At 48.4% G+C, this 72,089-nt stretch overlaps 1 protein-coding gene across 1 annotated transcript; it reads right to left on the bottom strand.

Moving 5' to 3' along the window:
• Positions 1-36,678: 36,678 nt before the first annotated feature.
• LOC125554900 lies at positions 36,679-37,469 on the bottom strand. The gene has a single exon (XM_048718281.1). The coding sequence runs from the start codon at positions 37,467-37,469 to the stop codon at positions 36,882-36,884; it is 588 nt and encodes a 195-aa protein (XP_048574238.1). The 3' UTR covers positions 36,679-36,881.
• Positions 37,470-72,089: the final 34,620 nt, after the last annotated feature.

The raw sequence follows: 72,089 nt of genomic DNA, 5'->3' as shown, positions 1-72,089 counted from the left end.
AAAAAGGTAATACCTTACATTCCTCGGCAACAGAATGTAAGGGTAGGCGTTCGGTATGGAGCACCACGTGATCACTTGTACTTCTTGGCGGCTTTCTTCACAGCTTCCTCTATGAACTCACGTGCGTTGGACCGCATGTTGAAATCTTCATTCATCAACCAGTTCCATGTGTAAATTTTGCGGAGCTCAACGACCATTGCAGCTATGACGACAGGAACCCGTCGACCTTCCCACTTTGCAAGGTATTCCAACGTGTTGAAGCCGCAGTCGTGCCTAAACAAGGAAAGAGTCAGGTTAACTCGCAAGAAACAGAGAGAAAAATTGTAAACTTCAATTCGGAGGTGGCAAAAAAGGGTAAGCATTGGTTTAGAGGACACATGAAGAAAAGATGAGAAAATACCGGTTTCCTTGCTTCGTAGTCGCCACGTACTCAATTGGTAAATGTCTGATCTGGACCATTGAGTGTTCATAGTGATGGTTCCATGTCTCTTTGAGGTTGTTGATGAAGTATTCAGCATGCGTAGTAAGGTCTGCATCAGCTTCTGAACGCATTGAATCAAGCACCTCAAAACGTTGGTTCTTCAGGTCAAGGCAAATCGCGTAGTGGTGACCACACTTGTCATGTGGGTCCTGTGGTGCAAGCTCCTGGAACATGGGGAACAAGACCTGCAAGAAAAAAATGAAGGAAAAGAAGAAGCAGAGCTCACATTAAGAACAGAAAATGATGTAGTTGGGAAAATGACATGTAAAGATATCATCGGTTACACTAACAGGCACATGAGTGACATAAAAGCATCAAGGATCCAGGAAAAGTAGACCAATGTATAATGTTTAGTTACAGTGGGTAATTAAAAAGAAGTTGCCATCCATGTATGAACAAAGTTGCCATGTATTTTAGTTTGAAGTTGCCACAGGGGTTGTATTAAGAAAGCAAATCAGAAGTCATATTACATGGCAGCTGTTGCCACATGAAACATCTACCACAAAACAGGGTGAAGCCCACATATGAAGCATAGCTACTGGCAAAAAAATAACATGGGAAGAAAAAAATGTGCAAAAAAGACAGGAGTACTCACACATTTCTTCATTGTGAGCTTGAAATCACCATGCGCAGCAAAATGCTTCCTCAGGTTTTTGTGGTGAAAGTCACCATCCCATATCTTGCACGTCACAGTGTACTGCATGATTGTTTTGTTGGGAGACATATCCATATGCCTGTTGATGAAGTCAATCCCACATGCAACTACATTCTTCGACATTTTACCGAGTGGCCTCACAGACTCGGCAAGATCACCCAGGTCAACGTACGTCGCATCACATTGTACGATCTTGGTTCTGTCCAAACATGAGCTGCATGAAAATGATATAACATGAAAGAATCATGGCTACTAAGTAAAAAAGAAAATAAAACATAAAACAGGGCATATCTAGAAGTAGCAAAAGGATGAATAGTAAAAAGAGCAAAGCAAATGGGAGGTTTATGTGGGTGTGGTCATTATGCTTTCAGCTCCTTCATGTGATTGCTGTTGGACCTCGCATTTCCAAAGCGCTTGACAATTTCATACAACTGGTTCTGATCCTTTGTGGCCTTGAATCCCGGCTCATAATCACCCGCGGGTGGCGCGTAAACTACCCTACGCTGCCTCACAGAACCTGGGGTTGCACTTCTAATGGTATCCTCAGATACCAACTCAGCAGGCACATTGGAACTTGATTGGCCCTGACCTCGTGAGGACCTCCTATGTAATGCTGCCTCCTCAATCTTGCGGTAAGCTTCATCAAGTGACGATGTAATCTCCTCGGGGGTGGCTGCAAGCATAAAAAAAGTGGGTTAGGATACCTGGAAAACAAAACAAATTTAGTTTGAAAGAAAGGTTGTAGAATATGTAATGTAGGCACATAAAGTAGGGAGTTGCCATGTGCAGGCAACTCTAGTTGCCATGTGCAATGCATTGTAGTTGCCATGTAACAGCAACTACAGTTGCCATGTTGTATGAACTCCAGTTGCCATGTGCTTGCAGAATGGAAAATGCAGCATGGCAACAGAAAATGTAGGTGACAGCGTGCAAGCAAATCCAGTTGCCATGTCCATCAGATAACATTTGCCATCATAAGTGAGAACCCCCAAAAAATGCTTGGGACAAAAGTCAAACTAAAAAGATGTATACACAAAAATGATAAACGCATAAGAAATGTACCTTGCACAACCGGCTCTGCGAACTTGACAGCCTTTTGCCCTCGACCATTGGCTACGCCATCATTGGCGCCATGCCTGCCGAGAAAGCAAAGGCAACTGGCATAGGATCTTGCACCACTGGTTGATCTTGACTGATGCCAAGGCTAAAGCTCGGTGGGGTGAAGGGCATTGGGTGCCTCTCCTTCCTACTGGCCGGACCACGAACAACTTGCTGGGCAGAATCCAAGGGTGAATGATCAACAAACATTTCTACATCGACCGCTGCAGAATCATCAGGCTTATTCGTAGGGCGGGGCGTGCTGTCAGCGGTATCAGTCGCAACTTTCTTGACAATCTTCTTGTTTGGGCTGTAGGGGACACCGATGTTGACTGGGAGCTTAGAAGTGCGTAGATTTAAGCTGGGGTTATCCACGGCGGGTAAAGACGCAGTCTGCTCCGCACGTTCACCTCCGTCAGTCGTGCCCGGCTTGCCACCTGGGTTGGTTGTACTCCAGTCTTCCGTTCTCTCCATAACATTGTTTCTGGCAGGTGGTGGGAACAGTGTGGACGCATGCACATAACCAGAGTCATCTCTGCTGCTCCTAGCTACAACCGACGCGTTGGGTATGTCTACAGATTGCTTGCGGGGGCTACGGCGCCTAGGTGGAAGACCAACTCGTGTAACGGTCACCTTAGCAACCTCTGGAGAACCAGAAGCTGGAGCTGTTGTGCCAAGAGTCTCACCTGTGGATGGAATATCATTATGAACTGTCGCCTCAGCCCCTTCTTTCGTGGACGCAGAAGTGCCACCACCCACGCGCTTGGAATCCGTGTTAGATGAGCGGGAATCTTCCTTGCTTAGGTTGATCTCGGGGACGTCCACTTCAACACTTGCTGATCGGGCGGCATGGCTCACAACAACATCCTTCATTGCCAGCAGAGTGGGCAATATTTCAGCAGTCCTGGCAGATACCGACTCGTCACTCCCAGATGTACGGATGCCTGCTGTCGTAGCCTGCACATCTGCAACCGGTGGAGATGCTCGGCCGCTTGCATCAGAGCTAGTGGGAACAGTGGACGCTGTAGTAGCAGGTTTGTCCACTGGCGCCTCATGAACGTCTGAGTTGCCACCTGTCGACAGCTTTGAGTGTATGCGTTCGAGTGGGTCTCTGGGGTTCTGCTTGGTCACGCGTGTGGTAGTCTTCTTCACCCTGAATAAAAAACACACAAACATTGTTAGATGAACAGCTGATAATTGCAAATGTAGGTGGAATAAGAGTTTCCATGTGGCCTAGTTAGTAGTTTCCATGCAGAACAAGCAGGAGTTTCCATGGTACACATCCTAAAAAATGTAAGAAATGTGTGATGTGCCAGGACTGCCATTTCAAAACTAGGTGTGGATGAGTGCACAAACAAAATGGAAAAGCTGGTAGTTGCCATGTAGGTGGAATAAGAGTTGCCATCTTGACTAGTTAGCAGTTGCAATGCAAAACAAGCAGGAGTTGCCATGTAGTAAAAAGAAAATAGAGCATGGGAGAAACAATAGTTGCAATGTGGGACTGATGGCACTAGCCCATGTGGCAAGCTGAACAGCTGCATTGAAAATAAAAAATATAGCAATATGGCAATGGAAAAGAACAGGGATAACCTACTTCTTGACTGTCTTTCTCAAATCTGGCAACATGACAGGATCACCGGTGTTGGAAGTCGACGTATGAGGAGATGACCTAGTGGAAGGCGTGTCACCAGCAATAGGGGCACCCTTGTTCAATCGAGCAGAAACACGGGTTGACGTTGGTGCTTGTTTCTTCGTAACTGCTCGTCCACCAGCTGTCGCCTCGCTGCACATATAAGAAAGAGGCAAAAAAAGGTGCCAAGTGTCAGACACGAAAATCGTTGCCGCGCTTAGCAAAAACAAATGGAAAAGGGGGTCAGTCTGTTCGAAAGGAGGAGACAAAACAAAACACTAAAATAGAATTTGAACCTCCTCCTAGCAGCTAAGGGATCAGTCCTAGGTCTCTTGACAGGAGAGCCCTACCCAACATCCTCTGGATCCCTCCCCCTCTTTGAGGGCGACACCCCTTGCCTCTCGCAGCTGTCTGTTCTTTGCCTTTCTCCGGTGAGGGGACATCTGGTACACCCTTGCCCTTCTTACCACCTGCACGAACGTCGACATGTTCATCATCGTCGGTCTCATGTTGCACGTCCTCCATGTCATCATTGTCATCCTTGTCGAGAGCAACATCTCCATCTAGTTCATATTGTGTGTCAGGAAGCTCCTGCGAGCTGTTGTAGTCGTACCGACCACGGCAACCAGTTGGCCGATGTGTCCGTTCTGCAACGAATGGAGTGAACTGCCTCGCAACCGCGTCGCTATCAGATCCATTAAGGGACGTCCAACCCTCAACCAACTTCCCGAGCAAGCTAGTCATTCCGGATGCAAACTGCCCAATTAGATGCTCAACAGGTGCCCTCGCCTGTGCACGAAACAAGAAGCAGCAGTAACCAACCGTATTAAAGTCACGTGCACAAGATCAAATTAAATCAAACACAACCATAGATATGTATCCTTGATTACCTCAACAGGACAAGACGGAGCTGAGTGCACGTCCATCCACTTTCCAAAGTTTTGAGGCCCACCAAACATGCTGTAGTCTATAGCATGCTTGGCCATCAGCTGGAAAAACAACTAGCATGTAAAGTGAGAAAACAATGAACACTAACTAACAGTTCATGTATTGAAAAATAAAAATAAAAAGGAGGTAGAGGATAGAAGTTTCAAAATGGATGGCAGAGTTGCCATGTGGCGTAAAGACATGGATACCATGTGCAGACAGCCATGGCTAACAAGGTAGTCATCTCTTGTTAGCCACGGAAGGTTGCCGTATGGGGATTTTTTCATATGTTATGCAGCGTCAAAATTGAAAGAATGACGTGCAAAGAAAGAACCCAGAACTAACCTGCAGTTTCCCATATTTCGTATCAGTTATCTTGTCCGCGGCAAGCACCACCTTGACAGCATCGTAAGTCCACACATAAACATCAAACTTGTGTGGAGGTGGCGGGCCTCCTATCCTAGTAAAGTCCACAGTGGACAGATCAAGACGATCGACGTGCATGAGTTGATGTACAATAATTTAAAAAGAAAAAAATATCAGTTGCCATCATGGTATTTTGCAAAAAAAAGCTAACGTATGTTCCTTGAATCATCAAGTTGGAGGGCATGAAGAAGGAAAAGAGTTTCCATGTATTTCTGTTAGTTGCCATCTAAATGTGTTAGTTGCCATCTAGTTATGTTGGTAGTTGCCATCTAGTTATGTTGGTAGTTGCCACAATGCCACCATCATGGTTGCCATGCATGCTCAAGGAGCTAGGAGTGTTTGCAAAAGAGTAGTACAAAAATACCATTAAATGGAGTCGACAACCCTTCTGGTACATCTTGTTTGAGAATGCATCATGCAGGAAGTCCGCAATGAACTTACACCAATTCATGTTCTTCACTTCTTTTAGTTTTGACTGCACGACACAAATTTCAGGACAAGAAGTTGCTGCATCAGAAATCAAATGGGAAAACATCAAAAAACTGGTAGTGACTGGCTTACAGATGACATAGGAGTCAAAAGATTGAAGGAAAAATAAAAGTAGTAGAGATAGAGCATTAACCAGGATGGGGAAGCATTTGTTGCTTGGGCGAAGAGATGTGGTTGGCGCAAAAACAGCTGAGATCAGGTACATGAGTAGCTTCATCTTGAAAACCTCGCCATGGTTGTCATGCCCTCCAGTGAAGTTGCCAGCACGGTCGTGTTCGGCATGGATGTCAACCCAGGAAACAAACGGGCAAACAACGTTTCCTCAATCTTATTATTGACCTCATACGGGATTTTGATCTCTCCACGGGGCACACCCAACGTGCAGAACACGGATTCCTCGTCTAACAGCAGTCTTCCACGTCCCGGAATCACAAATTCCTTGGAGGCGGGCTCGTAAATCTCACCGAGCCAGTCGCATACAGGGTTCACTAAATTCTTGCACCGAACATCCATTAGAGCCTGCATCCCCATCTCAGCAGCAACTCCCTTCTGGTCGTCAGTAAATCCCTCGGTCAATATAGTCAGGCGTTCCTGTGAAGCCCTATTGCGAGTACGTTTCTTCTTCTGCAAAACAGAGAAATGATCATTTGTTGCCATGTTTCACCATCATGAAAATTTAGTCCCTATCAGACGATTGCAAACTCAACATGACATTGAAAAACATATGGGGGAAGGGGGGCTGGGGGTGGGGGTGTGGACAGTTACCTCATCGCCGTCTGTTGTCCGTCCAGTTGCGCGATTCTGCCGAGGTAACTCCATGAAATCATCATCATCGTCTTGATGATCGCCGCGAGCCATTCTGCTGTTGTAAGAACAAAGCAAAAATGTCAGGGTGAAAATGAAAGTATGAAGTAAGCAGTTGCCACCTAATAGAATGTACTTGCCACAAAGGCTCAATTGAAAGTGGCAAAAAGTACTAGGTTGCCATATATTGTGGTAACATATAATGTGGTAACTCACACTCTGTCCTCATACAAAAAATGAGTTTTCATATATTCAAAGGCGAATGTACTAGGTTGAAATTGCCATGTCAAAATGCAAGACAATTCAAAAAGCGTTGAAAACATCTACTGAACAACCTGTAATGTGGCAACTCACAAACTGACCTCATATTAAAAAATGAGTTGCCATGTAGTACGGCCAAATATATTCAGATATCACAAGTCAGTATGGCAAAAACAAAAAAGGAGTGTATTGTATAGAGAATTTTCCACATTATCCTGCCTATATCATGGCAACAGCCTTAGTGTGTTAACAGAAATACTTGCCACATGGAAATCATACTGTGCGGCAACTGACACATTTGATTCAGGAAATTAGTTGCCATCCAGTGCACATAGTTCCTGAAACTGCCATGACTACCTATTTACTACACTTTATCAGGCCTACAACATTGCAACAGCCATAGTGTGTGCACACAAATAGTTGCCGCATGGAAACCATATTTGTGGCAACTGACACAGTTGATCAGGGAATTAGTTGCCATCCAGTGCAGATAGTTACTTAAACTATCATGTCTACCTTCTTACTGCACTTTGAAATACAACTACCTAGATCTAGGGTTCATTGGCAACTATCATAACCTGAACTTCGTCAACAAAAAACTTCCTGCACTGCTCACAAAATAGCATTTCGAGACAGTACATAACTATGAACATCCACACCCCCTACGATTGTCCAACAATAAATTTGGCAACTAAACACATTGGCTTCATTAAAAATCTACAGTTCATAAGGCAATTTAACAAATGTTGAAGTTGCCATGTTAACACAAAAGAAACTAGAAACAAAAAGGGACACATACTACAATGCACAAACATATAATGTGGCAACTGACACCTTGTCCTGATATAAAAATGAGTTGCCATATCTTCACATGCAAGTGTGATAAGTTCAAATTGCCATGCTAAAAGTGCAGGACAATTCAAAAAGTGCATAAAAACATCCGCCACACAGCATGTAATCTGGCAACACACACCCTGACCTCGTATTAAAAACGAGTTGCCATGTATGTTCATATATCACAAGTCTGAAGGCAAAACGCAAATTCAGTCTACAATACAGTGAATGTACCCCATTATGCTGCCTACAGCATGGCAACAGCCATTGTGTGTTCACAAAATTAGTTGCCACATGGCAAGCATGTTTGTGGCAACTGACACGGTTGATCAGGAAATTAGTTGCCATCCAGTGTGTACAGTTCCTGGAACTACTATGGCTGCCTTTGTAATTCACTTTGAAAACACAACTACCTAGATCTAGGGTTGAATCCCAACTATCAAACCCTGAAATTAACCAACAAAAAACTTCCCACACCAATGACAACAACATTTCAAGGCAATGCATGACTAACAACTACAAAAACGCCGGCTCAAATCGAACCACAACAACCGGATGTGGTTGCGGACAGGGCGAGCCACACCGGCATCATTGCCACCGCGACGGCGACGAACCTGCGCAATGCCATCCTAAACGGCAAAAAAACGGGACTCCGCCACCGACGGGAACGCCGGAGCACCGTGATTACGCCGTAATCACTATGAATCTCGAGCGGAGAAATCCACCGCAGAGGGGAGAGGGGAAAATATAGGGAGGAATGTCAGCGCGGGGAGGAGCATTACCTTCAAGCTGCGGGCACTCCGGCGTAGACTCTCTGGTCCGGCGAGCCCCACCGACGGCCGCGAATGCCGTCGACTCTTCTGCCTCCGCCTCCTCCTCCTCCTATCGGCTTCTCCTCCAATCGAATGAACTGCTGCGGATGGGGTTGGGTGAGTGGAGAGATGGGAGGAGTAAATGGAACCACGCACGATGGGGGTGTGAAGTAGAGAGCTGTGCTAGACGGCAACCGCATTCAGGCAACGCATGCGGGCGCAACCGCAGTCCCACCGCACGCCCCCGAGTGGCAACCATTGACCGCGGAGAGGAAACCGGCGTGCGGGCGACCCCTCTTACACACCACACAATCCACTTGTCCTACGTGGCACACGAAATCAGCTAGATCGTGTCAAGATTCGTGCAGCAGCTACTGGACGGCGACAGATGCCTGTGCACGAGTTGGCTAACGCCCACACGTGTGGGCGTTATACTTTTCGTTATTTATTTTATTATCTCCATTTTCCTTTTTTCAAGGACCCACCCACTGTTTAGGGGTCAAAACCTTATTGTATTTAACATATTTTATTTATTCTTTCATCTACAATCCATCCATCCATACTCTTTGTTTGATTCTAAAATTCGTAACATTTGTAACTTTTTGAACCAATGATCCGATTTACAATCCATCTGTAGATTAGTGTTCATGGCATTTAAATCTTTAAAACAAGATCAATCTTGGTCATGTTTTGAAAATGTTTAAATACATTTTTTGAGATCCCAATGAACCATTAATGACACCAGAATGTACCAATGATGAAAGCATGCAAAAGGAAATGAAATAAAACCATAATGAAACTTACTCCCTCTATCCACACACACACACACACATATATAGGCCTAATGCATGTTTCGAGACTAATTTTGACCACATGTTAAAGCAATAATATATGACATGCAAGTTACACAAAGCATGCCGTCAAATTCGTACGTGAAAGGAGCTTCCCATGATATAATTTTCACATTATACATCTCATATATTACTAATATTATCAAGTTTCAAAAAATGCATTAGACCCTATCTTCTATAACACTAAGCTCCCTAGTTTTAAAAGCCTCACAATCAATTGTGGTTGCCAATTACAATTGGGTCACCCGATTTTGACCGAGTCAACAATTTCTGAAAGCTCTCTCATTTATTTTTTTACACTATACACTATGCTGTTGGGGATCGTAGCAGAAATTCAAAAATTTTCCTACGTGTCACCAAGATCAATCTATGGAGAGACTAGCAACGAGAGAGAGGTGTGCATCTACATACCCTTGTAGATCGCTAAGCGGAAGCGTTCAAGAGAACGGGGTTGATGGTGTCATACACGCAGCGATTCAGATCACGGTCGATTCCGATCTAAGCGCCGAACAACGGCGCCTCCGCGTTCAACACATGTGCAGCCCGGTGACGTCTCCCGCGCCTTGATCCAGCAAGGAGAGAGGGAGAGGTTGGGCAAGATTCCGTCCAGTAGCAGCATGATGGCGTGGTGATGGTGGAGGAGTGCGGGACTCCAACAGGGCTTCGCTAAGCACTACGAGAGACGAGGAGGGAGAGAGGTAGGGCTGCGCCAAGAGGGAGATCAAATCATGTGTTGGGCAGCCCCCAATACCTCAAGTATATATAGGGGAAGGGGAGGGGCTGTGCCCCCATCTAGGGTTCCCTCCCTAGGGGTGGCGGCAGCCCCAAAACCCATCTAGGGTTGCGGCCAAGGGGGGGGGAAGAGAGGGGGCGCCCTAGGGTGGGCCTTAAGGCCCATCTGGACCTAGGGTTTGCCCTCTTCCCACTCTCCACGCGCCTTGGGCCTTGTTAGGGGGCGCACCAGCCCACCTGGGGCTGGTCCCCTCCCACACTTGGCCCACGCAGCCTTCTAGGGCTGGTGGCCCCACCTGGTGGACCCCGGGACCCTTCCAGGGGTCCCGGTACGTTACCGATAGCACCCGAAACTTTTCCGGTGACCAAAACGGGACTTCCCATATATAAATCTTTACCTTCAGACCATTCCGGAACTCCTCATGACATCCAGGATCTCATCCGGGACTCCGAACAACATTCGGTAACCGCGTGCATACTTTCCCTATAACCCTAGCGTCATCGAACCTTAAGTGTGTAGACCCTACGGGCTCGGGAATCATGCAGATATGACCGAGACATCTCTCTGGTCAATAACCAACCAGCGGGATCTGGATACCCATGTTGGCTCCCACATGTTCCACGATGATCTCATCGGATGAACCACGATGTCAAGGATTCAATCAATCCCGTATACAATTCCCTTTGTCTATCGGTACGATACTTGCCCGAGATTCGATCGTCGGTATCCCGATACCTTGTTCAATCTCGTTACCGGCAAGTCTCTTTACTCGTTCCGTAACACATCATCCCGTGATCAACTCCTTGGTCACATTGTGCACATTATGATGATGTCCTATCGAGTGGGCCCAGAGATACCTCTCCGTTTACACGGAGTGACAAATCCCAGTCTCGATTCGTGCCAACCCAACAGACACTTTCGGAGATACCCAGTGCACCTTTATAGCCACCCAGTTACGTTGTGACGTTTGGTACACCCAAAGCATTCCTACGGTATCCGGGAGTTGCACAATCTCATGGTCTAAGGAAATGATACTTGACATTAGAAAAGCTTTAGCATACGAACTACACGATCTTGTGCTAGCTTAGGATTGGGTCTTGTCCATCACATCATTCTCCTAATGATGTGATCCCGTTATCAACGACATCCAATGTCCATGGTCAGGAAACCGTAACCATCTATTGATCAACGAGCTAGTCAACTAGAGGCTTACTAGGGACATGGTGTTGTCTATGTATCCACACATGTATCTGAGTTTCCTATCAATACAATTCTAGCATGGATAATAAACGATTATCATGAACAAGGAAATATAATAATAACTAATTTATTATTGCCTCTAGGGCATATTTCCAACAGTCTCCCACTTGCACTAGAGTCAATAATCTAGTTCACATCACTATGTGATTGCAATGAATCCAACACCCATGGGGTTTGTTCATATCTTGCTTGTGAGAGAGGTTTATTAGTCAATGAGTCTGAACCTTTCAGATCCATGTGTGCTTTACAAATCTCTATGTCATCTTGTAGATGCAGCTACCACGCGCTACTTGGAGCTATTCCAAATAACTGTTCTACTATACGAATCCGGTTTACTACTCAGAGTCATCCGGATTAGTGTCAAAGTTTGCATCGACGTAACCCTTTACGACGAACTCTTTTACCACCTCCATAATCGAGAAAATTCCTTAGTCCACTAGTTACTAAGGATAACCTTGACCGTTGTCCTGTGATCCATTCCTAGATCACACTTGTACCCCTTGACTGACTCATGGCTTGGCACACTTCAGGTGCGGTACACAACATAGCATACTTTAGAGCCTACGTCTAAAGCATAGGGGACGACCTTCGTCCTTTCTCTCTATTCTGCCGTGGTCAGGTCTTGAGTTTTACTCAATACTCATACCTTATAACACAGCCAAGAACTCCTTCTTTGCCGATCTATTTTTGAACTCCTTCAAAATTTTGTCATGGTATGTGTTCGTTTGAAAGTACTATTAAGCGATTTTGATCTATCCTTATAGATCTTGATGCTCAATGTTCAAGTAGCTTAATCCAGGTTTTCCATTGAAAAACACTTTTCAAATAACCCTATATGCTTTCCAGAAATTCTACATCATTTCTGATCAACAATATGTTAACAACATATACTCATCAAATTCTATAGTGCTCCCACTCACTTCTTTGGAAATACAAGTTTCTCATAAACTTTGTATAAACCCAAAATCTTTGATCATCTCATCAAAGTGTACATTCCAACTCTGAGATGCTTACTCCAGTCCTTAGAAGGGTTTGGATCGATATGGTTGACTAGAGGGGGGGGGGGGTGAATAGGCAACTAACGATTTTTAGCTTTTCTTTAGCAATTTAAACTTTGCATCAAAGTAGGTTGTCTAGATATGCAACTAGGTGAGCAACCTATATGATGCAACAAGGATAGGAACACAAGCAAGCAAGATATATGAAACAAATAAGCTTGCACAAGTAAAGGCACGAGATAACCAAGAGTGGAGACGGTGGAGACGAGGATGTGTTGCCGAAGTTCCTTCCCTTTGAGAGGAAGTACGTCTCCGTTGGAGCGGTGTGGAGGCACGATGCTCCCCAAGAAGCTACTAAGGCCACCGTAATCTCCTCACGCCCTCACACAATGCAAGATGCCGTGATTTCACTATTGGTGCCCTTGGAGGCGGTGACCGAACCTTTATAAACTAGGTTGGGGCAATCTCCACAACTCAATTGGAGGCTCCCAACGACACCACGAAGCTTCACCACAATGGACTATGGCTTCGCAGTGACCTCAACTGTCTAGGATGCTCAAACACCCAAGAGTAACAAGATCCGCAAGGGATTAGTGGGGGGAATCCAATATCTCTTGGTGGAAGTGTAGATCGGGGCCTTCTCAACCACTCTCGAGCAAATCAACAAGTTTGGTCGGCTAGGGAGTGAGATCGGGCGAAAATGGAGCTTGGAACAACAATAGAGCTTAGGGGTGGAAGAGGTAAGTCAACGAGGAAGAAGGAGACCCCTTATATAGTGTGGGAAAAGGATCCAACCGTTACCCACCAACCAGCCCGCGGCCAGCGGTAGTACCGCGCCTGGCCAGCAGTACTACCTCAAGGCCGCGCGGTACTACTGCTTGCAACCAAGCAGTACTACCGCACGGCTGTGCGGTACTATCGTACCGACCCACGGTACTGCCGCAACCCCAGCAACAGAAAAGATAAACAGATGCGCAGGAGCTGGGGGCGGTACTTCCGCACGCGCGGTACTACCGCGCCCCCCATGCGGTACTACCGCGAGGCAAGAATCCCAGCCAGGGGGAAGGGAAACTTCCGTGCCTACTTCTGCAAAGAAACGGAAGTAGCAAAAACCCGACACAGTAGTACTGCCGAGGGGCGGTACTACTGCCTGATTGCACAGCGCGGTACTATCGCTCGGTGAAAGCGGTACTACTGCAACCGACAACAGCAGCCAGGTAGGGGAGGCAAGAAGACGGAGGAAGCTCCAAGGAAAAAGGAGGGGACAAGAAGGAGACGAGTACGTGATGATTCTACCCAAACCTTTCCAACGCGGACCCCCTCTTAATAGTACGGCTTTCCTACGACTCAAATCCACCAAAAAGAAACGTAGAAAAGACGCCATCTTCATCAGTCTTTGAGGGGCACCCAATCGTCTTGTGCCTAGCAATGAAGTGTCTGGAATACTCATGGCACATGATTAGTCCGCAAATACATTGTCATCAATCACCAAAACACTTAGGATAAATATGCCCTTACAGGGTTGCTGGAGCTTTGCATACTTGCTAGCATCTTTCAGGATTGATAAAACCTTCTGGATGTATCACATACAACCTTTCCTCAAGAAAAACGTCGAGGAAACAATGTTTTGACATCCTATCTGCAAGATTTCATAAATAATGCAGTAACTGCTAACATAATTCCAACAGACTCTTAGCATCGCTACGAGTGAGAAAGTCTCATCGTAGTCAACTCCTTGAACTTGTCAGGAAACATTTTAACGACAAGTCGGGCTTTCTTAATGGTGACACTTACCATCATTGTCTGTCTTCCTTTTAAAATCCATCTGCACCTAATAGCCTTACGACCATCAAGTAGTTCTTTCAACATCTATACTTTGTTTTATACATGGATCCTCTCTCGGATTTTATGGCCTCGAGCCATTCGTCGGAATCCGGGCCCACCATCGCTTCTCCATAGCTCGTAGGTTCATTGTTGTCTAGCAACATGATTTCCAAGACATGATTACATACCACTCTGAAGTAGTAGACATCCTTGTCGACCTATGAGGTTTGGTAGTGACTTGATCCGAAGTTTCATGATCATTATCATAAGCTTCCACTTCAATTGGTGTAGGTTCCACAGGAATAACTTCCTGTGCCCTGCTACACACTAGTTGAAGTGACGGTTCAATAACCTCATCAAGTCTCCACCATCCCCCCCTCAATTCTTTCGAGAGAAACTTTTCCTCGAGAAAGGACTTGTTTCTAGAAACAATCACTTTTGCTTCCGGATCTGGAATAGGAGGTATACCCAACTATTTTTGGGTATTCTATGAAGATGCATTTATCTGCTTTGGGTTCGAGCTTATCAGCCTGAAACTTTTTCACATAAGCATCGCAGCCCCAAACTTTTAAGAAACGACAGCTTAGGTTTTTCTAAACCATAGTTCATAAGGTGTCGTCTCAATGGAATTGTGTGGTGCCCTATTTAAAGTGAATGCGGTTGTCTCTAATGCCTAACCCATAAACGATAGTGGTAATTTGATAAGATACATCATGGTATGCACCATATCCAATAGGGTGCAGTTATGATGTCCGGACACACCATCACACTATGGTGGTCCAGGCGGTATTAGTTGTGAAACAATTTCCACAATGTCTTAATTGTGTGCCAAACTCCTAACTCAGATATTCATCTCTATGATCATATCATAGACATTTTATCATCTTGTTACGACGATCTTCAACTTCACTCTAAAATTACTTAAACCTTTCAATAATTCAGACTTGTGTTTCATCAAGTAAATATACTCAGCATCTACTCAAATCATATGTGAAGTAAGAACATAACGATATCCACTGCGTGCCTCAGCACTCATTGGACTGCACACATCAAAATGTAATACTTCCAACAAGTCACTTTCTTGTTCCATCTTACTAAAAATGAGGCCTTTCAGTCATCTTGCCCATGTGGTATGATTTGCATGTCTCAAGTGATTCAAAATCAAGTGAGTCCAAACGATCCATCTGCATGGAGTTTCTTCATGCATATCTACCAATAGACATGCTTCGCATGTCTCAATCTTCAAAAAATGAGTGAGTCCAAAGATCCATCAACATGGAGCTTCTTCATGCGTTTTATACCAACATGACTCAAATGGCAGTGCCACAAGTATGTGGTACTATCATTACTATCTTATATCTTTTGGCATGAACATGTGTATCACTACGATCGAGATTCAATAAACCATTCATTTTACGTGCAAGACCATTGAAGGTATTATTCAAATAAACAGAGTAACCATTATTCTCCTTAAATGAATAACCGTGTGGCGATAAACATAATCCAATCATGTCTATGCTCAACGCAAACACCAAATAACAATTATTTCGGTTTAACACCAATCCCGATGGTAGAGGGAGCGTGCAATGTTTGATCACATCAACCTTGGTAACACTTCCAACACATATCGTCATCTCACCTTTAGCTAGTCTCCGCAGCCTTTTATTTCGAGTTACTAACGCTTAGCAACCGAACCGGTATTTATTACCCTGGTGCTACTAGGAGTACTAGTAAAGTACACAATAATATGATGTATATCCAAAATACTTCTGTAGACCTTGCCAGCCTTCTCATCTACCAAGTATCTAGGGTAGTCCTGCTTCAGTGACCATTCCCCTCATTACAGAAGCACTTAGTCTCGGGTTTGGTTCAACCTTGGGTTTCTTCACTAGAGCAGTAACTGATTTGCCGTCTCATGAAGTATCCCTTCTTTCCCTTGCCCTTCTTGAAACTAGTGATTTTACTAACCATCAACAATTGATGCTCCTACTTGATTTCTACTTTCACAGTGTCAAACATCAAGAATTTCTCAAGGATCATCATGTCTATCCCTGATATGTTATAGTTCATCACTAAGCTCCAATAGCTTGGTGGCAGTGACTATGGAGAACTATCACTATCTCATCTGGAAGATTAACTCCCACTCGATTCAAGCGATTGTAGTACTCAGACTGAAAGTGCGTTATATCGACTAGAGGGGGGGGGGGGGAATAGGCGATTTTTATGAAAGTCTTTAAAACGTGGAAGTTATGAAGACAAACGATAGAAATAAACCTATTACCCTGCAGCGGAAGGTAGACTACACTAGGCAAGCCATAGTCAAGTATTCAATGGAGTGAAAGCACAATGACTAATAGCAGCAATGTAGTAAGGATCAGGTAGGAAGATATTATGAAGCCAAACAGAACCCGCAGTCACTCAGTGAAGATAAAAGATAGTGCAATCATACAATGACTTCACAAGGAGTAACAATACGTAAAGAGAGGGGAAGGATGAAACCAGTAACTCGTTGAAGACAATGATTTGTTGGACCAGTTCCAGTTGCTGTGACAACTGTACGTCTGGTTAGGGCGGCTAGGTATTTAAACCTGAGGACACACAGTCCCGGACACCCAGTCCTGAACACGCAGCTCAGGACACCCAGTCCTCACCGTATTCCCCTTGAGCTAAGGTCACACAGACCTCGCCCAATCACTCTGGTAAGTCTTCAAGGTAGACTCCCAAACCTTCACAGACTTCGTTCACCGGCTATCCATAATGTCTCTTGGATGCTCAGAACGCGACGCCTAACCGGCTGGAGGATTCACAGTCCTCAAGTGCAATAAGTCTTCAGATCACACAGACAAGAAGACTTAAGTGATGCCTAATTCTCTTTGGCTTTGGGTGGTTAGGGCTTTATCCTCGCAAGGAATTCTCTCTCAAAGGCTTCGAGGTGGGTTGCTCTCAAACGACAAAAGCCGTACACTAACTCTGAGCAGCCAACCATTTATGGTTGTAGGGGGTGGGCTATTTATAGCCACTAGGCAACCCGACCTGATTTGTCCGAAATGACCCTGGGTCACTAAGGAACTGACACGTGTTCCAATGGTCAGATTTCAAACTCACACGACAACTTTACTTGGGCTACAAGCAAAGCTGACTTGTCCGACTCTAGACAAGATTTGCTCTCATAGTCTTCACTCGAAGACATAGGTTTTTGGTTAAGCATCACTTCAGTCATTCTGACTGGTTCTCTTGGACCCCACTTAACAGTACGGTGGTTCCTATGACTCAACAAAGAAGAAAAAGAACTACGAAAGATCTAAGTCTTCGAGCTCCATAGGCTTCATGTGAATGTCTTCTCTTGTCATAGTATTCAATGTGAATATCTTCATATACCACCTTTGACTTCAATGTCTTCATACATTTTTAGGGGTCATCTCTGGTAGGAAAACCGAATCAATGAGGGACTTCTACCTGTGTTATCCTGCAATTCTCACAAACACATTAGTCCCTCAACTAGGTTTGTCGTCAATACTCCAAAACCAACTAGGGGTGGCACTAGATGCACTTATAATCTCCCCCTTTTTGGTGATTGATGACAAACTAGTTGAAGTTTTCAACGGGGAATATAATATGTGAAATTGTAAAGGATAAGGAATTGTCTTCATAAGTTGCAAGAGCTCCCCCTAAAGATGTGCATATAAGTAATTTGCTTTTGGAATGCAAATGCACATGGCAGGTTGTGCTTGTGGAGATCCTCTTCAACTTATGATGACAATCCACTATGCATGTGAAGGTATGTGAAGATAATGACATGCATAATGGAAAATGGACGTCTGCAAAATGATCTAAGTGCAGAATTTATCGTCGCACATGCGGAATTTATCATCGCATCACAAAATGGCAAATAAGTAGCAGACGACCATCGAGTTTAAGTGTTACAACTCAAAGAACCAAATGTATCAAAACGAGAGTTGTAAACACGAAGCAAAATATGAAGCACCCGCCCATATGGACCCGCTTGAAGAGTATCAAACTCATATGCTTCTCCCCCTTTTGTTAGTAAGGACCAAAAAGGTTTGAAGACATAGAGCATCTACTCGTTCCCATGAAGAGTAGGTGAAGCAGCAGGGTCATCGATGGTGTTCGGCGGTGCAGAAGAACTTGGAGCAGTGTCGAAGCGTGTTGAAGGAGGTGGTGGTGAAGTAGCATTGTCTTCATCCTCGATCACTCTGGCATTCACAGTTGCAGCAGAGGAAGAGAACTCAGAGTCTTCAAGAGATGGAGTTCGTCGCAGCACTGCCCTTCGAGGAGGTGTGGAGTCAAACTTGAAGCGCTCAGAGAAGCCATCCTCTTGAAGATCATCTTCAGAACACATCAGCGTCAGCCCTTTCCATGTGCGTCGAGAGGTTTCATGGGCAACAAAGGCATTCTTGGTGGCAAGATTGCGAATGCGATTAACATCCACCAAGAGGCTTTGCATTTGACGCTTCAGCCAGTCATGATGCCTATCCTGTTTCTGATGAAGAGCCACAAGAAGCTCTCGGTCATTGAGAACACGAGTGCGCTTCTTGGGTCGTGGGGCAGTTGTACTGTCAGTGGCTTCAGTGAGAGAAGGATGCGGTGCACGTGTAGTGCCAGCCAAAGGATACACACGAGTGACTGCTTCAACTCCTTCAATGTTCTGAGAAAAACTTTGATGCTCTGCATTCTGAAGACTTAGAGGTTCCTTGGCAGGCTCAGGATAGATGGCTTCAATAGACATATCCACATCAGGCAGAAAGATCCTATGATTGCGAGCAGATGGCTGATATGAGATAGCGGAGTGAAGTTTGATCAGCCGCATTACCCATGGGGCGTAGAACTTCAAGCCAAACAGATCAGAGCCTGATGCAGCAAGTTGGCGAATGAAGAAGTCCTGTGCATTGAAGCATTTGCCATGAGGAATATAGAAGACCAAAGTCTTCATTGCACCTTCCAGCTTGGCATGTGGAGAGTGTCCTTTGATGGGCCAGAGAGTTCGCCTTATGATGTGATAAATAGTCCTTGGCAGATACTCAAGGTCTTCAACAAAGAACTCTTTGGGATATGCAGCAACTTGGGGCAATGGCTTCATCATACTGAGCATCTGATTCATGTTAGGTTCAGGCTTCTGAAAGATGCTCTCCACAGCTTCACTGTGAAGTTGACAACCAGATTCGTAGAGATCGCCGGGAGTGGGTAGACCAGTGAGCTCAATGATGTCAAAGACTTTGGCTTCATGATGAAAGTTTCCTGTCATCCACTCCAGGACCCAAGTCTTCGGATCTCTGTTATACCCGCGGATGTGAAGTGTGGCATAGAATTGTAGCAGCAACTCTTCATTCCAATGCTCTTGGTTAGTGACGAACGGCAGCAACCCAACCTCTTTGAAGCAATCCAGACCTTCTTCCAGACAGGGCAGACCAGCTATTGCTTCAATGTCAAGATGCTTGTGTGGGAAGATGTGACCTTGATTGTAAAGAATGCAGGAGTAATAGCTCGCTGCGGATAGCTCTAGAACCGATTAGATGATATTCTTTCCCTTGAGTAGGGGTTCCTGGAGCTATTGAAGAATGTGTTGTCTGCTCTGAAGCCATTGATATTGAAGGATCCAGGTGCTGATGCAGGACCTGGGAACCTGGGCAATCTTGGGATTGGCTTCTGTACCTGAGGCCTGTGCTCAACATGATAGTCGAACTGAGGACCGGCAGTAGGCGCAGGGACAGAAGTAGTGGGATCAGTGGCTTTGCTGACTTCTGGTGCTTGGGTTGGTGAAGGCTCCACATTAGCTTCAGCCATGACAGCGTTAGTGGCTTCAGTGGTGTTGGTGGTGGAAACCTCAAGATTTTCAACCTCCACTTGACGAGCTGGAGGGTTGGTCACAATCACGTTCTCCTCGAGAACCACTTCTTGGTGGGACAGGGGAGTAGCAGCTTGTGGGACTTCTTCTTCATCGGCTGATGCGGCCGGAATGTCTTCAGCAGCTTCAGCTTCAGACGCAAAGACTGGAGGCCTTGGTCCTTTGCGAAGTCTGCGCAACGCAGGCGACGCCTGTGTAGTTGGAGTTGGCTGGGATTCAAGGTCTTCTTCCTCTTGTGGGCGATCAGCTCATGAAGCATCCTGAGCAATTGGCGTCAGAGGACGACCAATGCTGATGAGTTCGCTGTGCTCGAGCTGAGGAAGGGCTGCATCATCTTCAACATGGTCATGGTGACCAATGTTTTCAGCAGCGATGGGATCAGCTGCTGGAAAGTCTTCAGCTTCATGAGCCTTTGTGAAAGCAGGCTCATGGATAGTCAGTTGACGTTCTTGAGGTTCATTGTTGAGGTGAACCATGGAGATGGGTTCAACAATTAAGGGCTCTGTGGGAGCAGCCCGTTCTTTCTTGGTCTTCCTCTTCTTCTTGGAGGGGGCAGTAGGAGAGGCTTCAGGATGTTTCCTCTTCCTGGCTTCAGCCTCAGCAGTCCTCGTCTTCTTCAGCTCTGAAGCGGTTGACCGGGCTTTTGGCTTCGAGCCAGTCATTCTAGTTGGGAAGATAACGGGATCTGCTTCCTGCCTTGGTGCGAGAGATTCGGCCACACTGGGCTTCTTCTTCTGCTTAGCAGCCATCCTGGGATCAATGCCCGGACGCCCAAGGGCCTTGCCCTTCTCAGCTTCGTTGTAGCCTTGCACACACTTGTCAGCCAGGCTCTTCATGCGCTCTCGAGAACCCTGAGCTTCTGCGCGTTTCTTGAGAAAGGCTTCTTTCAGCTCGTGCAGCATAATCTTGAAGTTTTTCACCTCTTGCGCGCTGAGCTTGGCTATATGCTTCTTGAACTGAGCCTTTTCATAGTCAATCTTTTGCTTCAGTTCGACGATGCGCTGAGAGAGAGCTAGCTCTGAAGCAATGGCGCCATGGAAGGCGACACTGAGGCCAATGGGTAGTTGCAGATCTTCGAAGCTGATGTTTGGCGTGTCAAACCACTCATCAATGAAGTTGTGGATGATTGTTACGTCAAAGAGAGGCAGATTATTGAAGATTTCTGCTTCTTCTTTTCTCTTGATGAGTTGCTCAAGAGCGTCATCCGCAAGATCTTCATCACTTGACAGATCAATGGCATCGTTGCGCAGAATGGCAGCAGCTGTTAGCTCTTGGCTGGTGTGTGGCAGAGGCATCTTGACCTTCTGGGGCTTGGAGATGCGTGACAAATCTTCAGACTGCACACTGTCTTCAGGAGGTGCAGTTGCCAGTGGCTTCGCCCGTGAGATTTTTGGTGCAGAGGACGGCTTTGAAGCTTTTGGCTGCTTTAGCTTCTTTGGCTTCAGCGCTGCAGGCGCTTCATCTGATTCAGCGTCATCTGCAGGCTCATTCACGGCTATCCCTTGAACCACGATGTGAGTGATGAGACCTTCAAGGTTGTAGAAGGGCCCAAGAAGATTGGGTTCAGCTTCACGAGTTCCATCGGCACGGGGAGCAGAGGGACCAGGGTTGAAATCTAGACCCAAAGTCTTCTTGTTCTGCTTCGCTGAGTTCTGGGCAAACTGGAAGTTGCGCTTAAACAGATTGTCGTCACGACACCATAGCAGGGACGATCGGTCAGCATCCGCAGGCTGTGGTCCACGGACCATGCAGGGATAGAAGCCTTGTTCAATGGCTTCATCTCTGGTCCTGGGTTGAAGATTTTTGTAGAGGATGTCTCCCCATGGTCGCTTGATGGCATTCTTTTCAGCATATTCCTTGGTCACAAATCTGTATTTGAACCACTATTCTGCCCAATAACGTCGAATCCATTGGATTCGTGTCTTGCGCTGATTGTAATCCTCTTCAGGATCTGTCTTGTACAGCTCTGAGAGGTCATCGGGCAGATCTCTTGATGTTTCTCCTTGGCGCTTTCTGCCACCCTTCCTTGCTGATTTCTCTGAAGCCATGCACTTTAAATTGAAAGGCTTCAATACGTTCAAAGGCTTCAAAGGTTTTCGCTTGCTGGACAAACAGGAACTGGCTTCGGGAGAATTTATGTGATGCTGTAAGTATTCTGCAAATGAATGTAGACTATGAGAACCAAGGGATTCTCCCACGGACATGTACCTGTGACAACATTAAGGTGCGAGGGAAGGGGAAGAGGTCATATGCATTCTTAGAAGATTTTGAAGATAAATCAGTTTAGAAGACATTGACCTCATCGTGCGAAGACATTCACTCATAGATAAGGAGTTGGTTCCAGATTTGTACGAATCCACGGATCAGTACAAGTGAGGAATCTAACTACTTTGTGAAGCATAAGTGAATATACTAGGCATGTTATGAGATGCAGTATGAAAGAGATCCAACTTGTGTGAACAGAAACTGCTTGTTGTAGAAAGTGACGAATCTATAGGATCAAGGGGGCTGTAAAAAGGAAGTTTTATTTACCACACGAAGAACTGCTAGACGGAGTGGAAGAGGAGGCTGAGCAGTTCGGTCATCCGTGCCCTAACTTGGCGACGGAGGACACCTACGGCGACGGCGGAGAAGACGATGTCCGCGGTCGGCGTGAAGACGGCGTCGGAGAGGTTGCGGCAGCGAAGCGCTTCGTCGCCGGCGTCGTCGAGGGCTAGCGGTGGCGCTAGGGTTCGTGTGAGAGTGGAAGAAGAGATAATGACTGTTGTGAGGTGTGTATTTATAGGTACAGGGGCGGCACTGCGTTATTACACAGGTGCCCCTGGCGATTCACATCTGTAGAACACGTGGCCATCATGCAGCATATCGGGGGTTGTTCCACGTCCCATGCACGCCTGGATTGTTGGGTGGTCGTTCCCACTTCTCTCCGGGTTTCAGGTGGAGGAATGAGCATTGAAAATGGACTTAATGGTTGTCTCTGTATCTTCTGCTGACAAGGACGCAGAGAAGACATTCGACAGTTTCAATAGAATGCATATGATTTGGAGAGATATAGTTTGAGATAGAAAGCATAGAGAGGTTAGGGTCCGATCACATTCACTTAGTTCAAAAGATTCAACAGGAAGACATAGCTATAAGTGAATGCTGTAGAGGACAGAACACTAGTATATATATAATCAACATAGTGAAGATAATCATGAAGACATGTTGAAATTGAAGCCAAACCAAATGTGAAGATATAGCAAATGTAAAGCCATAAGTGAAACACTTCAAACAGAACATTTTGGTGGTGGCGTTACCCACCGTATAGGAAGTATTAGACCCAGACACGACGCACAATTATTGTGGCGCTCCGAAGTCAAATTCCACATTAATGTATTCACACTTAGAATGTATGTCTTCATTGATTGAAGATATACTTTACTTCGTGTGTTGCACACCTAAGTCATCAATATGCATAAGTGTTAGGATGTGTGCCTGATCACAGGACATTTGAGGATTCCAGGATATTTAGCTCACACCGTAACTTGCAAAATCTCTTCTCATCCAAGGGCTTGGTGAAGATATCTGCCAATTGCTCTTCAGTGTTGACGTGTATGATATCAATATCTTCCTTCACAACATGATCTCTGAGAAAGTGATGACGAATTTCAATGTGCTTTGTCTTCGAGTGCTGAACTGGGTTGTTGGCAATCTTGATGGCGCTTTCATTGTCGCAGTAGAGTGGCACTTGCTTCAGATGAATGCCATAGTCCTTGAGTGTTTGCTTCATCCACAGAAGCTGAGCGCAGCAAGATCCAGCAGCAATGTATTCCGATTCAGCAGTGGAGAGAGATACACAGTTCTGCTTCTTCGAAGACCAACATACAAGTGATCATCCCAGAAAGTGACATGTGCCTGATGTAGACTTGCGATCCACTTTGTCACCAGCATAATCAGCATCCGAGAATCCAACTAGATCAAACTCTGAGCCCTTTGGATACCATAATCCTAGAGTTGGGGTGTGAGCCAAATATCGAAGAATTCGCTTCACAACTAAGTGATGCGACTCCTTTGGTGTCGCTTGAAATCGAGCACACATGCAAACACTAAGCATAATATCTGGCCTAGATGCACATAGATAAAGCAAAGAACCAATCATGGAGCGGTATACCTTTTGGTCGAACTCTTTACCATTGTCGTCAGGACCCAGATGATGCTTGGCTGGCATTGGCGTTGTGAAGCCTTTGCAGTCTTGCATACCGAACTTCTTCAGGCAATCTTTGAGATACTTCTCTTGAGATATGAAGATGCTGTTGTGTTGCTGTCGTATTTGGAGACTGAGGAAGAACTTCAGCTCTCCCATCATGGACATCTGATATTGCTCTTGCATCATATATCCAAACTCTTCACTGTACTTCTGATTGGTGCAGCCGAAGATAATGTCGTCCACATATATTTGGCACACAAACAGTTCACCATCATATGTCTTTGTGAAGAGAGTGGGGTCTAGGGAACCAGGTATGAAGCCTTTGCTCTTCAGGAAGTATTTGAGTGTGTCATACCGGGCCCGAGGTGCTTGTTTGAGGCCATACAGTGCCTTGTGAGCTTGTATACCATGTCAGGATGTTTTGGATCTTCAAAGCCAGGCGGTTGTGCAACATACACTTCTTCTTCAATCTTGCCATTGAGAAAGGCGCTCTTCACATCCATTTGATATAGAAGTATGTTGTGATGATTTGCATAGGCCAGCAGTATGCGTATGGGTTCAAGTCTAGCCACAGGAGCAAATGTTTCATCGAAGTCAATGCCTTCCACTTGAGTATATCCTTGAGCAACGAGACGAGCTTTGTTTCTGACAACTTGACCATGCTCATCTTGCTTGTTGCGGTATATCCATTTGGTTCCTATTATGTTGTGCTCTCGAGGATCAGGACGCTTAACCAGTTCCCATACATTATTCACCTCAAACTGTTGAAGCTCTTCTTGCATAGCTTGAATCCATTCAGGTTCCATGAAGGCTTCTTCAACTTTCTTGGGTTCTGTAATTGAGACGAATGCGAAGTGCCCACAGAAATTTGCTAGCTGAGTTGCCCTTGAACGAGTGAGTGGACCGGGTGCATTGATGCTATCAATTATTCTCTCAATCTGCACTTCATTGGCAACGCGAGGATGTACAGGGCGAAGGTTTTGCTCTTGCTGATCATTGTCATTGTTAGTGGGATTGTCTTCAGGCTGAGCATTGTCTTCAGGTTGATCAGGTGCGGAGATGATAAGTTCCTCTTCAGGTTGAGCTTCAGAGGGTATGATTTCTCCGGTTCCCATAAGCTTGATTGATTCGCTGGATGGAACTTCATCTAGCACATTTGGGAGGTGCTCTCTTTGTGAACCGTTAGTCTCATCAAACCGCACATCCACTGTTTCAACCACTTTATAATTAAATAGATTGAAGACTCTGTAGGAGTGCGAATCCTTTCCATTTCCAAGCATAAAACCCTCATGTGCTTTTGGTGCAAATTTTGAAGTGTGATCTGGATCCTTGATCCAGCACCTGGCGCCAAATACTCTGAAGTAACTGACATTTGGCTTCTTGCCAGTAAGGAGCTCATAAGATGTCTTGTTCAGAAGCTTGTGAAGATAAACACGATTGATTGTATGGCATGCAGTATCAATGGCTTCAGGCCAGAATTTTCTTGGAGTCTTGTATTCATCAAGCATCGTTCGGGCCATCTCAATGAGTGTTCTGTTCTTGCGTTCGACGATGCCATTCTGCTGTGGCGTGTACGGGGCTGAGAATTCATGTGTGATGCCCAAGGTATCAAAATATGTATCAAGGCCAGTGTTCTTGAATTCAGTGCCATTGTCACTTCTGATGTGCTTTATCTTGGCGCCATAGTTGTTCATTGCTCGATTGGCGAAGTTTCTGAAGACATCCTGCACTTCAGTCTTGTAGAGGATTATGTGCACCCAAGTATATCTAGAATAATCATCAACAATAACAAAGCCATAGAGGCAAGCAGTAGTAGTAAGAGTTGAGTAATGAGTGGGACCGAAAAGATCCATGTGGAGCAGTTCGAAGGGTCGAGTGGTTGTCATGATTGTCTTCGAGGGATGTTTGGCCCTCGTCATCTTTCCTGCTTCATAGGCACCGCATAAGTGATCTTTCTTGAACTTGATGCCCTCGATGCCTATGACATGCTTCTTCTTTGCAAGGGTGTGGAGGTTCCTCATGCCAGCATGCCCTAGCCTCCGATGCCAGAGCCAGCATTCTGAAGCTTTTTCTAGAAGACATACGGCAAGCTATGGTCTTGCCGAGAAATCTACTACATACAAATCATCTTTCCGATACCCTTCAAACACTAGAGACTTGTCAGATTCCATTAGTACAAGGCAGCAACATTTTCCAAATATTACGATCATGTTCAAATCGCAAAGCATTGAGACAGACATTAAGTTGAAGCCAAGGGATTCAACAAGCATGACTTTATCCATGTGTTGATCCTTTGAGATTGCAACTCTACCTAGACCCAATACCTTACTTTTACCAGTGTCAACAAATGTGATGTGACTCTTGTCGGATGGACGTAAGGTTGAGTCCATAAGAAGGCTTCTTTTGCCAGTCATGTGGTTGGTACACCCACTATCAATAATCCATTCTGAAGACGTTGGTGTCGTACCCTACAATGCAGTTAGGGGGATAGGCTTCACGAAGAGAATTGTGAAGCAAAAACATTTGACGAACTAGTGGGTTATGAAAGCTTAGATCCAGATTAGGACTGATAGGGAGAGTAGCAAGCGATTCAGGAATGAAGTACATAGTAAGACCATTCGGGCATTTGATCTTGCGCCCTACAAGATGTTTAAGGTCCCCAGCAATAGCGTCAGACGATTTTGGTTTTCTGCTGGAGACCTTTCCCTAGAAAAGAGAGTTAAGCTTTCTTAGCCACCCACATCTTCAAGGGTGGCTTAGAAGCAATAAGTCTAAGTGCAGCGTCTGAGAACTTTGGCTTTGGAGCCCTAGCAAAAAGTCTTGCAGGCGGACAATAGTACTCATAAGAATAAGCAGAATAGTTCTTGGTCCGATGAACATGGCAGTTTGATGAACCGCGCTCATATTCATAGGCCTGAGTATGGTTTCCCTGCAAAACATTGGCGTTAGTGCGACTCAGGTGAGTCCTCTGTCTGTATGAAGCCTTTGGACCGTATGAAGCCTGTGGTCTGAGGTTTGTCTTCTTCACGTGTGGTGTCATGATGACATTCACAGGAAGATTCTCCAGACTCTTTTTCGGAACCCAGATCTTCTTCATAGGTGGTCCGTTCCTGCAATTAGTACCAATGTACCTGGCAAACACTTCACCATTCTGATTCTTAAACAGTTTATAGTTTGCATCAAAGGATTCATCAATGACAATGGGGTTTGCACAAGTGAAGCCAGATAGAGTGGATGGATCTGCTGAAGATTCCTTTGCAGCAACCCATGTGGTTTTGGGGTACTGCTCAGGTTTCCAGTAAGAGCCATCAACATTCATTTTCCTTACGAACCCAACACCCTCTTTCCTCGGGTTTCGGTTCAAGGTCTGCTTTTTGAGGACATCACATAGTGTCTGATGCCCTTTAAGACTTTTGTACATCCCTGTTTCAAGCAATGTCCTCAACCTAGCATTCTCATCAGCAATAGCAGTGGAATCCTCAGCAGAGGGGTTAGTTCCCACATCAACAGTTGAAGATATTGCAATAGTAGCAGCAGTAGAACATTCAGCAACAGTAGTAGCATTATCACGCTCAATGCATTTAAGACATGGTTGTTCAAATGCTTCCTGAGCAGAACTGATCTGTTTGGCGTGAAGTGACTCGTTTTCCTTTTGAAGATCTTCATGAGCCGCTCTCAATTTCTCAAGATCTTGCTTCCTTTGAAGATAATCATAGAAAAGTTTTTCATGAGTTGTTGAGAGCGTTTCATGACGACTTTCAAGTTCCTCATACTTAACGTGAAGATTTTTTATGTCTTCAATTAAGGACTCAGATCGAGTCATTTCAGCGCCTAACATATCATCGCTTTTGTCTAACAGTTTTTGAATATGTTCCATAACTTTCTATTGTTCAGTTGCAATTTTAGCAAGTGTTTTGTAGCTGGGTTTTGAACCACAATTAGAGTCATCTTCACTAGATGTTTGATAGTGAGTAGTGCGTGTGTTTACCTTGGCACCGCGTGCCATGAAGCAGTAGGTAGGAGCGGAGTAGTCCTTGTCATTTGCATCGGTGTCGGTGATGAAGTCATTGTCTTCAGTGTTGAAGATGGACTTGGCAACGTATGCTGTAGCCAGACTTGCAACGCCAGAATCGGACTCTTCCTCAGACTCCACCTCCGCCTCCTCAGAAGCAGACTCCTCCTCTGAATCCATTTCCTTGCCAACAAACGCACGTGCCTTGCCAGATGAGCTCTTCTTGTGTGATGAAGACTTTGAAGAAGACTTGGAATAAGACTTTGAGTATTTCTTTTTCTTCTTGTCGTCAAAGTCATATTCCTTGCTCTTCTTCTTCTTTTTGTTCTCATTGTCCCACTGCGGACACTCAGAGATGAAGTGGCTAGGTTTCTTGCACTTGTGACATATTTTCTTCTTGTAGTCATGAGCAGAAGCTTCATCATTCCTTGAGCTTGATCGGGAAGACTTTCTGAAGCCTTTCTTCTTGGTGAATTTTTGGAACTTCTTCACAAGCATAGCAAGTTCCCTTCCAATGTCTTCAGGATCATCAGAACTGCTGTCAGATTCTTCTTCAGATGAGGAGACAACATTTGCCTTCAAGGCACGAGTTCGCCCATAGTTTGGACCGTAGATATCTCTCTTCTCAGAAAGCTGAAACTCATGTGTGTTGAGCCTCTCAAGTATGTCAGACGGATCGAGTGTCTTGAAATCAGGACATTCTTGAATCATCAGGGCTAGGGTGTCAAACGAACTATCAAGTGATCTCAGTAGTGTCTTGACGACTTCATGCTTGGTGATCTCGGTAGCGCCAAGAGCTTGGATCTCATTCGTGATGTCAGTAAGTCGATCAAACGTGAGCTGGACATTCTCATTGTCATTTCTCTTGAAGCGGTTGAAGAGGTTGCGAAGAACACTGATTCTCTGATCTCTCTGGGTTGAGACGCCTTCGTTGACCTTGGAGAGCCAGTCCCAGACCAGCTTAGATGTTTCCAAAGCACTCACGCGGCCATACTGTCCTTTGGTCAGATGACCACAGATGATATTCTTGGCAGTAGAGTCCAGTTGAACGAACTTCTTGACGTCAGCAGCAGTGACACCTTCTCCAGCCTTGGGAACGCCGTTCTTGACGACATACCATAGGTCGACGTCAATGGCTTCAAGATGCATGCGCATCTTATTCTTCCAGTAGGGATATTCAGTTCCATCGAAGACGGGGCACGTAGCGGAGACTTTGATTATCCCTGCAGTCGACATAGCTAAAACTCCAGGTGGTTAAACCGAATCACACAGAACAAGGTAGTACCTTGCTCTGATACCAATTGAAAGTGCGTTATATCGACTAGAGGGGGGGTGAATAGGCGATTTTTATGAAAGTCTTCAAAACATGGAAGTTATGAAGACAAACGATAGAAATAAACCTATTACCCTGCAGCGGAAGGTAGACTACACTAGGCAAGCCATAGTCAAGTATTCAATGGAGTGAAAGCACAATGACTAATAGCAGCAATGTAGTAAGGATCAGGTAGGAAGATATTATGAAGCCAAACAGAACCCGCAGTCACTCAGTGAAGATAAAAGATAGTGCAATCATACAATGACTTCACAAGGAGTAACAATACGTAAAGAGAGGGGAAGGATGAAACCAGTGACTCGTTGAAGACAATGATTTGTTGGACCAGTTCCAGTTGCTGTGACAACTGTACGTCTGGTTAGGGCGGCTAGGTATTTAAACCTGAGGACACACAGTCCCGGACACCCAGTCCTGAACACGCAGCTCAGGACACCCAGTCCTCATCGTATTCCCCTTGAGCTAAGGTCACACAGACCTCGCCCAATCACCCTGGTAAGTCTTCAAGGCAGACTCCGAAACCTTCACAGACTTCGTTCACCGGCAATCCACAATGTCTCTTGGATGCTCAGAACGCGACGCCTAACCGGCTGGAGGATTCACAGTCCTCAAGTGTAATAAGTCTTCAGATCACACAGACAAGAAGACTTAAGTGATGCCTAATTCTCTTTGGCTCTGGGTGGTTAGGGCTTTATCCTCACAAGGAATTCTCTCTCAAAGGCTTCGAGGTGGGTTGCTCTCAAACGACAAAAGCCGTACACTAACTCTGAGCAGCCAACCATTTATGGTTGTAGGGGGTGGGCTATTTATAGCCACTAGGCAACCCGACCTGATTTGTCGGAAATGACCCTGGGTCACTAAGGAACTGACACGTGTTCCAACGGTCAGATTTCAAACTCACACAGGAACTTTACTTGGGCTACAAGCAAAGCTGACTTGTCCGACTCTGGACAAGATTTGCTCTCATAGTCTTCACTCGAAGACATAGGTTTTTGGTTAAGCATCACTTCAGTCATTCTGACTGGTTCTCTTGGACCCCACTTAACAGTACGGTGGTTCCTATGACTCAACAAAGAAGAAAAAGAACTACGAAAGATCTAAGTCTTCGAGCTCCATAGGCTTCATGTGAATGTCTTCTCTTGTCATAGTCTTCAATGTGAATATCTTCATATACCACCTTTGACTTCAATGTCTTCATACATTTTTAGGGGTCATCTCTGGTAGGAAAACCGAATCAATGAGGGAATTCTACCTGTGTTATCCTGCAATTCTCACAAACACATTAGTCCCTCAACTAGGTTTGTCGTCAATACTCCAAAACCAACTAGGGGTGGCACTAGATGCACTTACACAGACAATCTGAGCACATGCTCAACGATTGAGCTTTACTCCCTTAGTTTGTAGGCTTAAGAAACTTGTCAGAGGTCTCATACCTCTTGACGTGGGCATTAGTCTGAACTCCCAATTTTAGTCTTTGGAACATCTCATATGTTCTGCGACGTTTCAAAACGTCTTTGGTGCCACAATTCTAAACCGTTAGTATTACGCACTGAACTATCACGTAGTCATCAGAACGTGTATGTCAGATGTTTCCCAACATCTACAGACGATGCTCGAGGTTCAACGCACTGAGCGGTGCATTAAGGACATAGCCCTTCTGTGCAGCAATGAGGACAATCCTCAGTTCACGGACCCAGCCCGCATAATTGCTACTGTCAACTCTCAACTAAATTTTCTCTAGGAACATATCTAAAATAGTAGAACCAAAGCATGAGCTACGACATAATTTGCAAAGACCTTTTAACAATGTTCATGATAATTAAGTTCATCTAATCAAATTATTCAATGAACTCCCACTTAGATAGACATCCCTCTAGTCATCTAAGTGATACATGATCCGAGTCAACTAGGCCGTGTCCGATCATCACGTGAGACGGACTAGTCATCATCGGTGAACATCTTCATGTTGATCGTATCCACTATACGACTCATGTTCGACCTTTCGGTCTTCCGTGTTCCGAGGCCATGTCTGTACATGCTAGGCTTGTCAAGTTAACCTAAGTGTATTGCATGTGTAAATCTGGCTTACACCCGTTGTATGCGAATGTTAGAACCTATCACACTCGATCATCACGTGGTGCTTCGGAACAACGGACCTTAGCAACGGTGCACAGTTAGGGGGAACACAATCCTTGATATTTTAATGATTGATCATCTTATTTATGCTACCGTTGTTCTAAGCAAATAAGATGTAAAAACATGACAAACATCACATGCAAATCATAAAGTGACATGATATGGCCAATATCATCTTGCGCCTTTGATCTCCATCTTCGACGCGCGGCATGATCACCTTCGTCACCGGCATGACACCATGATCTCCATCATCGTGTCTTCATGAAGTTGCCTCGTCAACTATTACTTCTACTACTATGGCTAACGATTAGCAATAAAGTAAAGTAATTGCATGACGTTTATGTTGACACGCAGGTCATAAATAAATTAAGACAACTCCTATGGCTCCTGCTGGTTGTCATACTCATCGACATGCAAGTCGTGATTCCTATTACAAGAACATGATCAATCTCATACATCACATATATCATTCATCACATCCTTTTGGCCATATCACATCACAAAGCAAACCCTGCAAAAACAAGTTAGACATCCTCTAATTGTTGTTGCATGTTTTACGTGGCTGCTATGGGTTTCTAGCAAGAACGTTTCTTACCTACGCAAAACCACAACGTGATATGCCAATTTCTATTTACCCTTCATAAGGACCCTTTTCATCGAATCCGATCCGACTAAAGTGGGAGAGACAGACACCCGCTAGCCACCGTATGCAACTAATGCATGTCAGTTGGTGGAACCAGTCTCACGTAAGAGTACGTGTAAGGTCGGTCCGGGCCGTTTCATCCCACGATGCCGCCGAATCAAGATAAGACTAGTAACGGCAAGTAAATTGACAAAATCGATGCCCACAACAACTTGTGTTCTACTCGTGCATAGAAACTACGCATAGACCTAGCTCATGATGCCACTGTTGGGGATCATAGCAGAAATTCAAAAAATTTCCTACGTGTCACCAAGATCAATCTATGGAGAGACTAGCAACGAGAGAGAGGTGTGCATCTACATACCCTTGCAGATCGCTAAGCGGAAGCGTCCAAGAGAACGGGGTTGATGGTGTCGTACACGCAACGATTCAGATCGCGGTCGATTCCGATCTAAGCGCCGAACAACGGCGCCTCCGCGTTCAACACACGTGCAGCCCGGTGACGTCTCCCGCGCCTTGATCCAGCAAGGAGAGAGAGGGAGAGGTTGGGGAAGACTCCGTCCAGCAGCAGCACGACGACATGGTGATGGTGGAGGAGCGCGGGACTCCAGCAGGGCTTCGCTAAGCACTACGAGAGACGAGAAGGGAGAGAGGTAGGGCTGCGCCAAGAGGGAGATCAAATCATGTGTTGGGCAGCCCCCAATACCTCAAGTATATATAGGGGAAGGGGAGGGGCTGCGCCCCCATCTAGGGTTCCCTCCCTAGGGGTGGCGGCAGCCCCAAAACCCATCTAGGGTTGCGGCCACGGGGGAGGGGGGGAGAGGGGGCGCCCTAGGGTGGGCCTTAAGGCCCATCTGGACCTAGGGTTTGCCCCCTTCCCACTCTCCACGCGCCTTGGGCCTTGGTGGGGGGGCGCACCAGCCCACCTGGGGCTGGTCCCCTCCCACACTTGGCCCACGCAGCCTTCTGGGGCTGGTGGCCCCACTCGGTGGACCCCCGAGACCCTCCCGGTGGTCCCGGTACGTTACCGATAGCACCCGAAACTTTTCCGGTGACCAAAACAGGACTTCCCATATATAAATCTTTACCTCCGGACCATTCCGGAACTCCTTGTGATGTCCGGGATCTCATCCGGGACTCCAAACAACATTCGGTAACCGCGTACATACTTTCCCTATAACCATAGCGTCATCGAACCTTAAGTGTGTAGACCCTACGGGCTCGGGAATCATGCAGATATGACCGAGACATCTCTCTGGTCAATAACCAACAGCGGGATCTGGATACCCATGTTGGCTCCCACATGTTCCACGATGATCTCATCGGATGAACCACGATGTCAAGGATTCAACCAATCTCGTATACAATTCCCTTTATCTATCGGTACGATACTTGCCCGAGATTCGATCCTCGGTATCCCGATACCTTGTTCAATCTCGTTACCGGCAAGTCTCTTTACTCGTTCCGTAACACATCATCCCATGATCAACTCCTTGGTCACATTGTGCACATTATGATGATGTCCTATCGAGTGGGCCCAGAGATACCTCTCCGTTTACACGGAGTGACAAATCCCAGTCTCGATTCGTGCCAACCCAACAGACACTTTCGGAGATACCCGCAGTGCACCTTTATAGCCACCCAGTTACGTTGTGACGTTTGGTACACCCAAAGCATTCCTACGGTGTCCGGGAGCTGCACAATCTCATGGTCTAAGGAAATGATACTTGACATTAGAAAAGCTTTAGCATACGAACTACACGATCTTGTGCTATGCTTAGGATTGGGTCTTGTCCATCACATCATTCTCCTAATGATGTGATCCCGTTATCAACGACATCCAATGTCCATGGTCAGGAAACCGTAACCATCTATTAATCAACGAGCTAGTCAACTAGAGGCTTACTAGGGACATGGTGTTGTCTATGTATCCACACATGCATCTGAGTTTACTATCAATACAATTCTAGCATGGATAATAAACGATTATCATGAACAAGGAAATATAATAATAACTAATTTATTATTGCCTCTAGGGCATTTTTCCAACAGTCTCCCACTTGCACTAGAGTCAATAATCTAGTTCACATCACTATGTGATTGTCATGAATCCAACACCCAAGGGGTTTGTTCATATCTTGCTTGTGAGAGAGGTTTAGTAGTCAATGAGTCTGAACCTTTCAGATCCATGTGTGCTTTACAAATCTCTATGTCATCTTTGTAGATCAGCTACCACGCGCTACTTGGAGCTATTCCAAATAACTGTTCTACTATACGAATCCGGTTTACTACTCAGAGTCATCCGAATTAGTGTCAAAGTTTGCATCAACGTAACCCTTTACGACGAACTCTTTTACCACCTACATAAACGAGAAAATTCCTTAGGCTACTAGTTACTAAGGATAACCTTGACCGTTGTCCCGTGATCCAATCCTAGGTCACACTTGTACCCCTTGACTGACTCATGGCTTGGCACACTTCAGGTGCGGTACACAACATAGCATACTTTAGAGCCTACGTCTAAAGCATAGGGGACGACCTCCGTCCTTTCTCTCTATTCTGCCGTGGTCAGGTCTTAAGTTTTACTCAATACTCATACCTTATAACACAACCAAGAACTCCTTCTTTGCCGATCTATTTTTGAACTCCTTTACGTTGTGATGTTTGGTACACCCAAAGCATTCCTACGGTGTCCGGGAGCTGCACAATCTCATGGTCTAAGGAAATGATACTTGACATTAGAAAAGTTTTAGCATACGAACTACACGATCTTGTGCTGTGCTTAGGATTGGGTCTTGTCCATCACATCATTCTCCTAATGATGTGATCCCGTTATCAATGACATCCAATGTCCATGGTCAGGAAACCGTAACCATCTATTAATCAACGAGCTAGTCAACTAGAGGCTTACTAGGGACATGGTGTTGTCTATGTATCCACACATGTATCTGAGTTTCCTATCAATACAATTCTAGCATGGATAATAAACGATTATCATGAACAAGGAAATATAATAATAACTAATTTATTATTGCCTCTAGGGCATTTTTCCAACACTAATTTTAAGGTCTCTCTATTAACTAAGTTTTTTAATTTAGAACCGGGTCACCGGTTTGACCGGCTCCACAAGTTCTCAAGGATCTCTTCCATTTAATTATTTTAATTAACTATGTTCTCTAATTTTGAAGTTCTCTCATTCGTTTGAGGTATTCAATTTTGGATTTGGTGTATGATTTTCATCGAGCCAACGTTTTTCAAATCAATCAGCAGCAGCCGGCCTATAAAAACATATCAACCCCGTGCACCCTTTCACCATCTAAAAAAAAGAGACACCACGTGATACTATATATAGTACCAATATAGTACATGCAGGTACCTACACGGAAATTTCCCCATATAAATATGGGTTGATTACCGGATAGCATATAATCACGCCATGAAAGGCCAACCAAATAACTGTATTATAAATAAACATAAAACATATTGCATCATCTCCTCCATCCACCAAACTAAATATTCCATCAGTTCCAATATATAAGGGGTATTAGTTTTTTGGAATTTCAAAATTTTTAACTTTGACCAAGTTCAGAGTCAAAAATATCGACAACCATGATGTTAAACCAAAAAAAATATGGAAATTCTGACACCGATTTGATATTATAGGTTTCCATGTATTTCTCTACAAATTTTATCAAACTTAAAGAAGTTTGAATTTTCAAAAAGTCATACACCTTATATTTTAAAATAGAGTGAATATTTTTCTAAGAATCCTAATAATAACAACAGCGCGGCAAAGCGCGCCCAACCCTTCTAGTATATATTAAACTTTAATGAAATGCGATATGAAACAATAATGACCATGCAAAAGAGATTGTAATGAAACAATAATGAAGACATGTAAAATTGCGATGACACACATATGAAATGATATTGAAAATATGTTACCATGCAGCTTAATGTGATCATGGCACACAGGTAATAAAATGGGAGTCTGATGTCATGGGGATTCGGGATCTCCTGCTTGAAGAAGCAAGGAAAAACATGTTTATAGCCAAGCTCAAACCATGAAAGATAATTTAACGAAATGGTATGACAGCTCAAACATCAAAATGAAATCTGAATGTTATAAGTAACACATGGTAAATTAGTAGAACAAAAAATCAAATGAAATAAGTCAAAAGTAATAATTTAGTTTCATTATAGTTTCAAAACTCAAATTTTAAATTTACGTGTCCAAGATTAAACTTATTTGAAGATTTAAATACCATGAACACTAATATCCAAATGGATACATATAAGATATTTGGTTCAACAGTTATAAATGGTACAAACTTGAAAATCAAACTAAAAAGCATGGGCGAATGGGTAGTGAAATTACTTTCTCACTGCGACATGTGGAATTTTTTTTTGCAGGGCGACATGTGGATATTTATACACTATATATATAGAACAGCAGACTCCCGTATACAGTATTGGTAAACATAATACCGTATTGGTCAAGGTCAACATGTGAATACTTATACGTATGCGAATCTCCAACTAATCCGGATAAACGCAGAGCTTGGTGTGGTATGACTATGACCAAATGCGGGTCAATAAGTTTATTAATTTCCTTCTGCCAGATGCTAACTGCCAAGTGTGAACCGTGGGAGAAGCTGCTGCCCGGTGGCCCACGACGTCTTCGCCCGGCTGAGCATCCGGCGGTACCCAGCCGCCCGGCACTTGCCGCGGCCACCCAGCAGCAAGCCGCATATCGGCGACGCCGCCTCCCGGATCTCCTCGCCGCCGGCACTGTCGTCGTCGTCGTGGTGGTGGTGTCCGTGGTCCATCTGCCACAGGACGCCGAGGAACGTGCCGACGTCGCACGGCAGCGCGAGCGGGCCCTGCGACGCGTACCCGTACTCGCGCTCGGCGTCGTCGAGGAGCCGCCGGAACAGCGGGTGGTTGGCGCAGTCGGTGCGCACCATGAACCGCTCCCGCTCCGCCCCGACGTACACCGAGAAGCGCCCGGCGGCCACCGCCGACGCTGCGCCGCCGCTTCGCCCGGTCCCGGACTTGCACCGCTCCACGGTCCTCAGTACGAGGCTCCTCCTCGTCCCCTTGGGTGCTGGCATGTTGGTCACCGTGCGCAGAGCGGTCAGCCTGTACCCCGCAGCTGAATGACGATCGAGCGCACCCCGGTTTGCAAGAGGCTCGCCAGTCGCCACTAGCATTTATAGGTAGCTACCGAGGGTAGTGACATGTGTAAGGATAGATGCTATGGCATACTTGTTCCCAAAAAACAAAAAATGCTACGACATACGTATTTTATTGATGGTCAAATTTTTTATTAACATCATCATTCATCGACCCGAGACAATTGCACTAGAGTTTATGGTCCTTTTAGTTAGCACTTTGCGGGCTTCTAATAACATATGAATACGAAGAAAAAAAGATTTTTTTGAAAAGAAGAATTACCCCTGCCTCTGCATCAAGTGATGCACACAACCATTTTATTAAAAAAAGTAGTAGCAGAAGAAAAATAATGTTAGCCGTAGTTCCTGCTCCTATTATTAGGTGGGGAATGTACATTTTCGCCATTAAGCTAAGAACATGGGTGAAGCTAAAGAAACATCCATTGTTGAGGAAATCGTTAACTGGTAGCTGCTCGGTCGGCTGGTGAGTAGGGAATTAATAGGCTAACCGGCAAGTTAATCGGTCATTTAATCAATTAATCGGATGATTTATCGGGTAATCGACTACTCGAGAACCGTATGAGTAGGGATTAATCGGCAAGTTAACTAGTTAATCGGATGAATTCTTGAAAAGGGGAAACATCCATTAGGTTTAGCTCCGTTGGTTGTCGATGTATTCTTCCCTAACAGTCGATGTTAAAAACTAATACATTGAGCATTTGATGAGTTTTTTTGGGTCCGGCTGAACCCAAAACTCTGTACCATCTTCGCCCTTGGCTAAGAGGTTTTTAGGCTAGCAAATATTACGCTAGGTGTGTTCTATCATGTGTTTATATATGTTAAATTTATTTTGTTTGTTTCAGCTACGGTCGGTCTTTACCCCAAAGAAAATACAACATTTCTTCCCGTGTGGAATACAGGAAAAACACTTTAACCTTGCATTAGAAAACTTGCTCAAGTGTGTAGTACATGTGTACCAATTTGTCACCGCTGCATGCTTAATGCCACTCGTCCTCCAGAGTTTCCTAATTAAACCAAACTGATGTATCAAGATTGGTTGCTAGACACGCGGTGGAACATATATATCGTGAGTCATCAAGAGTCCTTTGTAATTTGGCTGCGCTTGGTCACACGGCAAATCGGTATAAGGGTCGTTGTCTGACGTATCATAAGTGTGAAAAGTGTTAATCATTGTTATCTGAGACCATAATAATTGTATAAACTTGTTCTCAGATAGTTCAAACAGAAGTACGTATGATTACTGGACCTGTTTAATTTAATGTGTCCCATTCGACAAATTTTAGTTAATCTAGCGCATCTTGCTGATGCATGTATGGAAGACTCGGACGCATTGGAGTATTATCTTACCTCACCCCTTTAAGAATGTCAAGACATATTTTAGTGGCCAAGGACAAGGAGGTCATAAGAGTGAGATAATAGTTGAGAGAAATGATCATGCCATCTTCTTGCCTCACTATCTTCAGCACAAGAAAGATGTAAGTTACTCAAGTTGTTTACTCACAAATGTACAAAGACAGATGGAAGATAATTAACAAAATTAAACTAACTGCCCTAGAAAAGCTCCACCCCTTGGGACAGGATCACGGGAACGCCACCTCCCAGCGAATGGGAGAAACACAAGCAAGCTTACATCACATGATTTGGACTATGATTGAATTACAGAAATATATGGTTGATTGGAATAGGACGGGTACCATGATGAGGGATATTCGTATCTTCCTAACCCAACATTTTAATCAGGACTTGGTTAACACTAACTGAATGATCATAAGTATACGTGAAGATCCTCTATAATCTATTTTTATGAACACTGATAGGAGAGGAACACAGTGACAGCACTGTACTTAATCAGTTTGAAAAGATGGGTGATTCATCCCTGAGAACTCTAGTTTACTCTGACCTCAATTGGTTTCCTTACTTAATCATGTCAAAGTTTCACTACATCAATCCTTAGTTGCATCTCCGCCAGATGCAACCTACACTAGGACACTAGGTCATCTAAAACAATGATATGTTGTCATTGGTCAGCTCTTGCCACATCACATCACCTAACTCTTGCATAGAGGGTTAATATTTAGGAGAGAGGTGGTTCATTATTGGTAAAACTTTATGTCGTAGTCTGCAAACCCAAAAACAAACAGAGAGATAAAGAACAAATGAGAGAAAAAAAAATAGACTAGTGTCAGATTCAACTTATTGAAATAGATGTATGTAATAGTGTTGGTTGATGGTGTGGTTGACAATACAAACACTTACATACTACAAATCTTACATTCTTAAGAAGTTGCTCCCCACTACAAAGCATTCTCTCAACATGCACATAGTCCACATCAGCATGCACGCCATGTCATCAGTTCCGTTACTAGCTAGTCTTCCGTTTGGGCCACAGGCAACACTCTTCTTCTGTTTGGGCTGAAGCACAATGATCCCATCCATTTTATTTTTCTGACATCTCTGTTCTAGGCAGGTGTCCGGTCTCCTCCTCATATTCTCCGTAACAGCGCCTCCACTTCTCCACGACAATTACTCCCCACTTATATTGATTCCTCTCTCCCTTTTCATCTTCTCCATCAAATCCCATTGGAACGGATGGGTTTCCTTCGCTGCCTCATCACACATGAATAACTGATGCGGTGTATCTCCTCTTTTAAGTAGATCTCTAGAACAATAACCTCCTCGGCCTAGACCCTCCCAACTATAGAGTTCCATTGCCGCAAGCTCAGATTCTCGAGGAGCGCAGCCAATTCAGTTGTTGACCTTCTCCAGCGGCCTCGGACGCTCTGGCGCGACCACCCCGCCGCGGCCCGCAATCTGGATAAAGAGCACGGGTTCCAGCGGCAGGAGCTCGGGAAGGAGAAGCTCCCTAGGACGGTGGTGTTGCACGGGCGCCGCATGTTCCTCTGCTATGAGGTCCTGAGGAGTGGCCATCCCACATATACTCCACCAAGTCCGAAAGCCTTCCCCACCTCCTCGCTACTGCCATCAACGCCCGCAAGCCCAACTGGAAGAAAAGGGTGAACATCTCTTCTCCTCCTTCCTCTCCCTCAATTTGTTTTTTGATTGGCTTGATTTTGTGTTGTCAATTAGGATTCACACACTTCTCCCATGGTAGTCTTATTTGTTTATTTAGACAACAGGCACCAAGTTCCCAGGTTTTACTTAGGTATATACAGTGTAGGATAAAGCCATCAGTGCATACAGAAAGTTCCAGCAACGAAAGCACTTGGGCAGAAAAAGTTCAGCATGACAGGCATTACAAAGAAGCTGCATCAGCAAAGATAAACATGAAAGCATAGCCAGCGAACAAAAGGCTTCCAACGCCACACAACTCAGGAAGATGCTACATCCCTATAGTCCTATCCATGTCTTGGCCGAGCTCAAGTTATATAATTGTTTGTTAGAGGTTTAAACTTGACATGATCAGGTTACTGTACGTCGTATTACATCTACATATATAGCATTATTTACTTAGTTTGATATGGCTGTAAATCTTTCCATGTAAACAAAAGAGGGAAAATTAAACTGGTAACTACGGAGATATGCCTTAGTACCTTTGTATTCCGATCAATAAAATTTGTTTAGTCATCTAATAAGTTACTAAGTTGCTGTTTTGAATTGGTTGCAAAACTGAACATATTGTGTATGCTGGATTGGAATTATATACATGCCATTTTTTGTAGTTTGCTCTTGCAATCAGTAGTAGCAAGAGGATAGAAGCTTCCTAGGTGTGCAACCTATTTCACAATCCCCTCTCTGTACAAGGTTCTCCCAGATTTCTCCATTCCCAATCTTCATATACCATATATTTGTTTGGATTATTGATTCAAATTGTTATCTTCCTTGATATGTCCATATTACTTAGAAATTCGTCAACAAATCCTGCAGCAACGCGCGGGGCATCCTCTAGTTATTGAAGATGCTCGGGTTCATGCGTACACGGAATTCAAAGTGGCTCCCTAAGCATTACCTATGTTGGTCAAAGACGTTCACATCACCAGCATCACGCATGAACCACGCTTTCACACATCCCACACAAACGGCTGGAGATTTGTAGCACGCGGGGGCGGGATTAAGTCTATGAGATTTTCTCACTCGTAGCGATGGTTAAGTCTATCCGAATCATGTTAGCAATTGCCACATTTTATGAAATCTGGCAAATGGATGTCAAAATTGTATTCCTTAATAGATTTCTTAAAAAAGAGTTGTATATGATGCAACAAGAAGGTTTTATCAATCCTAAAAGTGCTAACAAAATGCGCAAGCTCCAGCGATCCATCTATGGACTGGTGCAATCATCTCGGAGTTGGAATATACGCTTTGATGAGTTGATCAAAGCATATAATTTTATACAGACTTGCGGTGAAATCTGTATTTACAAGAAAGTGAGTGGGAGCACTACAACCTTTCTGATAAGTATATGTGAATGACATATTGTTGATCGGAAATGATGTAGAATTTTTTGAAAAGGATAAAGGAGTGTTTGAAAGGAGTTTTTCAAAGAAAGACCTCGGTGAAGCTGCTTACATATTGAGCATCAAGATCTATAGAGATAGATCAAGACGCTTGATAAGTTTTTTCAATGAGTACATACCTTGACAAGATTTTGAAGTAGTTCAAAATGGAACAGTCAAAGAAGGAGTTCTTGCCTGTGTTGCAAGGTGTGAAGTTGAGTGAAGGTTCAAAACCCGACCACGATAGAAAATAGAAAGAGAATGAAAAGCCATTCCCTATGCCTCAGTCATAGGTTCTATAAAGTATGCTATGTTGTGTACCAGACCTATTGTGTATCTCACCATGAGTTTGGCAAGACGGTACAATAGTAATCCAGGAGTGGATCAATGGACAACGGTCAAAATTATCTTTGGTGGAATAAGGATATGTTTCTCGGTTATGGAGATGACAAAAGTTCGTCGTAAAGGGTTACGTCGATGCAAAGCTTTGACACTAATCCGGATCACTCTAAGTCTCAATCTGGATACATATTAAAAGTGGGAGCAATTAGCTAGAGTAGCTTCGTGCAGAGCATTGTAGACATAGAAATTTGCAAAATACATAGAGATCTAAATGTGGCAGACCTGTTGACTAAACTTCTCTCACAAGCAAAACATGCCCTTAGTACTCTTTGGGTGTTAATCACATGGCGATGTGAACTAGATTATTAACTCTAGTAAACCCTTTAGGTATTGATCACATGGCGATGTGAACTATAGAGTGTTAAATCACATGATGATGTGAACTATTGGTGTTAAATCACATGGCGATGTGCACTATATTATTGACTCTAGTGCAAGTGGGAGACTGAAGGAAGTATGCCCTAGAGGCAATAATAAAGTTGTTATTTATATTTCCTTATATCATGATAAATGTTTATTATTCATGCTAGAATTGTATTAACCGGAAACTTGGTACATGTGTGAATACATAGACAAACAGAGTGTCCCTAGTATATGCCTCTACTTGACTAGCTCGTTAATCAAAGATGGTTAAGTTTCCTAACCATAGACATGTGTAAGTGCATCTAGTGCCCCTTAGTGATTTTGGTGTATTGAAGACTTATAGGTTAAGGGACTGATGCGTTTTTGAGTGTACACAGGTCTATAAGTCTATGAGGAGTTTGATATTTACAAAGAAAGTCGACCCCTAAAAATGAAGTTCTTCGACTGAAGACTTTGGATTTCTGAAGACTTTCTGAAGACTTTTGTCGGATGTGGGGTTCCGGAAAACCCTTAAGGTTCGAACATTGGGGTGCGCGTGAAGTCTTTCCCTCCTATCGATCTACGCCCAGCTCACTAAGATCTCGCGGACGAACTCAACGAACTCGCAACACAGAAAGACACAAGATTTATATTGTTCGGGCCACCGTTGTGGTGTAACACCCTACTCCAGTGTGGTGGTGGTGGATTGCCTCTTGGGCTGATGATGAACAATACAAGGGGAAGAACAGCCTCCTGAGGTTGAGGTGTTCTTGTGCGTGGCTAACTTGTGCGGGTGAGAGAGTGATCTAAGATGCCGTCCTCTCCCCTTCTCTTTTTTCCTTCTATGGTGGTGGATAGCCCTACTTATAGAGGCCCTAGTCCTCTTCCCAAATATTGAGCGGGAAGGGAGCCAACAACGGTGGGCTAATTTGAAGGGGGACATCTAGTACAAGCCACCCTGACAAAAGGTGGTCTGCGCCTACGAAAGGCTCTGATGGTGACGCCGTCTTGGGCTCCACGATGACCTCCGTCTTGTCGTCCTTCCGGTCTTGGTCTTGTTGCACCAAAATGGCAAACTTTGCCTGATGCCTCGGTACTCCTCTCCTGCGCTAGTTTCCTTAGCACCAAAGAGGAAATAAGGACGCTGCGCGCGCTGGCGCCCGCCTGGTGTCGATCGTCATGGCTCACGTCACGAGAGCCTCGTGAGGTTCGCGTCGCCTTGATATCTCCGCTCCTCATGAGCCTGCCTGACTAGGCCGCCCAGGAGGAGGTCTCGTGCCGTCCGCCTCGCGAGGCTTGGCCCCTCGCGAGGGTCTTGGGTGCCTTGTTGGTGAAGATGGGCCGTACGGCCTGCTGGTTCAGCCACGCAGCAGGCCGCAGACAGGCAAGTCTGGGGACCCCCGTTCCCAGGACGTCGACAGTAGCCCCCAGGCCCAAGGTGCGCTCGGGCTTGGCTTCGCGGCGAAGCCAAGGGCCAAGTACGGAGCGCCGCGGGCCCCAAAAGCCTGTGGCCTCGATTGACGCATGGCGGGTGATTGGACGTGGGCGTCTCCGCTTCCCCACGCTGCCCTTGAATTCACCAGGCTATGCGGCCCGCCTCCTCACAGTTATTCTTCCTTTGCCACGCCTGGCTCTTCCAATCTCCCTGCTTCCTCGACGCCCTGCTCCGCCTTCTCAATCCGACCTATGTTCCGCCCGCTTCACCGCCATGGCGCCGAAACAAGCCGAAAAGGGGAAGAAACCTCTGTCCTTGCCAAACGCACCTCCGTCCTTCGAGCCGGCGCTCGGCCGGCCTCGGGTGCTCAACGACGAGGCCATGGACAAGGTGTGCCCCATGCTTGCCTCCAGTTTCAACTAATGGGGAGAGACGCCGGCTTGGCCCGCGTCTCGCACCAGCATGGCTCGAGCAGTTACTGAGGTTCCGATCTTCATTGATGCCCTCTGGGCTGGCCTGATTCCTCCCTTCTCCGCCTTCTTCAATGCGGTGCTCGAGCACTATCAGATCCACATGCTCCATCTCGATCCTCAGGCTGTGACCCTTCTCGCCGTCTTTGCCTTCGTGTGCGAGGCCATGGTGGGCATCGCCCCCTCCGTGGCACTCCTCCTCCACTTCTTCTTGTTGCATCTCACTGGTCCCCGGCAGAGCTCAGGGTGCGTGGGCTTCCAGGCCGTGGCTGCGACGGCAGGCACGGGGATTGACTTCAAGCTCCCTTCATCCACGAGCGAATTTCGTACGCGATGGGTGTTTGTTGACGCCGGCGTGCTCAACCCTCTGCTCCGAGCCCCGGTGGGGTCTGCTATTCCAAACTCCGGCTGGGGTCATTAGAAGTTCACGAGCCCCTGCCTTGCCCCTGTCTGGGCCAGGCTGAGGTGGTTGAAGGACCTTGGCGTGACTGCGTCCATGGTGGTGAGGGAGTTCGTCAGGCATCGAGTTGCTCCACTTCAGCGCCACTCTCGCCCGATGTGGGACTTGCTCAGCAGACATGACAACATGAGGTTTCAGGAGGACGGGCTTCCTCTCGCTGCTCGGCAAATAGTGCTCACGGTCCTATCAGGTGTCCCTCTGCCGGATGAGATGCCCAGGAACAACTGCATGTTGTACCGCTGTGAGAACAAGGTCACATTTGCCGTGAACATGCCTTCCTTTGATGAGTGGGGGCCGCGCCCAATCGGCTTGGTGGGGCCCCGCGAGAACCCCGTCATCGTGGTCCCCTTCTTCGCCGCCGGTGCCGGGCTCGCCCCAGGTGACGGTGCGGGGGAGCGAGCCACGATGGGGGCCGGCGGCTCAGGTGCTGAGGAGCACATGCCGGGTGGTGATCCGGGGGCGTCGTCCTCGGGGGCTTGGGACCCCCCTCCTGAGGCGTTGGTTGCCGAGGAGATGCGGCGTGCGGCTCCCGAGGCTGAGGCTCCAGGATGAAGGAAATATGCCCTAGAGGCAATAATAATGTTATTATTATTTTATTTCCTTATATCATGATAAATGTTTATTATTCATGCTAGAATTGTATTATCCGGAAACATAATACTTGTGTGAATACATAGAAAACTTAAACGTCACTAGTATGCCTCTACTTGAGTAGCTCATTAATCAAAGATGGTTATGTTTCCTAACCATAGACATGTGTTGTCATTTGGTTAACGGGATCACATTATTAGGAGAATGATGTGATTGACATGACCCATTCCATTAGCTTAGCACCCGATCGTTTAGTATGTTGCTATTGCTTTCTTCATAACTTATACATGTTCCTATGACTATGAGATTATGCAACTCCCGTTTACCGGAGGAACACTTTGTGTGCTACCAAACATCACAACGTAACTGGGTGATTATAAAGGTGATCTACAGGTGTCTCCAAAGGTATATGTTGGGTTGGCGTATTTCGAGATTAGGATTTGTCACTTCGATTGTCGGAGAGGTATCTCTGGGCCCTCTCAGTAATGCACATCACCTAAGCGTTGCGAGCAATGCAACTAATGGGTTAGTTGTGAGATGATGTATTACGGAACGAGTAAAGAGACTTGCCGGCAACGAGATTGAACTAGGTATTGAGATACCGACGATCGAATCTCGAGCAAGTAACATACCGATGACAAAGGGAACAACGTATGTTGTTATGCGGTCTGACCGATAAAAGATCTTCGTCGAATATGTGGGAGCCAATATGAGCATCCAGGTTCCGCTATTGGTTATTGACCGGAGACGTGTCTCAGTCATGTCTACATTGTTCTCAAACCCGTAGGGTCCGCACTCTTAAGGTTTCGATGACAGTTATATTATGAGTTTATTAGTTTTGATGTACCGAAGTTAGTTCGGAGTCCCGGATATGATCACAGACATAACGAGGAGTCTCGAAATGGTCGAGACATAAAGATTGATATATTGGACGACTATATTCGGACACCAGAAGTGTTCCAGAGAAGTTTTGGATAAAACCGGAGTACCGGGGGGTTACCGGAACCCCCCGGGGGGTTAATGGGCCTCATGGGCCTAAAGTGGAGAAGAGGAGGGGCGGCCAGGGCAGGCCGCGCGCCCCTCCCCCTCTAGTCCAAATTGGACAAGGAGGGAGGGGCGGCGCCCCCCTTTCCTTCCTCTCCTCTCTCCCTTCCTTCCCACTCTCCTACTTGGACAAGGAAAAGGAGGGAGTCCTACTCCCGGTAGGAGTAGGACTCCTCCCTGGCACGCCTCATCATGGCCGGCCGCACCTTCCCCTTGCTCCTTTATATACGGGGGCAGGGGGGCACCTCTAGAAACAACAGTTGATCCTTGAGATCTCTTAGCCATGTGCGGTGCCCCCCTCCACCATAATCCTCGATAATATTGTAGCGGTGCTTAGGCGAAGCCCTGCGACAGTAGAACATCAAGATCGTCACCACGCCGTCGTGCTGACGGAACTCTTCCCCGACACTTTGCTGGATCGGAGTCCGGGGATCGTCATCGAGCTGAACGTGTGCTAGAACTCGGAGGTGCCGTAGTTTTGGTGCTTGATCGGTCGGGCCGTGAAGACGTACGACTACATCAACCGCGTTGTTATAACGCTTCCGCTTTCGGTCTATGAGGGTATGTGGACAACACTCTCCCCTCTCGTTGCTATGCATCACCATGATCTTGTGTGTGCGTAGTAATTTTTTTGAAATTACTATGTTACCCAACAGTGGTATCAGAGCCTAGGTTTTATGTGTTGATGTTATATGCACGAGTAGAACACAAGTGAGTTGTGGGCGATATAAGTCATACTGCTTACCAGCATGTCATACTTTGGTTCGGTGGTATTGTTGGATGAAGCGGCCCAGACCGACATTACGGGTACGCTTACGTGAGACTGGTTCTACCGATGTGCTTTGCACACAGGTGGCTGGCGGGTGCCAGTTTCTCCAACTTTAGTTGAACCAAGTGTGGCTACGCCCGGTCCTTGCGAAGGTTAAAACAGCACCAACTTGACAAACTATCGTTGTGGTTTTGATGCGTAGGTAAGATTGGTTCTTGCTTAAGCCCGTAGCAGCCACGTAAAACTTGCAACAAACAAAGTAGAGGACGTCTAACTTGTTTTTTCAGGGCATGTTGTGATGTGATATGGTCAAGACATGATGCTAAATTTTATTGTATGAGATGATCATGTTCTGTAACCGAGTTATCGGCAACTGGCAGGAGCCATATTGTCGGAGTAATGGGCCACGGGTAGGCCAACCCGAGCCCCATGACCTTTCAAGACATCGGGGCAGGCTGTGCCCCTCAAGACCACAGGGTGAAGAGCCGCCTCCTGGGGAGTCTACGGCAAGGCGGCCGACTGCCCACTCAGGCCGAGTCCCAGGGACGACTTCCAGAGAAGCCGGCTTTCGGGAGTCGGCCGGCAACTCCAACAAACCGTGACCTCATCGAGAGGGACGGGGCGGGGCGTGGCTACAATAAAGCCCACTGCCCGCCCCTTACCAAGGGCAGGCATGGCTACAGCGCGCCTTACTTGGGAATATCTCCCCGCGGCGTGGCACTGTTGCCCAGCCGGCCCTGACATCAGCACCACTGTACCTAGTCCTGCGCCCACGACGGCTTGTCTGTACGGCCTGGAGGTAGCAGGGCCCACCAACCAGCGAGACCTTGGGAGACGGCGGGGGCACCGCCAGTCGGACCCAACGGGAGTCGGCCCGGGGGAGTCGGCCGAGCCCTCCCCCGGCCCCACGCGCCATTAATCAAGAAGAGATGGGGAGTGGCCACAGTGATCGCCCGCCAGGCGGCGGGGCTGTTACCACGACCCCATGACCAAGCTTGCATCATCAGGAGCACGGCTACAGGAATCAGCAGCCGGCAAGACCCGCCCGCGGCGGACGCGTCCTATCGGCTCCGTACCAGACCAGTCGGCGGGACCCACCAGTCGGCGGGCCCCAGCAGTCGGCGGAGAAGTCGGAGGTCGGAGACACTGACGGCTGGGCCCGTGCCCAGTCTCATTACCATTGTACCCCTGGGGGGGTAGGCCTATATAAACCCCCCAGGGCACCCATGCAAAGGGTTGGATCCCAGTAGTTCTATACCTCACCAGATAGTGGGAGAGAGCTAGCCTTGCCCTCTCCTACCACATACACAGCTCAAGGAGCAATCGTGTAAACACTTGACCATAGTGATCATGCGGAGACCCCGCAGAGCAGCAGTAGGGGTATTATCTCCCCGGAGAGCCCCGAAGCTGGGTAAGATTCGCCGGCGTGCATGTCTTCGCCTCATCCCGTTTCCAGGCACCGGCGACGTTCTACTCGCCCCCACCATGATAAGCCATTCGTTGGCATATGTCGCACCAAACCCCCGACATTTGGCACCCACCATGGGGCATGGTGCACCGCCGTCCGGAGATCTGTTCTGGACGGGAACCCTTTTCCTCCCTGGCGAGCGCAGCCAGCCAGGCATGCCAGACGAAGTTTGTGTCGACGCGCTGCGCGGCGTGGAGATCGCCTGCGCAGCCAGCTCCTTGGCCGAACTTGTCGGCGAGGTCCGCCTCTTCGACGAACCTGCGTCCGACGCAGGCGTAGGCGGCCCCGAAAACCTCCTCGCGGGCCTCCTCGATCAACTCCACGTTTCCGGCGAGCCTGCCGTAGACTTGGAGTCCGTAGGCTCCACCGACCCGATGCTGGTCGACTCCGACACCATGTCAGTCGACACTTTCCCCTCCAACGTGGTGGTCTATGACGAACCTCTCCCCCACGCGGAGAGCGACGGAGCACTGTCACTGAGGTGTTGGTCATCTGTCATGACGAGTTCCCTGGTGGAAGGGCGCCCGACTCACTCGGTGCGGCGCTGCAAGACCTAGCTGTGCCTATTCCAGAAGATGCTGACGCAAAGTCGCTAGAAGCGCGCCGCCTTCAGCTTGTTGAAGGCGCGAAGAAGCTAGCCAGCATGAGACGCTTGTCAGAAGCTTACCAGCGGGATATGGATCGCGCTATTGGCGGCTCGCCGGCTCCGGCAGGGCCCAGCCGCCTTGGCGAGGTTCAGCAGCGCGGCGTAGCCATCGCCAGCCTATTTGGGGCTAGCCGCCCAGTGTATGCCACGCCAGCAGAGAACATCCGAGCCGCCCAGGCAGCGGCGGATGAGCTGGACAATTTCGAGGGCGAAGAGCGCCGCCTCATGATGGAGCGAGTCCAGCGGCTCCTCGACGCGGCCGCCGCGTAGAACGAGGCCGGTTGCCGCCCGGAGGCACCACAGCGGCCAAACGACGACCCGCACCGAGATCAAGGCGCGACGTCTAAGACGCCGACTGGCGGTACCCGAGGAAGGAAGGACAAGGAGCCGGCTGTCAGCCACAGTCGGACTCGGATTACCATAGAGCGCGACCGAGACGGCCGCCCGAGAGCAGTGGAACGACGGGACGACTGTCCGCCTCCCCCTCCCCGCAAGGAGAGGCGAGTCTCCCCGCCGCCTGTTGACCATCCGACTCTCGGTGACCGCCTTGGCCGCCGAGAGGGAGTCGGGGAGAATGACGCCCGCCACCGGATCGACCGACTTCACCGGTCCCTGGCGCTGGAAGAAGAAGACGAGCTGGGTCCACCTTGTTTCGGGCCCCGCATTCGGGACGAGCCCTTTCCCAGAGGGTTCATGCTCCCAAGAGACACGCCCAAGTATACCGGCTCCGTGAAGCCGGAAGACTGGCTAGTCGACTACTCTACGGCTGTCAGCATAGCAAACGGCAACAATCGTGTTGCCGTAAAGTACGTTCCGCTCATGCTTCAGGGCACGGCCCGGACATGGCTGAACAGCCTAAAGCCCCGCAGCATCAACAGCTGGGTTGACTTCACTGAAGCGTTCGTTCGCAACTTCACCAGCACGTACAAGCGTCCTCCCAAGCCTCGCCAGCTCTCCCTATGCGTGCAAGGTCCTGATGAGTCAACTAGCGACTACCTCACGCGTTGGGCAGAGCTCCGGAATTCCTGCGAAGGCGTGCACGAGGTGCAGGCCATCGAGTACTTCACAGCCGGGTGCCGAGAAGGCACCCTCCTCAAGCACAAGCTCCTCTGCGACGAGCCAGAAACCCTCGACGAGTTGCTGATCATAGCGGACAAGTATGCTACGGCCGACTCCTCCATGAAGACGGAAATTCAAATCAGCACGACTCGCAAGGTAGCTCCTCATGCTCCAAGAACTCCGGCAGCGGACGCCGGCCGGAGACAATAGCAGGGCGACCACAAGCGCAAGGCCCCGCAGCCGGCTTCCAGCAGCCGGCAGGTCAGGACCGTCGAAGCCCAGCAGCCAGAAGAGCAGCCTCCGCCCAAGCGACAGAAAGGCGGCAAGCCGAACTGGTTGCCGGCCTTCTCCTATGAGCAGACCTTGGATGGACCTTGCAAGTTCCACAGCGGCGCGAAGCCATCAAATCACACCACCCGGAAGTGCCAGTTGTCGGAGTAAATGACCACGGGTAGCCTAGCCGGCTCCCCTGGCCCTTCTGAAAAAATTACGAGCCGATCCGGCCCTCAAGAATCCAAGACGTGGGGCCGCCTTCCCCTTGTCGGCTGTCTCCCAGGCCGACTATCGGAAGGCGGCCTGGCTTTAGCCCTCATGAAGAAAGCCGCGGGAGGGCCGGCTCCAAGAAGCTGGCCGCAAGAAGCCGACTCCCACAAAGCGGTTAAGATCGTACCCTCGAAGTCTGCATCCACATAACGGCGATGTGACGGGGCGTGGCTACAGTAAAGCCTGCCACCCCTGAATCCCGGAGCACGCCTGACATAGTGCGCCGTACGGGGTGGCCATGACCCGTCCGGTGCGGCACTGTTGCCATGTTGACCCTGATGTCACCCACGACGGGCTGTCAGCACGGCCAACGGGCGGTAGGCCCCTTCAGGCAGAGAGACACCCGAAGGCAGCCAGGCCTCCCCCCGTCGGCCCAAGACGGGGCCGGCTCCCCACAGCCGGCTTGCTTCCTCCCTCGAAGGAGACGCCCCATTAAGGGGACAAGACGAGGTGTGGCTACAGCGATTGCCCGCCGGGCGGCGGCACTGTAGCCACGCTTACCTCGGCGAAGCCCTCGTCACCAGGTTTGAGGCAACAGTGACCAGCCACCGACAAGGCCCTGGACAGTGGGGCCTGCCTGTCGACCAAGGAGCCAGCAGCCGGCGGGACCCACCAGCCGGTGCAGAAGCCGGTGAGCGTAGACACAGACGGCTAGGGCCCACGCCCAGCCGGATTACCATTGTACCCCCGGGGGATGGGCCTATATAAACTCCCTGGGGCACCCATGCAAAGGGTTGATCTGAGCTAGTTTTAGACACCACATAGAGAGGAGAGGAGAGCTAGCCGTGCCCTTCTTATTCTTCTCGCCAAACAGCCCAAGGAGCATCTTGAAGCCACCCGTTGGCATATGTCGCACCTACCACCCGACATTTGGCGCCCACCGTGGGGCCAGGTGCACCGTCGTCCGGAGACCTGTTCTGGACGGGAACCCTCTTCCTCCCCAGCGAGCGTAGCCAGCCCGGCACGCCCGATGGCGCTTGCCACGACGCGCTGCAAGGCGTCGCCAACGTCTGTGCAGCGAGCGGCCTCGCCGATCTCCTTGACGAGACCCTCATCTCCGACGAGCTCGCCTCTGACGCGGGCACCGACCACCTCGTCAACCTCCTCGGCCAGCTCCACGTCTCCGGCGAGCTTGCGGTGGACTTGGAGTCTGTTGGCTCCACCGATCCGATGCCTGTCGACTCCGACACGGCCTCGCTCGACGCTTTCCCCACCGACGTCGCGATCTACAACGACCCGCTTCCCCGGGCCGATGGCTGCGACGGTGCCACCACCGAGGTGATGGTCATCGGCCACGGCGGCGCTTCTGGCGAGAACGCCCTCGACGCCGCGCATGCAGCGGTCCACGACTTGTCCATCCCCCTCCCGGCCGATGCCGACGCCGAAGCACTGGAGGCTCGCCGCCTCGCCCTCCTCGCGGAGGGCCGGAAGTTGGCCTCCATGAGACGCCTCACCGAGGCCCACCAGCGCGAAGCCGACCGCGCCGCCTTTGGCACGCCGCCCCTTGGCGGGCCAAGCCGAGCCGACTGTCACACCCTAGATAGTTCAAGCATTAGAGTGTGCATCATGTTTAATTTCCTTTTAAGTTTGAAATGGGGATGACAGAACCCCCAACACCCCCTGGAAACAACTAGGGTTTACTAAAATTATTTTCAATGAACCTGAAATGCCCTTCTAAAAAGTTCACTCTCTTTGTCTTGGGTTAGAACCTCTGGCAAAATTGGTGCACAATTTTCTAGGTCAACCGAAGGCCATTGAATTAATTCATAAGTATTTGAATTTGGGCATTTAAATGCTCAAATAATTCTGGAAATAAGTGTGGGCTGTTGGAAATATTCTAAACAGAGCCCACAATTATTTTCAGGATTTTTGGAAATGTTTTAGTATTTTTAATAAAGCCCAACAGTTGCAGAGAAAATAGAAAACAGAAACAAATAAGAAAAAGAGAGAGAGGGAAACCTACCTGGGCCTCACCTGTGCTGGCCCAGCCCACCTAGCTCGGCCCAGCCGACTGGCCTTGCCAGTCGTCCTCCTCCTCCCACCAGGAGGACGAGGAGCGCGTGGCCGGCGCCCGCGGCCACAGGCCGGCCACCTCCTGCTTCTGCCGACGCCCTGGAGGCGTCTAGGGGTGCCACGCCGACCCCCACGTCCCCCTCTCTCCCTTCCTCACTCTCCCCCTCGTCTCCCTCACCCTCTCCCGCGATGGCCGAGCACGATCCTCGCCGCCGTTCGCTGTAGTCACCAGAGCCACCCCCTCGCCTCTCCGACAAGCCCTTTAGCTCTGTGCTGCCGTCCTCGACCTCCTCGTCGACTCACACGACGCCGGACGCCTCCAAGCGCCTCCCCGACGCCTTCTTCTTCCTCAGTCCGCCAAGATCGCCGGCAATGCCCCGACGACGTCCGACCTCCCCCGAGCCCGCTGAGACGCGTTCTGCAACCGCCATGAGCTCCTCTACCGACCCCCCTCTTCTCTGCTTCGTTTGCTCGCCGTAGAAGCCGCCCCCTTTCTCACCGTAGCACGCCGCCGCACGATCTCGACGCCGGCGTCACTCCGGTGGCCATTTGGTCAAGCGCGGGTGCTTAACGCACTCACCGCACCTCGTAGTGCCTCGCTAGTGCGTCCGTTTCCCCGCTAACTCGCTGCAGCAGCAAAAACACCAACGGCCGAGCTCCGGCCGCCGCCACGAGCTCGATTCCGGCGAGCTCGCTCCACCCCAGCTCCTCCCACTTGCCCCACTAGATGCGCGCGAGCCCCAGCTACGTGTAGGACCAAACCCCGGTCTATTTGGTCGCCTGTGGGCGATTTCCGAAGCTCTCCGCCGTCTCGGCCTCGCTGGCGACTGAACGCCGGCGGGATTAACCCCCGCTGACCAGGGGTTTGACCCCTGTTTGACCCCGCCCGAGTCACTGATTGGTGGGGCCGGCTCCTATCTAAATTAGATTAATTTTAATTAGAGCTAATCACTCTGTTAGAGGTTAATGACATCGTTAACTAACCCTCTCTCACTGACATGTGGGCCCAGGGCCTAACTAACCCCGTTTCGTGCTAACTAAACACTAACTAACTCTGTTAGTTAGCTGAGAGACTGACAGAAGGGGCCCACTAGTCAGGTTTGACCCAGGCTGGCGCCTTTGACCCGCTGACGTCACAGTGACGCAGTGCTGACGCATTAATTCAATTACTGGATTTATTCTTTAATAGAAAATTACAGAAAATAGTCAAAACTTCTTAAAATCATAGAAAATCAACCATAGCTCCAAATGCAAAGTTTTATATATGAAAAATGATCAGAAAAATTCAATCTATCCATCTGTAATGGTTTCATGCATGACAAAACAAGTTAACCTTGCTGTTTAAGCAGAATAAGGTTATGCACTAATAAGGCCATGTTTAATGAGCTAATATTTGAATCTTTGATTCAAATGAGTTCATCCCCTTTTGTTTTAGCTTGCATTAGGCCAAGACACTTTCATCTTGCCATGTCATAGCATGCATCATATTGTTGCATATTGCCATGTGTTGATCTATGTTCGGTGTGTCTTTCGTGGTAGGTTCTGCCTCCGAGGATAACCCCGAGTATCCGTCTGAAGGGAAGTACCCTACTACTCTACAACAGGCAAGCAACCCATTGATCATTCCGATACAAACCCATATTCTCGCTTCTGCTCTTGTTTACTGCATTAAGACAACGCGATTCAAACTGCTGTGTGCTACGGTAGTTGAACCCTTATCCTCTGCATGACCTGTCATTGCCACAGTAACTAGATGAAACCCACTAGCATGTGTAGGAGTTGATTGAGCCATGTATGTGATTCCTACCTTGCTATGCCTGCTATGCTTAGAGTTGTGTCAGGTCTGGTTCATCTGGGTGATGGGCTAGAGTGATATGATTATGTCGGTAATGTGAGGGAAGTGTTGAACATGTTTTGGTAAAGGTATCGATGAGAGGTGATGTAGGAGTACATGGTGGGTTGTTTCATTGAGGCCGTCCATAAGAACTGAGATCTGTATGCGTGATTTAAGATTCGTTACTACCACACATTGGGCCCTGAAATATGACCCCGCTCGACTTACTGACCTCGTCCTCTGTCCAGGAGTTGCAACTAGTTTCTGGTGTTTGTAGGTTATGTGTTGGCGGCCGTGCGTAGCGCTGACCCTAGGGGTGGGCTATGTTGCGGTAGATACACCGTGGCACGGTGTACCGAGTCGCCCGTTTGGTGTCTCGGGAACCCTGCACACATGTTTGGGGCCGTTGAGGACACCCCGGCCGGATTTCCTTGCGGATGGAACCTGAATAGGCGATAAACCTGGACTAGAGACTTGTGAAGGTTAGTCAGGTCCTGGTCTACACCCACGTCGGTTTCGCTTGAAGGTTGCCGAGCACATGTCGTGTGCAGACGCTAAGTGTGGAAACATGTGAACGAAGTACACCCCTGCAGGTATAAAACTATTCGAATAGCCGCGTCCGCGGTAAAGGACTACTTGGTTGCTATACAGTTCATAGACAAGTTAATGGATACTACTAAAAGTCTCAAGATAAGTGTGAGTACCGAGGATGGCCCTCTCGTAGGATAACGAGGGAGGATCCCCAGTGGAGTATTGTGTTGGTGAGTAGTGGACTCGTATGCGAGAACTATTTTACTAATGGAGTACCGTAGGATAGCTTAGCCAAGAGTCAAAGCTGGCTTGCTGCAATAACCCCACCACCTTCTTGAGAATAAGCATGTATAGTAGGTTCTGATGTAAGACTTGCTGAGTACCTTGTACTCATGTTTGCTTATTTATTGTTTTCAGACGACAACACCGCCCCTCCGATGGGTTTTACATAGACCTTGACTTCGACGAGTGACTAGCCACCCAGGTGGTGATCCTGGCCATGGAGGGCCCTATGTAGATAGACATGCTTCGAGAAGCCTTCTTTCTTTCTAGTGTCTATACTCAGACTAGTTGCTTCCGCATGTGCTTGTATGATTGTATGACTTGAGTGTCGGGTCATGTGACCCCTATCTGTATGAACTTGTTATGTATGGCTCTCTGGAGCCTTTAAATAAAGTACTTGAGTTGTAGAGTTTTGTTGTGATGCCATGTTGTATGTACTCATATCAGGCATATTGTGTGTATGATTGAAATGCTTGGTATGAGTGGGATCCGACAATCTAGTTGTTTATCCTTGGCAGGCTTTCTTATGGGGAAATGTAGTCTAGTGTTCCTCGAGCCATAGTAGTCCGCTACAGCCCGGTTCACCAGAGTCCTGCAAGCCCAGCACTACTGCTCAGGACACTTGACTGGCCGGCATGTATTTCACGTCGTTCCTATGTCTGTCCCTTCGGGGAAATGTCACGCGGTGACATCCGGAGTCTTGCCTAGCCTGCTACAGCCCGGGGTTCCCTGGAGTCCTGTTAGCCCAGTGCTACAGCCCGGAATCACTCGCTGATGACCGACATGCTCGATGTGATTCATGTATGCCTGTCTCCATAGGTCTGTGCCGCTTTGGGTTCACGACTAGCCATGTAGGCCCGGGTTCTCTGTCATATGGATGCTAGCGACACTATCATATACGTGAGCCAAAAGGCGCAAACGGTCCCGGGCCATGGTAAGGCGACACCCGTGGGATACCGTGCGTGAGGCCGCAAAGTGATATGAGGTGTTACCGGCTAGATCGATGTGACTTGGAATCGGGGTCCTGACAGCGTTGGATCAGAGCCGGACTGCCTGTAGGTTCGTTGAGCCAAACTGGTCGATGTCGAGTCTAGAAATGCTTTAGTTATATGTAGGGGAATTGATTGTGGGAGGGAACGTAAGGCTCTTTTACTCCTTTACCTTATGCCCTCTGATCTGAGTCATTCTCTTCTCATTCAACGTGGGTTAAGGACTAGGCTCTCCTCTTCTATCAGGTTCACGTGTTACTAATCCATAGTAGCTTATAGGATTGTTGTTACAAGCCTAGTTCAGTTTCTACTATTTTTAGTATGTTACTAATTGAATCAAAACCTTGATATGATGTTGTTGAGTGGTATTGCAAACTGTTGTGGATGTCTCAAATCCTTTTCTGAGCATTTACAGCTGTTATGCTGTCCAATTTTCCCTAGAAATTCTAATGTCTTTGCATTGTGGTTGTGCTTTCAGATGGCCAACCGTGCTCAAAACCAAGTGGTTCGCCTGACTCGGTGCCTCGACGTGCCCGGTCATACTGCTATGTTAGTCCGGGTAATGATCGAGACGGGTTACCGTTGGTATCCCGAATACACTGTCAAAGAGCAGTTCCGCGACTTTAATCAAAGCCAATATTTCTGCACCGTCAGGATATTTCCTTCTTATCCTGGATCTACCGAGCCCCTTCACTATTCCTATGGACTCGGGGTTACTGTTGAGATGGCTGTGCAGGATGCTGCCTATTCCATGATGACCATCATGCGAGTCCAGACTGGCCTGCTTCGGAACACCGACTTTTGTTACATGCCAGCTTCACTTCCGGGAGTGCAAGGGTATCTTCAGGCTATCTATGCTGACTCCACTCAGGAGGACTCATTAACTCGTACCACTGCCGAGATGCTCGAAGATAAGGACCGAGAGAATCGGGCCTTGAGGCTAGAGCTTTTCAATACCCGTGCTGATCATTGGGCTACATTGACTCGGTTTGCACCTGCGGTGCAAGCTGGATGTATGGATACAAGGGATCTATATCCTGTGAGATCTGCTCTGCCAGACATGGTGGATTGGCGTGATGTGGGAGGCATCACCCCACCCCGTGGTCCCGCAGGCCACCGTTTGTTGGTCCAAGACCTCATCCTAGCCCCTTTGGTCCACAAGCTCCTCAGGACCATCTGTTCCCGGATGATCACGTTGAACTTCCAGGCTATGGAGGTGACTTCTATGAGGACTACTACGGAGCTGTCTGAGTTAGTAATAGTATCACTAGTATTGTAGTAGTTGTATCTCCACTGTCCTGCGTGACTTGTGGAATATGACTTTGTGTGTAATCAATTCCGGAGGTGTAGACGAATAATGTATAGGAGCTTGGAATGCCTCCGATGAGATGTAACGTCTTTCATCTTAGTTGTACTGTATCCTGGGCTTGTACTAAACTATGTATGATGTGTATGACCGTTGGTATATATATGGCAGTCTTATATTACCATGACATACGGATGAACATCTCTGCATTCCGTGTTATCCATTACACTCTGCACTTCCTTGCTAAGTTTGAGCCATCCTTATCTAAACCGTTGTTTTGTTTTCTCCTAGGATGGTCAACACCCGCAACAACCCTGCTGCCTCGGAGCAGGGGGAAGCCAGTGTAGCTAGGGGTGAAAATCTGCCTCACCCGCCTTCTCTGGCCGAAGTGATGCTGGAGGCGGAAAGAAACAAGCGTGAGACTAACCGCCTGCTGGAGCAGATTGAGCAGAACACTGCACGCCATCAGCGAAATGACTTGGTGTCAATCAATGACTTTATCAAGCTGTACCCACCAAAGTTTAACCATTTCGTCGAGCCCCTCGACGTGGATGACTGGCTTCGCAGCATCACCCACAAGCTACGTTCTGCCAACGTAGCCGAAGCCGACAAGGTTACTTACGCTGCCTACCATCTCGAAGGCCCTGCTAGCCTCTGGTGGGAAAATTTTGAAGCTATGCGCCCGGTTGGCCAAATTACTACTTGGGCTGAATTCAGTGAGGCTTTTCGTGAGCATCACATTCCAGAAGGTCTCATGGATCGCAAGAGGGAGGAGTTCTGCAATTTCACCCAAGGAAGACTGACTATGGATGCTTATAGTCGTGAATTTGGGAATCTGGCACGTTATGCTCCTGAAGAGGTATCTACTGACGCTAAGAAGCAGGCAAGGTTCCGCAAGGGACTTAGCCCTGAGCTTCGCTGCGATCTTCGTCTGCACGAGTGCACCTCCTTTCAGAAGTTGGTCAACAAAGCCATCAGTGCTGAGACAGGCCAGACTGATTATGATGCTTCACGCAAGCACTCCCGTGATTTTGGCTCTTCATCCGGCTCTAGAGCTCAGAAGCGCCGGGTGTGGATCCCAAGCACGGCACTGCCACCCAGGTTCATCCCGAGGCCATCCTTTGAGGCGCCTCGTCCCAACCAGCAATTTGCACCGCCCAAGCCCTATGGTGGCCCCGCTGCTAATGCTGCTCCACGCCCCAAATTTTGTGACTTGTTTCAAGTGTGGAGAGCTGGGTCACTATAGCCGAGAGTGTCCCCAGAACAACAACCCCAATCAAACTGGGAAGTCCGTTGGCCGTGGTAAGCCCGCGGGAAAAACATTCTACGCCAAGCCGGCCACCACTGCACGTGGCCATGTCAACTATGTTTCAGCCGAGGAGGCACATGAGGATCCTAACGTCGTCCTTGGTACGCTCCTTGTTAACTGCCATCCAGCATCTGTCCTTTTCGATACTGGAGCATCTCATTCATTCATATCCGAGAACTATGCTCGAATGCATAACACGACATTTTGTGAGATGCCCACTTCCATGGTAATTCAAACTTCGGGTTCCAAATGGCAAACTTCTAGAGTAAGCCATGGGAACGAAATTCTTATCGATAGACTTGTCTTCCTTGCTTCCTTAATAGCTCTCAAGTCCTCGGACATAAACATCATTTTGGGTATGGACTGGATGTCAGCTCATTATTCTAAGATTGATTGTGCCACTAGAACCGTTCAACTTACTCACCCATCAGGCAAGACAGTCAATGTCTTAACTCGAGTGGCCAAGCGCCAGCTCTACTCCCTAAATGCCAACCCCCTTCCAGACCTTGAGGATGTTCCAGTAGTCCGAGACTTTCCGGATGTCTTTCCAGAAGAACTGCCAGGTGTTCCACCTGATAGGGATGTCGAGTTTGTGATAGACCTTGTTCCAGGAACCGTTCCAATTTCTAGAAGACCCTACAAGATGGCACCCTTAGAACTAGCTGAGCTTAAGAACCAACTTGATGAGTCCTTGAAAAAGGGTTTCATCCGTCCTAGTTCCTCTCCTTGGGCTTGCCCCGTCCTCTTCGTCAAGAAGAAGGATGGAACGGATCGAATGGTTGTAGATTACCGACCTATCAACTTGGTCACCATCAAGAACAAGTATCCACTTCCCAGGATCAACGATCTGTATGATTATCTCGCTGGATCCTTAGTCTTTTCCAAGATGGATTTGAGGTTAGGCTACCATCAGATCAAAATCAGAAACGGGGACATTCCCAAAACAGCCTTTGTTACTCGTTATGGCCAATACGAGTACACCGTTATGTCCTTCGGTTTAACCAATGCCCCAGCTACCTTCTCCCGGTTAATGAACTCGGTCTTCATGGAGTATTTGGATAAATTCGTCATAGTATACCTCGATGACATACACATCTACTCCAAGAATGAAGAGGAACATGCTAAACATCTAAGGCTGGTATTGATGAAACTTCGAGAGCATCGCCTTTATGCCAAATTCTCCAAGTGTGAATTTTGGTTGCCAGAAGTGACCTATCTAGGCCATGTAATCTCTGGTAAGGGTATTGCTGTCAATCCCGAGCGAGTTCAAGCCGTCCTTGATTGGACTCCACCTGAGACGGTCAAGCAAGTTCGGAGCTTCCTTGGCTTAGCGAGCTATTGCCGCCGCTTCGTCGAGAACTTCTCCAAGGTTACTAAACCTCTAACCGAACTCCTCAAGAAAGATAAAAAGTTCGAGTGGACTCCACAGTGCGAGTTCAGATTTCAGGAACTAAAAAGACGCCTGACATATGCTCCCGTGCTGGTACCACCAGATTTCTCCAAGGACTTTATTATCTATTGCGACGCCTCGCGACAAGGACTAGGTTGCATACTCATGCAAGATCGTCAGGTAATTGCCTATGCTTCACGGCAACTACACCCACATGAGGAAAATTATCCCACACATGATCTAGAGCTTGCAGCTGTAGTCCATGCACTCAAAACTTGGCGACATTACCTTCTCGGTAATCATTGCGAGATCTTCACCGATCACCAAAGTTTGAAATATATCTTCACCCAACCGGATTTGAATCTCAGGAAACGACGTTGGGTCGAGTTGATCTCGGATTACGACTTAGGAATAACTTACACCCCGGGCAAAGCCAATGTCATGGCTGATGCACTAAGTCGTAAATCCTATTGTAACAACCTGATGTTACAACAAAGTCAACCACTTCTCCATGAGGAATTTCGTAAGCTTAATCTTCACATTGTTCCTCGAGGTCTTCTATCCACCTTGGTGGCGAAACCTACCCTTATGGATCAAATCATAGCTGCCCAGAAGCGTGATAAGGGCATATCCCGGATTAAGGAAAACATTGCTAGCGGAGTTGCTAAATGTTTTTCCATGGATAAGCGGGGTGTTGTCTTCTTCGAGAACCGTTTGGTGGTTCCCAAGAAACAACATCTATGCCAGTTGATCCTTAAGGAAGCTCATGAATCCCCTCTCACCATTCATCCCGGTAGTACTAAAATGCATCAAGACCTGCGCCAGAGGTTTTGGTGGACTAGGATGAAGAGAGAAATCGCTCAATACATTGCTAATTGCGACGTTTGTCGTCGTATTAAAGCAGAGCATCAACAGCCTGCTGGCACCCTTCAACCTCTGGCTATTCCTGAATGGAAATGGGATAAAATCAGTATGGATTTCATCACTGGGTTTCCCTGGACCAAGAGAGGGAATAATGCCATCTTCGTCGTGATCGACCGACTTTCCAAAGTATCCCACTTTCTACCTGTTCGTGAGAGTATCACCGCTAGCCAGCTAGCCGATTTATACATCTCCCGAATAGTGTCTCTTTATGGTGTTCCATTGGAAATTAACTCAGACTGTGGGAGTCTCTTCACCTCTCGATTTTGGGAAAGTTTCCAAAATGCTATGGGGACTCATCTCTCCTTTAGCACCGCCTTCCATCCTCAATCAAGTGGTCAAGTAGAATGAGTCAATCAAATTCTGGAAGATATGCTCCGAGCCTCTGTCATCTCGTTCGGAATGGGTTGGGAGAAATGCCTTCCATTCGCGGAGTTTGCTTACAACAATAGTTATCAAGCTAGCTTGGGCAAGGCTCCTTTCGAAGTTCTCTATGGACGAAAATGTCGAATGCCTCTTAACTGGTCAGAAACCGGGGAAAGACAACTCTTTGGTCTGGATATGATTCAGGAAGCAGAAGAACAGGTTCGCATTATTCGTGAGAATTGAAAACAGCCCAATCTCGCCAAAAGAGTCAATACGATCGTAAACATAATCCTACGACTTATGAAGTCGACGAGAAGGCTTACCTTCGGGTTACTCCGTTAAAGGGAACCCATCGTTTCGGTATCAAAGGCAAATTGGCTCCTCGTTACATCGGACCCTTTCGCATTCTCGCTAAACGAGGAGAAGTTGCCTACCAATTGGAACTACCTTCGCATCTTTCCCGAGTTCACGATGTCTTCCATGTTTCACAACTCAGGCGTTGCTTCGCGGATCCTATCCATGGAGTGGACCACGAAACACTTGATCTACAAGATAACCTCTCATATCGGGAATATCCCGTTCGTATCCTTGATCAAGCCGAGCGTACCACTCGACGTCGTAATATCAAGTTTCTCAAGGTTCAATGGTCACACCATTCCGAGAAATAAGCCACTTGGGAAAGGGAGGATCATCTTCGACTCGAGTACCCCACCTTCTTTCCGGAGGATCCTAAATCTCGGGACGAGATTCTTTTGAGTGGGGGTGAGTTGTCACACCCTAGCTAGTTCAAGCATTAGAGTGTGCATCATGTTTAATTTCCTTTTAAGTTTGAAATGGGGATGACAGAACCCCCAACACCCCCAGGAAACAACTAGGGTTTACTAAAATTATTTTCAATGAACCTGAAATGCCCTTCTAAAAAGTTCACACTCTTTGTCTTGGGTTAGAACCTCTGGCAAAATTGGTGCACAATTTTCTAGGTCAATCGAAGGTCATTGAATTAATTCATAAGTATTTGAATTTGGGCATTTAAATGCTATAAAATAATTTAAATGCTCAAATAATTCTGGAAATAAGTGTGGGCTGTTGGAAATATTCTAAACAGAGCCCACAATTATTTTCAGGATTTTTGGAAACGTTTTAGTATTTTTAATAAAGCCCAACAGTTGCAGAAAAAAATAGAAAACAGAAACAAATAAGAAAAAGAGAGAGAGGGAAACCCACCTGGGCCTCACCTGTGCTGGCCCAGCCCACCTGGCTCGGCCCAGCCGACTGGCCTTGCTAGTCGTCCTCCTCCTCCCGCCAGGAGGACGAGGAGCGCGTGGCCGGCACCCGCGGCCACACGCCGGCCACCTCCTGCTTCTGCCGACGCCCTGGAGGCGTCTAGGGGTGCCACGCCGACCCCCACATCCCCCTCTCTCCCTTCCTCACTCTCCCCCTCGTCTCCCTCACCCTCTCCCATGATGGCCGAGCGCGATCCTCGTCGCCGTTCGCCGTAGTCGTCACCAGAGCCACCCCCTCGCCTCTCCGACAAGCCCTTTAGCTCCGCACTGCCGTCCTCGACCTCCTCGTCGACTCACGCGACGCCGGACGCCTCCAAGCGCCTCCCCGACGCCTTCTTCTTCCTCGGTCCACCAAGATCGCCGGCAACGCCCCGACGATGTCCGACCTCCCCCGAGCCCCCTGAGACGCGTTCTGCAACCGCCGTGAGCTCCTCTACCGACCCCCCTCTTCTCTGCTTCGTTTGCTCACCGTAGAAGCCGCCCCCTTTCTCACCATAGCACGCCGCCGCACGAGCTCGACGCCGGCGTCACTCCGGTGGCCATTTGGTCAAGCGCGGGTGCTTAATGCACTCACCGCACCTCGTAGCGCCTCGCTAGTGCGTCCTTTTCCCTGCTAACTCGCTGCAGCAGCAAAAACACCAACGGCCGAGCTCCGGCCGCCGCCACGAGCTCGATTCCGGCGAGCTCGCTCCACCCCAGCTCCTCCCACTTGCCCAACTAGATGCGGGCGAGCCCCAGCTACGCGTAGGACCAAACCCCGGTCAATTTGGTCGCCTGTGGGCGATTTCCGAAGCTCTCCGCCGTCTCGGCCTCGCCGGCGACTCAACGCCGGCGGGATTAACCCCCGCTGACCAGGGGTTTGACCCCTGTTTGACCCCGCCCGAGTCACTGATAGGTGGGGCCGGCTCCTATCTAAATTAGATTAATTTTAATTAGAGCTAATCACTCTGTTAGAGGTTAATGACATCGTTAACTAACCCTCTCTCACTGACATGTGGGCCCAGGGCCTAACTAACCCCGTTTAGTGCTAACTAAACACTAACTAACTCTGTTAGTTAGCTGAGAGACTGACAGAAGGGGCCCACCAGTTAGGTTTGACCTGGGTTGGCGCCTTTGACCCGCTGACGTCACAGTGACGCAGTGCTGATGCATTAATTCAATTACTGGATTTATTCTTTAATAGAAAATTCCAGAAAATAGTCAAAACTTCTAAAAATCATAGTAAATCAACCATAGCTCCAAATGCAAAGTTTTATATATGAAAAATGATCAAAAAAATTCAATCTATCCATCTGTAATGGTTTCATGCATGACAAAACAAGTTAACCTTGCTGTTTAAGCAGAATAAGGTTATGCACTAATAAGGCCATGTTTAATGAGCTAATATTTGAATCTTTGATTCAAATGAGTTCATCCCCTTCTGTTTTAGCTTGCATTAGGCCAAGACACTTTCATCTTGCCATGTCATAGCATGCATCATATTGTTGCATATTGCCATGTGTTGATCATGTTCGGTGTGTCTTTCATGGTAGGTTCTGCCTCCGAGGATAACCCCGAGTATCCGTCTGAAGGGCAGTACCCTACTACCACTACAACAGGTAAGCAACCCATTGATCATTTTGATACAAACCCATATTCTCGCTTCTGCTCTTGTTTACTGCATTAAGACAACGCGATTCAAACTGCTGTGTGCTACGGTAGTTGAACCCTTATCCTCTGCATGACCTGTCATTGCCACAGTAACTAGATGAAACCCACTAGCATGTGTAGGAGTTGATTGAGCCATGTATGTGATTCCTACCTTGCTATGCCTGCTATGCTTAGAGTTGTGTCAGGTATGGTTCATCTGGGTGATGGGCTAGAGTGATATGATTATGTCGGTAATGTGAGGGAAGTGTTGAACATGTTTTGGTAAAGGTATCGATGAGAGGCCATGTAGGAGTACATGGTGGGTTGTTTCATTGAGGCCGTCCATAAGAACTGAGATCTGTATGCGTGATTTAAGATTCAGTTACTACCACACATTGGGCCCTGAAATATGACCCCGCTCGACTTACTGACCCATCTCGTCCTCTGTCCAGGAGTTGCAAATAGTTTCTAGTGCTTGTAAGTTATGTGTTGGCGGCCGTGCGTAGCGCTGACCCTAGGGGTGGGCTATGATGCGGTAGATACACCGTGGCACGGTGTATCGAGTCGCCCGTTTGGTGTCTCGGGAACCCTATACACATCGTTTGGGGCCGTTGAGGACACCCCGGCCAGATTTCCTTGCGGATGGAACCTGAATAGGCGATAAACCTGGACTAGAGACTTGTGAGGTTAGTCAGGTCATGGTCTACACCCACGTCGGTTTTCGCTTGAAGTCTGCCGAGCACATGTCGTGTGCAGACGCTAAGTGGTGGAAACATGTGTGACGAAGTACACCCCTACAGGGTATAAAACTATTCGAATAGCCGCGTCCGCGGTAAAGGACTACTTAGTTTCCTATACAGTTCATAGACTAGTTAATGGATACTACTAAAAGTCTCAAGATAAGTGTGAGTACCGAGGATGGCCCTCTCGTAGGATAACGAGGGAGGATCCCCAGTGGAGTATTGTGTTGGTGAGTAGTGGACTCGTATGCGAGAACTATTTTACTAATGGAGTACCGTCGGATAGCTTAGCCAAGAGTCAAAGCTGGCTTGCTGCAATAACCCCACCACCTTCTTGAGAATAAGCATGTATAGTAGGTTCTGATGTAAGACTTGCTGAGTACCTTGTACTCATGTTTGCTTATTTATTGTTTTCAGACGACAACACCGCCCCCTCCGATGGGTTTTACGTAGACCTTGACTTCGACGAGTGACTAGCCACCCAGGTGGTGATCCTGGCCATGGAGGGCCCTATGTAGATAGACATGCTTCGAGAAGCCTTCTTTCTTTCTAGTGTCTATACTCAGACTAGTTGCTTCCGCATGTGCTTGTATGATTGTATGACTTGAGTGTCGGGTCATGTGACCCCTATCTGTATGAACTTGTTATGTATGGCTCTCTGGAGCCTTTAAATAAAGTACTTGAGTTGTAGAGTTTTGTTGTGATGCCATGTTGTATGTACTCATATCAGGCATATTGTGTGTATGATTGAAATGCTTGGTATGAGTGGGATCCGACAATCTAGTTGTTTATCCTTGGCAGGCTTTCTTATGGGGAAATGTAGTCTAGTGTTCCTCGAGCCATAGTAGTCCGCTACAGCCCGGTTCACCAGAGTCCTGCAAGCCCAGCACTACTGCTCAGGACACTTGACTGGCCGGCATGTATTTCACGTCGTTCCTATGTCTGTCCCTTCGGGGAAATGTCACGCGGTGACATCCGGAGTCTTGCCTAGCCTGCTACAGCCCGGGTTCCCTGGAGTCCTGTTAGCCCAGTGCTACAGCCCGGAATCACTCGCTGATGACCGACATGCTCGATGTGATTCATGTATGCCTGTCTCCATAGGTCTGTGCCGCTTTGGGTTCACGACTAGCCATGTCGGCCCGGGTTCTCTGTCATATGGATGCTAGCGACACTATCATATACGTGAGCCAAAAGGCGCAAACGGTCCCGGGCCATGGTAAGGCGACACCCGTGGGATACCGTGCGTGAGGCCGCAAAGTGATATGAGGTGTTACCGGCTAGATCGATGTGACTTGGAATCGGGGTCCTGACACCGGCGTTGTCAGACAGCGCGGTGCTGCCCTCGCCGACACGCTAGGAGTCGACCGCCCAGTCTACGCCAGTCCACTCGAGAACCTGCGCGCCACGCAGGCGGCCGTAGACGAGCTAGACGGACTGGGGGCCGAAGAACTCCCCCAGATGACCAGACGCATCCAGCAACTGATCGATGCAGCCGCACAGCGGCACGAAGCCGACGCCCGTGCGGAAAGCCCTCCCTCGCGCCGAGAGCACGGCGCGACGTCCCGGACGCCGACTGCGGGTAAAACCCGCGCGCGACTCGAGAAGGAGCCGGCTGCCAGCCGAAGCCGAACCCTGACCTCCATCGAGCGAGACGCAGAAGGTCGTCCTCGGGCCGTGGAGCGGCAGGGCAACCCGCCTCTGCCTCCGCCTCGTGGGGAGAGACATCCCACCCCACCGCCTGTCACGCATACGACTCTCAGCAGCCGACTAGGTCTCCATGAAGGAGTCGGCGAGAACGACGCCCGCCATCGGATCGATCGCCTAGCGCGATCCCTGGCGCTAGAAGAAGAAGATGATGTCGGCCCGCCTTGCTTCGGCCCCCGCATCCGCGACGAGCCTTTCCCCAAAGGATTCTCGCTCCCAAGAGACACACCCAAGTACAATGGCTCCGTGAAGCTGGAAGATTGGTTGATCGACTACTCCACAGCGGTTCGCATAGCAAACAGCAACAGGCGCGTTGTCGTGAAGTACGTGCCCCTCATGCTGCAAGGCACGACGCGGACCTGGATCAATAGCCTCAGGCCCTACAGCGTCAACAGCTGGCTAGACTTCACACAGGCCTTCGTCCGCAACTTCACCAGCACCTACAAGCGGGCCCCCAAGCCCAGACAGCTCTCCTTGTGCGTACAAGGCCCCGCCCAATCCACTCGCGACTACCTCACGCGTTGGGCCGAGCTCCGCAACTCTTGCGAAGGGGTGCACGAGGTGCAAGCCATAGAATACTTCACCGCCGGATGCCGAGAAGGCACCCTCCTTAAGCACACGCTCCTCTGCGATGAGCCGACTACCCTTGACGAGCTTCTGGTCATAGCGGACAAGTACGCCACCGCCGACTCCTCAATGAAGACTGAACTCCGGGTAGACGCGTCCGGGAAGGTAATCAACCCGGTGCCCAAGACGCCGGCTGGGGACTCCGTCCGACACCCGTACCAGAATGACCACAAGTGCAAGGGCCCCGTGCCACTCTCCACCAGTCGCCAGGTGGCCACAGTCGAGGACAAGCAGCCCGAAGGGCGGCTCACACCCAAGAAGCAGAAGGGCGGCAGGCCGGCTTGGCAGCCGGCCTTCTGCTATGAGCAAACTCTCGACGCCCCGTGCAAGTTCCACAGCAGCGCGAAGCCGTCCAACCACACAACTCGGAAGTGCCACTGGCTCACCTGAATCTCCAAAGGCGAAGGGCTCGTGCCGCCTCCGCCTGCTGGTCCGCTGCCTCCGGCTCCGCAGCTGCCGACCGCTCGGCCAGCAGTCGGAGCTATGCACGATGAGTTCCCCGACGAGCATGCCGCCTATGTCGTCTTGACAAGCCAGCCCGAAGGCCGGCGTAGCAGACGCCGAGAGCACCAGGAAGTCAACGTGGTCGCTACCAACCCCGCTGAGCACATGCACTGGTCGGAAAAGCCTATCAGCTGGAGCCGGGCCGACCACCCAGAGGTGATGCCATCTCCCGGCTCCTATGCGTTGGTTTTGGATGCCACCCTTGCAACGGATAGACGCGCCGCCCGTTTCTCCCGCGTGCTGATAGACGGCGGGAGCAGCATCAACATCCTGTACCGTGACACCCTGGAGAAGCTGAACGTCAAGACGAAGCAACTCATGCCTACTCGGACTGTGTTCCATGGCATTGTACCTGGCCTGTCCTGTGCCCCCATTGGCAAGATCAAGATTGATGTTCTCTTTGGGGACAAGGATCATTTCCGCCGAGAAGCGATCTGGTTTGAAGTGGTGGACCTGGAGAGCCCCTACCATGCATTGCTTGGCCGTCCTGCCTTGGCCAGGTTCATGGCTGTTCCCCACTATGCTTACCTCAAGATGAAGATGCCGAGCGCCAAGGGCATCATCACCATAGCCGGCGATTACAAGAAATCTTCCGAGTGCGCTGCAGCCAGCAGCCGGCTGGCCGAGTCCCTTGTGATTGCCGAAGAAAAGAAGATGTTGGACCGAGTCGTGGCCATGGCCGGCAAACACCCGGCCCTACCCCCCGATCCAAAGGAGTGTGATGCCCAAGGATCTTTCCAGCCGGCCAAGGAGACGAAGAAGATACCTCTTGACCCCGAGCACCCAGAAAGGTTTGCCGTCATCGGGGCAAACCTAAACAGCAAATAGGAAGGCGAGCTCGCCGACTTCCTCTGTGAGAATCGGGATATCTTTGCATGGTCCCCAAGGACATGCCGGGTGTTCCGAAGGAATTCGCCAAGCACAAGCTACATGTCCGAGAAGGTGCAAAACCAGTCAAACAACCCCTCCGCCGACTGTCGAAGGAGAAAATAAGGATTGTGGGAGAGGAGATAGCCCGGCTTCTGGCAGCCGGCTTCATTATGGAGGTTTTCTTTCCAGAGTGGCTCGCCAACCCGGTCCTCGTGCTAAAGAAGAACAACAAGTGGTGCATGTGCATAGACTACACGAGCCTCAACAAGGCCTGCCCCAAAGATCCCTTTGCCCTGCCAAGGATTAATCAAGTGATAGACTCCACGGCTGGATGCGAGCTGTTGAGTTTCTTGGATGCTTACTCAGGATACCACCAGATAAGACCGCCATTCGGAGCTTTCTACTACCTGACTATGACATTCGGCTGAAGAAATGCCGGTGCCACTTTTCAGCGTTGCATGCAGAAGTGCCTCCTCAAGCAGCTCGACAGAAATGCCCACGTCTACGTAGACGACATTGTGGTGAAGACGGAGAAGCGCGACACCTTGCTGGAAGACCTCAAGGAAACATTTGAGAACCTACGCCGGTTCCAGATCAAGCTCAACCCCGAGAAATGCGTGTTCGGAGTGCCAGCCGGCCAGCTCCTAGGCTTCCTGGTCTCCGAACGCGACATCGAATGTAACCCAGTAAAGATCAAGGCCATTGAGAGAATGGCGATTCCCACCAAACTTTGAGACGTCCAGAAGTTCACCGGGTGCTTGGCCTCCCTGAACCGCTTCATCAGCCGGCTCGGAGAGAAAGCTCTCCCCCTCTACCGCCTCATGAAGAAGACCACTCACTTCGAGTGGAACGATCAAGCCGCCCAAGCTTTTCACGAGCTGAAGAAGATGCTGGCTACGCCGCATGTCCTGGCGGCGCCGACTGAGAAAGAGCCCATGCTCCTCTACATTGCTGCAACCAGCCGGGTGGTCAGCACCGTCATCGTAGTCCATCGCCCAGAAGAGGGCCGAGCCCAGCCGGTCCAGAGGCCGGTGTACTATTTGAGCGAGGTGCTGTCTACCTCGAAGCAGAACTACCCGCACTACCAGAAGATGTGCTATGGCGTGTACTTCGCCGCCAAGAAGCTGAAGCCCTACTTCCAAGAGCACCCCATCACGGTCGTATGCACCGCCCCGCTTGCCGAGATCATAGGCAGCCGGGATGCATCCGGCCGGGTGGCGAAATGGGCCATCGAGCTGGCCCCCTACACGATCTTCTACCAGCCTCGCACCGCCATCAAGTCCCAAGCATTGGCCGACTTCCTCGTCGACTGGGCCGAGACCCAGTACCTACCGCCAGCTCCCGACTCCACTCATTGGCGCATGCACTTCGACATGTCCAAGATGCGCACCGGCTAGGGAGGCGGCGTCATCCTCACCTCTCCCAAAGGCAACAAGCTCAGATACACGCTGCAAATTCACTTTGCCGCCTGCAACAACGTGGCCGAGTACGAGGCGCTCATACACGGGCTCCGGCTTGCCAAAGAGCTCGGCATACACCGGATCCTATGTTACGGAGACTCAGACTTGGTAGTCCAGCAATCATCCGGCGACTGGGACGCCAAGGACGCAAATATGGCAAGCTACCGCTTCCTCGTTCAGCAGATCAGCGGGTACTTTGAAGGATGCGAGTTCCTCCACGTACCGCGAGCCGACAACGAGCCAGCTGATACCCTGGCTCGAATAGGCTCCACTCGGCAGGCAATACCAACCGGTGTCTCTCTGCAACACCTCCTCAAGCCGTCTATCAAGCCGTCTCCAGAGTCCGATTCCATCTTCGTGCCGCTTGACCCCGACGCGGCCAGGTCCGGCTCGAAGAACCAAGCAGGTGACCCGGGGGCTTCGATAGTCGGCCCGGGGACGTCAGTAGGCGGCTCGGGGACTTCCGTAGTTACGCCCGACCCGGGGACTACCACACCCGGCTCAGGGACTGCGGTAGTCGGCCCGGGGACTGCACCAACACAACAGGCGGCGGCCGACTCCGGCATTTCACCACCCATCCCGCCCGCCCTGGTCGCAGTAGCCATGTTGGCAATAGAAGAAGTCACAGCTCCATCATGGGCCAAGTCCATCCTCAACTTCCTAATAAACCAAGATCTGCTGGCTGACGAAACAGAGGCAAGACAAGTCCAACGCCGAGCCTGAGCATACGCAATCGTCAACAGAGAGCTCGTCAGGCGCAGTGTCACTGGAATCTTCCAGCGATGCGTCGGGCAAGAGAAGGGCATTGCAATCCTCAGAGACATCCACCAAGGAGAATGCGGCCACCATGCGGCCTCAAGATCACTCGTCGCCTAAGCTTTCCGCCATGGGTTCTTTTGGCCGACTACTTTGGATGACGCCAAGGAGTTAGTTAAACATTGCAAAGGGTGCCAAGTCTTCAGCTCCAAGCAACACATGCCGGCTTCGGCACTCAAGACCATTCCCCTCACTTGGCCCTTCGCCGTTTGGGGACTGGACATGGTGGGCCCATTCAAGACGGCGCGCGGCGGCATGACACATCTGCTTGTGGCCGTGGACAAATTCACCAAATGGATTGAGGCAAAGCAGATCAAGAAGCTGAATGGGCCGACTGCCGTGAAATTCATCACAGATATAACAACTCGCTACGGCGTGCCACAC

The sequence above is a fragment of the Triticum urartu genome, chromosome 4, assembly GCF_003073215.2.
Source record: "Triticum urartu cultivar G1812 chromosome 4, Tu2.1, whole genome shotgun sequence".
Taxonomy (NCBI): Eukaryota; Viridiplantae; Streptophyta; class Magnoliopsida; order Poales; family Poaceae; genus Triticum; species Triticum urartu.
This window is presented reverse-complemented; position numbering and strand designations above follow the sequence as displayed.

What these genes read in the sequence shown, in the direction of transcription:
- LOC125554900 (XM_048718281.1), bottom strand. Translation starts at nt 37,469, where the DNA reads ATGCTAGTGGCGACTGGCGAGCCTCTTGCAAACCGGGGTGCGCTCGAT.